Source organism: Panthera onca, chromosome C1 (genome assembly GCF_046562875.1).
Source record: "Panthera onca isolate mPanOnc1 chromosome C1, mPanOnc1 haplotype 2, whole genome shotgun sequence".
Lineage (NCBI taxonomy): Eukaryota > Metazoa > Chordata > Mammalia > Carnivora > Felidae > Panthera > Panthera onca.
The window spans coordinates 186,974,778-187,046,866 of NC_138346.1; the positions used below are offsets into that span (position 1 = coordinate 186,974,778).

Consider the following 72,089-nt stretch of genomic DNA (forward strand, 5'->3'; position numbering starts at 1 on the left):
ATTTGTCAATTAAGTCTTAGACTGTCAGTTAAGCATCCGTCTCTTGATTTCAGCTCAGGTCATGATCTCCAGTTCATGAGACTGACCCCTGAATCAGGCTCTGTGCTGACAGCATGGAGCCTGCTTGGGATTCTCTCTGCCCCTCTCCCATTTAGGCACGCACAGGTGTGCTCTCACTCTCTCTCTCTCTCAAAATAAATAAACTTAAAAAAAAAAAAAAAAAAGACTTCGATAGTATCATGGGTGAATTGACCCAATCTCATGAAGAGGTTTAACTGGGCCTAGTGACCAGTGCCAGCAGGGGTAGCTGGGACAAACTTGGAAATTTGAGTCTGGCTAACAGTTTTACCATCTACATTGCACGATGTCCCTTAGCATCAAGTACTACTTAGAGCCAATAGTTATTGGGTGCAGTTCAGCATGCGGATTCTCTGACAGTTTTGGTCTCATTTCTGGAGCACCATGAGAAGTAGCTAGGGAACTGATTTCCTAGCTTTCTTAGAGTTCCCTTTGTTGAATTTCTAATGTGACCCACTGGGCAAGCCCAGCCAGGGAGTCAAGGGCTAAAGGGAACCAATGGTTCCCTTGAGAACTGAAAAGTTTCTGTAAATAATCCACCAGCACTCACCAAGTCCTATTGTCATGGCTGTGGAAGTACTTCGTAGGACCCCGGGGTATTTTATTCTTCCAGAACAGCTTTGTGCTCAGTTGGCCACTGGCTTGCTGCATCAATTTGTTGAGGTGCCAGATGCCAAGATGATTAATTAGGACAAGGAACCAAACTGAAGGTAAAAAATCAAGGCTTTATTCAGTTATCGTGACAGTGCAGGCAAGAGGTGAAAAGGCCATGTGTGGCCTGTTACCAACACACAGGGGTGGGAAAGGAGGAGACCAAAGGGCTATGACAGTGTACTTGGATCTTCTGTTAAGTGCATTTACTGGAAATAATACTTTACCTCCGTGGTCTTCCTCCTAAAAACACATTATTTACCTCTAGCTGAAGTCATGAGAAAAAACAAATCCCAACTGAGAGGCATTCTACCATTAGAATTCTACCATTTTACCAACATCTGACCAGTGCTCCTCAAAACTGTCAAGGTCACCAAAAAAAAAAAAAAAAAAAAAAAAAGGAAAGTGTAAGAAACTGTCACAGCCAAGAGGAGCCAGAAGAGACATGATAACTAAATGTAATGTACTATCCTAGATGGAATCCTGCAACAGAAAAAGGACATTAGGGAAAAACTAAGGAAATCTAAATAAAGTACAGACTTTAGTTAGTGAACATGTATTAGTATTGGTTTATTAGTTGTAACAAATACGCCACACTGAGGTAAGATGTTAACAAGGGAAACCGGGTCTGGAGTATAGGAGAACTCTAGATACAATCATCCCAATTTTTCTAAAAGTGCTCTAAAATAAAGTTCATTTAACTGCTCCCCCAAAGGCAATAAAATAAATCAGTAAGACTTTATAATTGCAATGGAAACACATTCATCCATTAGAAGGAAAACAACTTTCTCAAGATTATAGCAATGTTTCATGACAAGCGGGCTGAGCATCCTACAATAGAAGACAGATAAAATAAATATGGCACATCCACACGACGGAATTATGTGCATCAATTTAAAAGATTCTAGTCGTTCTGTATTTGCTTACACAAAAGTCTCCAAGATGTACTGATAAGCGAAGGTAGCAAGAGACTCGACAGTGTGTATAATCTGCTGTTTATGTATTACAGATGGGTCTGGAAGGCACATTAAAAAAAATAGCATCACTTCCAAGGAGAGAGGTTCAAGAGCATTAGGACCTTTTGCCAAATAACATGTCCTGGCTTTTGAATTTTGCGCTACATGCATATATTATCTACTTAAAATGTTTTCAACGGACCAGGCAAAGGAAAAGGAGGAAAGAAAGGAAAGAGAAAACAAAGTTAGAGGCCTTGTTTTATCTTTTATCTCAACACACAACACAAGTAAAAGTATGATTCGTTGCCTGAGGTGTGAGTCAGTGAGAATTGAGTGAACGAATGAATGCAGAGAAAGATTTATTGGAAAAGGCATTCTTGCTACATTACATGTAGGAGTGGAATCGATGTTCCAGTGTCTTCTAAGACCCTATTTACGTGTCATCCCTCCTATCCCTCCCCCACTCAACCCCTCACACCGTTTCCGTACCTGTTCAGGGCTTCATTCTATAGGTGCCTTCCATCCCCTATTCCCCAGAACCTAGGATTCTCTTTAAAAATGGTCTCTCCAGTCTGTGAAGGATGGCTGAATTCTACACCAGCCCAGATAGAGGAGGGGTTGTTCTCTTCTGGACCCAGACCTGGCCCAGGGAAGTTGCCTTTGGGAGGGTATTAGCTGCAGCCCCGGAGCCTCAAGCCAGGCAGCCCCCAGCACCTTCTTGGCAAAAGCAGGATCATCATCAAATGCACCCAGCACAGGGTAAGCTGTCAACAGAGCCGGACACCAGAGGTTGCAGCTGGGGGTTAGGATGTGACCTATGGAATTAAGTCAGAAGTTCTTTTCAGCTCACATTTCTTATCCCAACCATTCCTCAACAGTCTGCTTGACTGTGTGGACTGCTATCTGCCTTACCCAAATGCAGTTGCATACTCTTCAGCCCAGAATAATCCATCCATTCTCCACCCAAGGCAACCAAGATGGGCTTTCCAAATGCAATTGTGATCATCTGTTTCTGAGTCAGCCTCTCCTGCATTTAGCTTAGAGTTCCAGGAGGAGCTGAGGTCTAGTTGACCACTTGGCCACTATATTCCCATCACTGAGCCCCTGGACACCCAGGAGACACCCAGTAAATTTTTTGATGAACGAACAAGAATAAATATAATACAAGTTCTAACACAGACAATTGCCAAAGACCTTCGGAAAGCCTTCCATTATTTTATCTTTTATTTCCCATCCTTCCTCCAAGCTCCCTCCCAAAGTAGCCCACTGTACTCTCTGAAACTCCTTCATAATCTGGGAGCTCCCCTACATCCTCCACGTCCTCCAAGAAGCTCTCTTTTCTGCTTGCCTTCACATCCTGCCACATCTCTGCCTTGTGAAGACATCCCAACCCATCCCTACCTTAGAATTTATTCTCCCCATCCCACCTACCTTAGGATCTCACTACATTGCTACTTAAAAAACATTATTCTCCCAGATATTTGCAAGTTATATATCTAATAAGGGGCTGATATCCAAAATATATAAAGAACTTATACAACTTTCAACCCTAGAGAGATAATCTGATTTTAAAATGAGCAGAGGACTTGAATAGAAATTTTTGTAAAGAAGACACACAAATGACCAACACATGAAAAGACACTCAACATTACTAATCAGAGAAATGGAAATCAAAACCAAAATGATATATCACCTATTCCTGTCAGAATGACTGGAATCAAAAAGACAAAAAATAACAAATGTTGGCGAGGATGTGGAGAAAAAGGAACCCTCATGCACTGTCGGTGGGAATAAGCTGGTACAGCCACCATGGAAAACAGTATGGAGGTTCCTCTAATTAAAAATAAAAATGTCAGGATGCCAGTTAAGCATCTGACTTTGGCACAGATCATGATCTTACAGTTTTCAACTTCGAGCCCCATATTGGGCTCACTGCTCTCAGCACAGAGCCCACTTCATATCCTCTGTCTCCTTCTCTCAGCCCCTACCACTTACACTCTCTCTCAAAAATAAATAAACATAAAAAAAATTTTTTTAAATGCCTTATGATCCAGTAATTCCACTACTGGGTATTTACATAAAGGAAATGAAAACACTAATTCGAAAAGATATATGCATACCTATGTATATTGCAACATTATTAACAGCACAAGGTATGCAAGCAAACCATGTGTCCATTGATAAATGAATGTATAAAGAGGATGTGTATACACACACACACACACACACACACACACTTCAGTGTGGAGCCTACTTGGGATTCTCTCCCTCCCTCTCTGTCTGCTCCTATCTCACTTGTGCTCTCTATCAAAATAAATAAACTTTAAAAACTAAATAAATTAAATAAATAAAAATTCCCTAAGGAAAAAAAAAAGTAAACCTCCAAGAGGCTCCAAGAGCTCCAACTAACTCCAAAAAAGTAAAATGCATGCCAGAAATAAAAACCAACAATATGTAAAGGAATAATATGAAATCCAGCAACCGACAATGTAAATTCACAAATATCTGGCATCCAGTACAAAATTATCAGCTATTCAAAGAAGCAGGAAATTAAGGACAACCATCAAGAGAAAAATCAATCATTACAGACTCAGAAATGACAAATATGATGGGACATAGCATCTGAGGACATTCGAACAGCTATTTTAACTATGCTTCATAAGGAAGAGAAAAATTGAGCATGTTAAGGAGAGAAATAGATTTCTAAAGATCCAAGATGGAATTTCTAGAGATGGAAAGTAGAGAACCTGAAAAACTGATAGCAGATTACATGGCAGAAGAAAAGAGCAGTTGGCTTGAAGACATCTAAAATGAGAACGAAAAGGCTGAAAAAAAAGATGGACAGAGCATCAGTGGCCTGTGAGATGATATCACATAGTCTATTATATAGGCAGATTGTGTGTCAGGAGGAAAAAGAAGGGGGGGCAAAAAATTGATAAAACATGGCCAAAAAATTTCCAAATTTCACTAAGACTATAAACCTGTACATTGAAGATGCTCAATGAACCCCAAACAGAATAAACGAAGTTCAAAACCACATAAAACAAATCACTCTATGGTTTAAGAGCCGTATACATATGGTTTAAAAACAAAGAAAAGCAAACACAAGATTAACCAAACTTCAGGAGCCTCTGCAGAAGATGAGGAATGTGGTCAGTGGGGAACACAGAGGTTTCAAATGTGGTATAAGAGCAAATAAGTTATTACTTTAAATTATATAAGCAAACTATTTTTTGCATGAGACATCAACAATTTAAAAATAGAAAAATAAATTAAATGAATTTCATCCATTCTCCTTCTGTGTCTATAACACAAGCTATAAACCGGGAGTCATCCTTGATCCAGCTATCACCTAGGTTGATTTTCTCCCAAATCTTTCTGCTACTCTCCAGCCACACTGCCACACCCTGCCCAAGCACCTTCCACTCTCACCTGGAACACTGAAATCACTCCCTCTCCCTTAAGCAGAAGAAACCTTTTCAATGTAACTAATTCTCTCTTTAGCTTGAAGGTGTCCCCTTGAATCCTCCTTAGCTTGAATCTTGCCCCTTGCTGTCTGATGCAGAGATAAATAACTTCCCCAAGGCCACACAGCCAGGAAATGGCAGAGGCAGGATTCAAAATCTACGTCTTACTTGGGAGCCCACAAGGTCTTTACCCCACCCACTAAGCTGCCCAGTGTTGAATAAGAGAATACCAAGAAAGGCTTAGCCAAGGCTTGCCATAAGGTAACCTCTAAATAAAAGAGAGACTGAATTTTCTCTTCCAATCACCTCCTCACCTCCTTACCTGCCTAACTCCCGGTTAGTCCTTACCTCTGAGCTCAAACCACATTTCCTGAGGGAGCCCCCTTGTCCTATTACAGCAAGTCCCTGATATTTGTCCTCACCGCATTCCATACATTTCTATGTCCTTCCTCCACTAGATTGTGATCTCCACAGGGGCAGGGACCTGTTTTGCCCACCAATGTAGTGTATGTGGCACACCCCTGCCCACTCTGGCTCCTCTCAGTTCTATTCCTTGATGAGAGTGATGGGTCATCAACAGACCTCTCTCTCTTGAGGCCCAACAAGCAATCTGGCCTGCTGACCTTTCCGGCAGGGATAAGTGTAAGCCAGGTGGGGCAGGGTATGGAGACCAGCCCTGGCCCATTGAGCTTGAGATGTTCCACTTCACAGAAGGGACCTAGTGCCCAGGTGGGAATTTAAGAGATTTCAGGCACTTGAGACCTGGGGTAAGTCATTGGGGCACAAACAAGCACCCCCTGCCCTTATTTATCATGCCTACTCCCCTCAGAGTTTGGGTAGAGGGCACCTGGATGCCTAGACCAGGTACGCTGGGGCCATTAGGGGAACAGACCAAGGTGGCCATGCAGGAAGGGGTCAGGGTGGGGATGGGGATGACAGGTGTCACCAAATCTGTGGGACTTCCACAATGCCCAGATAAATTTGAGCCCACAGAAGTTTGGCTCCTCTCCATGGCAACATTAAGTGATTTCAGAATGTTTATCTGTGGTTTTTATGCTCCACTGCAAGGCACTGTCATGCTCTGAGTCCTTAGTGTCCAACACAGGGCATGGCCAAGGGTAGACGTCCAGGAAATTGGAGGTTAGCTAACCTCCACAAGCTCTTCGCGTCTGACTCAGGCACCTCTTTGAGAAGTTTTTCTTCCCTGACACACCCTTCCATTGTCTCTGTGCCCCTCACCATGAGTCCCCACAGCTGTGATGCTCTTTGTAGTGGGCTCAAAGAACATTGGCCAAATGAATGGAAGCTTGCAGGTTGACTCTCCTCTGAGCAGTTGTGTTGGTCCAGCATTCTGTCTGGAATTCTTTCCTCTTCATTCACCTGCTTAATTTATTACAACAATAGGGATTACTAGATGTTACATATACTCACTGAGCTCAAGGGTCACCTCCCCCAGATAGCCTTTCTGATCCTCCCCTTTAAGTGCTCCCCCTCTCCATGGCCACCTCACTTAGGTGGACTTCTCTGCCCTAGAGCAAGATGGCCCCTTGGCCACAGGAACTGGACCTGATTCATCTCTCTGTGGCCATCTCCTGGAAGTGCTTGGCAATATCAGCAGAAGGTATCATCTCTAGAGTAGAGAGATTCTTTTTTTTTTTTTTTTTTTTTTTAATATCCCCTTGGAAAGAGGACATTTATTTATTTATTTTTTAATTCTTTTCGTAACGTTTATTTATTTTTGAGACAGAGAGAGACAGAGCATGAACAGGGGAGGGTCAGAGAGAGGGAGACACAGAATCCGAAACAGGCTCCAGGCCCTGAGCTGTCAGCACAGAGCCCGACGTGGGGCTCGAACTCACGGACTGTGAGATCATGACCCGAGCTGAAGTCAGACGCTTAACCGACCGAGCCACCCAGGCGTCCCAGAGAGTAGAGAGATTCTGGTTGGGATCCCAGTTCTGCCACCTGAGAGTTTGGGCAAGTTCCTTTTTATTAGCTTGCTGGTCAGTGTAATGGCTAGCTGAGAAGTCCAGAAACGGAGGTTCAAAACTATCTGAGTATCCAGGAGGGTCATTATGCTCTCAGCCCTAGGGGAGGAATGAGGTAGGACAGGGCCTTTAATACCTGGTATTTGGTAGTCCACGTACCTGGTCTCAGTGAAGGGAGGAGGGGAAGTTACAATAGGGCTCTTCCTTCTCTGCCCCAGTCTAATGTACTCCACCCCCAAGTCACCCAGAAAACAGAGCCTAAAACAAGAACTAAGTGCTGATGTTTTATTTGAGAACTGCAAACCCTGGGCACTAAGTAAAGGGAAGCAAGGCAGGGAGAACTAGTGGTAATGCAAATTGATAGCAGTTGGGTCCTGCTTCATGACAAGCCTTGAGGAAACACCATAGGTGTGTCCATTGGCTACATGGGAGGTCTCCCCATTGGCTGTACATTTTGGGGAAAGAGTGCCTTGTGGCAATTGAAAGAGAGGGAAGAAGGAATTTATCTGCCTGACTCTCTCCCATCTTCCGTTAGTCAAATGTTATTCCAAGAGCATTAACTCCTGCACACTTCTGGGTTGTTAATGGCAACTTGAGATGCCAGATCCCATGTCCTGCAGTGGGACATTCCATGCAAGTCTGGAAACTGTAGGACAAGACAATCTCTGGGCTTATGGCTGATGAATACCAGAGAGAATGTGATTCTGTACATAAGTGTCCCAAGCAGTCCAATACTGTTTTTCTCATTTACCAGAAGAGGAAATATGGTAAAGTGATCAAGGACCTTTCCCAAGGTCACATGGCTAGTAGATGGTAAATTCAGGATTTGAGCATAGTCTGGCTCTGGAAACTATAGAAGACCAAGATAAGGAAGTTGGATTTTACATAGGCAAAAGAGAGTCACTAAAGGGTTTTAAGCTGGGGAATGATATAAGATAAAGAGCTTTTTTATAAAGCTTCCAATTCCTACTTTCCTCCATCTTCCCATGAGGCTAAACTTAGGAAAAGTAGGTGGCCCCAGAGAGGTGAGGGCATGCAAGACGGTTTTTGAGAAGTCTCTGATTGGGTCCAGAATTCATGTAGGCTTTAACACCACCTCATAATCTTTCTCTGTCTTCATCTAAGCCTACACCTTTCAGAGACTAGCTGGTCAGAGGCAGGCAGGATCTGGGAGAAGTTAAAATAAAGAGAGAGATTGACCTAAAGAACAGGAGCAGGAGGACAAGCCATTTTCCCATTGTTCGTCTGTGGGTCTGGGGATCCTGGCACCCGCAGATGAGTCCTTTGGTGTTGCCTGAGATGGTCAGATCTCATGAACTGTCGGCTGCACTGATCACATCTATATGGTCGATATCTGGTGTGTATCCTCATATGTCGTCCAAGCTCATCGGAACGGAAGAAAGACCATGTACAGCCTTCCCACATGCATTTATAAGGCCTCTCACCTGGGGGAAGGGGGTGACAAGGAACAGAAGAAATTAAGTTTAACGATAGGCCAGCAGGTGCATAGGAAGGAGTCTCACTCTATGAGGAAGAGCAGTCAAGGCTGAGAAACCAAAAGAAAACCATAGGAAAGTAATGAGGAGGCAACACCATCAGTAGTCCCCATGATCTTGACACAGTCACACTGGACCATGGGAAAGCAAATTGGTGGGGCCAATATAGCTTGACTCCAAACTTGAAGGATGACAAGCTAACCTCAAGGCATTACAAACCAGTGGTCCAGCACAAATCTAAAGCCCAGAGACTCCTCCACCCCGCCCAACCCTACCCCTCCTATCTGACACCTCATTCACCTGTGTGTTTGCGTTGGTGACTCACAAGGTGGGAGCGCTTAGTATAAGCTTTTCCACAGTTCTCATATTGGCAGGAGTAAGGCCTTGAAACTGGGGATCTCCTGGGAGCCCTTTCCTGGGCCCTGGAGTTCCGCTCCACTCGCTGTGGAGCTCGTATGGGCTGCTTGGGTAGGAAGGAGTCTTCCGGGGAGGCTGGCTGGCTCATGAGAGAGTATTGGGATTTTAAAGCCTGCAATGATGGGGACCCAGCTGGGCACATCCTAAAATCATGGGGATCTCTAGGGGGTGACATCTGAGCCAAAGAAGGGAGCATTGTCTGAGCCTCAGTAGAAGACATAGTTGGGGCCAATACCATTTTAGGTGTTAAAGAGTCTCTATTAGAAGGTACCGTTGGTGGGCCAGAATAAGAAATTGTGGGTGCATTGTTGTGGGACATCATGGAGATTCCATTGGGAGCTGAGACTGGTAGACCACTGGAGGGCATCCTTAGATTCCTACAAAAGTTCATGGCCATCCCTGGAATACTGGGTTCTCCTAAGGCCATCATCTGGGACCTCTTGAAAATCATCATTCCTGGCTGGGAGGGAGACATCCCCTCACAGTAAATCATCTGGGAAGGAGTGTGAATCACTTGGGAGCAGTAGCTCACGCCATGCTCTGGCAGCAACATACTGAACTGTTGCCCCATATCACTTGCATTCTGCCTGGGTGCCTCAGTCAAGGCCAAGGGGATCCTCTCCAGCTGTGTGCACTGAGGGAAGTGTTGAGTGCCTGATGGGCCGTCATTCCAAGAGGCGTCCACTCCACTGCTTCCAGGAGATGGAGACATGTCCAAGATGGACATGGACTTCTCAGTATCCTTGAAGAGAGAGAGAGTCAGGTGAAATTCACTCTAGTTCAAATTCCAGTTCCACTTTCCCTCCTTCCCACCCTCATCCAGGCCTCCAATATCTCTTGCCTGGATTATCCTGCCTCCAAGCCATTCTCCAGTTTGGGCTTTCTGAGATGCAGGTCTGGCTGATGGGAGCACAGTGGAAGCCTAGATGTGCCTCATGCCATTTTTTTTCCCTTGGCATGTTTTTGTTTATCTCATGAAAAGCAACAAAGAAAGCAAATAAAATATTCCACAACCTATACCTTCAGCAAAACTGAGAAAACCCTCAAAGATTATATTTAAGTGTGAGGGTGAAAGAACATCCAAAATCAGCACAATAAGAAAGCCACAGGAGCGCCTGGGTGGCTCAGTCCGTTAAGCGGTTGAGTGTCCGACTTCCGCTCAGGTCATGATCTCACAGTTCATGGGTTCCAGCCCTGTGTCATGCTCTGTGCTGACAGCTCAGAGCCTGGAGCCTGTTTCAGATTCTGTGTCTCCCTCTCTCTCTGCCTCTCTCCTACTAGCACTGTCTCTCTTTCAAGAATAAATAAACATTTAAAAAAATTTGTTTTAAAGAAACCCACAAAGTTTCAGATGGGTCATGGCTGTAGCACAACTTAGAAACCACCTGCAAATATTTACGTACAAAAGAGGGTCTCACCTGAGTTGGAACTGCTGTGGACAAGTCTGAGATCAAGCATTGGAGGAAGGAAGGAAAAGAGGCAGACTTTTAACAATGGTGGGGGACTGGCTTGGAAGTCCGAGGCAGTATTCCTTGGTGACTAACTGGTGTGAAGGAAAGAAAGGAAGATAATGGTGGTAGAAACAGGACAGGATCCAAGAATCATATTTTTTTAAAGCTGCCCATTACTGTAGCATTAGAGATAGTTCTTGAGCTGAGAAACTGGAAAAGCAACCCCACCATCTCCCATCTATTCATCCACTGGAACAGTCCAGAAAAGACCAATCCATTCATATATGAAAAACAACGCATAAGTAAAAAATACAGTATCCATAAAAGACACTTAAACACCAAAACAGAAATTAATGATTGTAATTTCTCAAAAAGAAAAAAAATTCACCAGAAAAAATATTGCCACAGAGCAAGGAAAAATGGGCAACATTCAAACACACACACACACACACACACACACACACACACACAAAGAAAGCAAATTTAAGAAAGCAATTTCAGCTTTTACACCAATTACAGAAACATCACAGAGCAGAAATAGAGGAATTCAAAGAAGTTATGTACAGATAATGGGCTACAAGTTATATTAGAGGGGAGGGAGGGGACAATGATAAGGGGCATTGGAGGAGCTGCTATGGTGGTGGCAATGTTTCAGAGGTCTTCACTTTGTAATAATTCATTAAGCTGTACACTTACTTAAATGCACTTTTCTGTTTGAGTGTTACTTTCCATGATAAAATCGCTTTAAAACAATATTGTGAGAAATCAGGATTTTCAGAAAATGAAAAATTCTATTATAAAAATCAGAGAAGTAAAAATAATGCTGAATTTAAATAGGAAATATTCTATACAATGTCCCTCTTAAAAAGGGAATTTCGGGATGCATGGGTGGCTTAGTCAGTTAAGCGTCTGACTTTGGCTCAGGTCATGACCTCACAGTTCGTGAATTAGAGCTCCGCGTTGGGCTCTGTGCTGACAGCAAAGAACCTTCTTGGATCCTCTGTTTCCCTCTCTCTGCCCCTCCTCTGTTCACATGCTCTCTCTCTCAAAAATAAATATTTTAAAAAAATTAAAAATATTTAAAAAATAAAAATAAGCATTATAAATGCTTATAATTAAAAAAAAAAAAACTCAAATGAACAACCTAACTTTACACCTTAAGGAACTAGAAAAAGAACAAACTAACCCTAAAGCTGGTATAAGGAAGAAAATATTAGAAAAATATCAAAGAAACCAAAAGTTAGTTCTTTGGAGAGATTAACAAAATTGCAAAACCTTTAGCTAGATTGACCAAGAAAAATATGTGAGGACATTACTATCAATTTTACAGAAATGAAAAAGATTATAAGAGCACTATGAACAATTTTATGCCAACAGTTTGGATAACCTAAATGAAATAGATAAATTCCCAAAAAGACAAAACCTACCAACACTGAATCATGAAGAGAAAGAAAATCTGTACAGACCTGTGACTAGTAAAAGAGGCCGAGTCAGCAATCAAAAGCCTCCAGGACCCAGAAAAACCCTGAACTTGATGGCTTCGTGGTGAATTCTAAACATTTAAATAATATAAATGCTTCTCAAATTCTTCCAAAAAATTGAAGAGGAGAGAACACTTGCTAACTCGTTCTAGCATGCCTTGATACCAAAGCCAGATAAACACATCACACAAGTAAAGCAAACAATAGAGCAACATCTTTTATGAAGATGGATACCCTCTCCAAAAAAAAAAAATCCTCAAAAAATTAGCAAACCAAATCCACCAGCATATTAAGCAAAGTATATCACATGACCAAATAGGATTTATCCCAAGAATGCAAGGCTGATTCAACATCTGAAAATCAAAGTAAAATAGAGGCGGGAAAAGCAGAAAAAACACTTGAAACAATCCAATAACTTTCATGATAAAAAAAAAAAAAACCCTCAAAAAACGAATAGCAAGAAACTTTCAACTTGATATAGGCATTTATGAAAAGCCCACAGCTAGAATCATACTCATGATGAAGGATTGAAGGCTCTTCCTTTAAGATCAAGACAACAAGGATGGCTTTTACCACTTTTATTTAACATTGTATTGGAAGTTCTAACCAGAACAATCACATAGGAAGTAAAGGCATCCAGGGGTGCCTGGGTGGCTCAGTCGGTTAAGCGTCCGACTTCAGCTCAGGTCATGATCTCGCGGTCTGTGAGCGTCGGGCTCTGTGCTGACAGCTCAGAGCCTGAAGCCTGTTTCAGATTCTGTGTCTCCCTCTCTCTCTGACCCTCCCCTGTTCATGCTCTGTCTCTCTGTCTCAAAAACAAATAAACGTTAAAAAAAAATTTTTTAAGAAGTAAAGGCATCCATATTGGAAAAGTAAAACTATCTGCTCCCAGATGATACAGTCTTACATGTAGAAAATTCTAAAGATTACACACACACCTGTTAGAACTAATAAACAAATTCAGCAAAAGTAGCAGGATTCAAATTCAACACACAAAAATCAGTTGTTTCTATACACTGACAATGAACTATCTGTAAAAAAAAAATTAGAAAAACAATTCAATTTACAATAGCATCAAAAAGAAATACTTAGAAATAGCTAAGAAGATTAACTTAACCACTGAAAACTACAAAAAACATTGTTGAAATAAATTAAAAACATAATGGAGAAACACCTTAATGTTCGTGGATTGGAGGACTTTTAGTTATGAAGTCAATGCTACCCAAAGCAATCTACAGATTCCATATAATCCTTACAAAATCCCATTTTTTGCAAGAATAGAAAAATCTACCCACTAAAATTCATATGGAATTTCAAGGGACCCCAAAAAGCCAAAAGCAATCTTTGAAAAAGAACAAAATTGGAGAATTTACACTTCCTGATTCAAAATTTACTGCAAAGCTACAAGGCATCAAAACAGTACATTCTTGGCATTGGTGCACCTTGGTGGCTCAGTAGGTTAAGCGTCCGAATCTTGATTTTGTCTCAAGTCATGATCTCACAGTTGTGAGATTAAACCCAGAGTCTGGGCTCCAGGCTGACAGTGTGGAGACTGTTTGGGATTCTGTCTCCCTCTCTCTCTGCTCCTTCCCTGCTTATGTGTACACACACACACACACACACACACACACACACACGTGCTCTCTCTCTCATAATAAACTTAAATAAACTTAAAAAAAGTAAAAAACAAAAACAAGAACAAATGTGATATTGGCATTAAGCATAGACTTATTCCCAACAGAAAGGAATAGAGCCCAGAGAAAACCCTTACCCATATGGTCAAATGATTTTCAATAAGGGTGCCAAGACCATTTAATGGGGGAAAGGGCAGCCTTTTCAATAAAGGGTGCTGGTATACCTGGATATCCACATGCAAAAGAGTGAAGGGCCCTTACTTAATACCACAATCAACAATTCAAAATGGGTGAAAGACTAAACGTTGGAGCTAAACTAAAACTCTTAGAAGAAAACATAGGAGAAAAGCTTCATAACAATGGATCTGGCAATGATTCTTCGGATATAACACTAAAGGCACTGGCCACAAAAGAAAAAGAGAGATAAAGTTGGGCCTCATCAAATTAAAACCTTTTGTGCATCAAAAGACACCACCAACAGAGTATAAAGGCAACCCACAGAATGGGATAAAACATTTTTAAATCACATATCTTTTTTTTAATAAATTTTTTAACATTTATTTATTTTTGAGAAAGAGACAGAGTGCGAGCAGGGGAGGGGCTGAGAGAGAGGGAGACACAGAAGCTGAAGCAGGCTCCAGGCTTTGAGCTGTCAGCACAGAGCCCAATGGCGGGGCTTGAACTCATGGACCTCGAGATCATGACCTGAGCCAAAGTCGGACACTTAACCACCTGAGCCACCCAGGCACCCCACAAATCACATATCTAATAGAGATTTTATCCAGAAAAGATGGCGAGCTCCTAAAATTTAACATAGAGAAAACCCGATTCAAAAATGGGCAAAGGACTTAACTAGACTTTTCTCCAAAGATAAACAAATGGGTAATAAACAAATGAAAGATGCTCAACATAACTAATCATTAGGGAAATGCAAATCAAATCCACAATGTGATGTCACTTCACACCCATTTAAAATGATTTTTATCAAAACAAAAACAAAAAAACCACACCCAAAGTGCTGGCAAGATATGGAGAAATTGGAATCCTCGCACACTGATGGTAGGAATGTAAAATGGTGCAGCCACTGTGGAAACCAGTATGACATTCCCTCAACAAATTAAACATAAAATTACCATATGATGCAACAACTCCACTTCTGGTATATACCTACAAGAACTGAAAGCAAGGACCGAAATAAATATTGTACACCCATGTCCAGAGCACCATCATTCACAGTAGCCAAAACGTGGAAGCAACCCAAGCATCCATTTACAGATGAATGGATCAACAAAATGTGGCATACGCATACATTGGAATATTATTCAGTCTTAAAAAAAGGAGGGGTGACTGGGGTGCTCCGTGGGTTATCAGCTCAGGTCAATATCATCTCATGGTTGTGGGATCGAGCCAGCAATAGGGCCCTGCGCTGACAGCGAGAAGCCTGCTTGGGATTCTCTCTCCCTCTCTGCCCCTCCCCAGCTCACGAGGGCCTGTGTGCACACACTCTTTCTCAAAATAAACAAACATTTACAAAAAAGAAAAAAAAAGGAAATCAACACAAATGAGCCTGTGAGACATTAAGCTAAGTAAAATAAGCTAGTCACAAAAGGACAAAGAATGTATGATTCCATTTATATGAGGTATTTAAGGAAGTCAAAATCAAAGAAACAACCTGGTGGTCTAGTGGTTAGGATTCAGAGCTCTCCAAGAGACAGAAAGTAGAATGGTGGTTGCCTGGTAGGGATTTGGCGTGGGGATGGGGGATGGAATTAGGAAGCTACTTTTTATTGGTTAAAGAGCTTCCGTTTGGGAAGCTGAAAAAAGCTGTGGAGATTAATAGTGGTGATGGGTGCGCAGTAACATGAATATGATTAATGCCACTAACTATACACTTAAACATGGATGTAGATTTTACCACCCCTTTTTTAAATGTCTAAAAAAGGACACAGAAGGGGTTCCCACTGGCCAAATTTGTGACAGCTTGAGAATCAAGAAGAATAATGACTGTTGGTTTTAACAGAAGCTTTGAACATCGTAAGTTGAAGAAAGAATTAATCATTTATTATCTTTCCGGGAGGAAACTTCTTCAAAATCACCGAAAAAAGAGCCCAGGGGTTTAAGAAAAATCCTATTTTACAGAAGAACGCACAGTAATGAATGTAGAAGGAATGGTGGGAATGGAAATTCTTTTACAACCCTTAATGAAACTTTTTTTTATTTTTAAAAAAAAAATTTTTTTTAACGTTTATTTATTTTTGGGACAGAGAGAGACAGAGCATGAACGGGGGAGGGGCAGAGAGAGAGGGAGACACAGAATCGGAAGCAGGCTCCAGGCTCCGAGCCATCAACCCAGAGCCTGATGCACGGCTCGAACTCACGGACCGTGAGATCGTGACCTGAGGCGAAGTCGGATGCTTAACCGACTGAGCCACCCAGGCGCCCCTGACCCTTAATGAAACTTTTAAGGAAAAATTAATATTTGGTTGACACCATTAGGTGGATGATTGGTGGGGAACTGGACATTTGGATGTATCCGAGGAAACATATAACATGGATTACTTTCTGACCACAAGGCTAAATGTTAAGTTTGAAAAGAGAGATGAGATCAACCAGGCTTTTCACTATCTTAATTCTAGCATCCCCCCGATGTGGGGAAGCCAGATATGTCTCCTGATGAGGATGGAGCCCATTGTGTCTTTGAGACATTCTCACCAAAAATCAGGAATGCAATTAAACGTTAAGGTCTATCTCCAATTTAGAGGTGATGCAAGAGATAGAATATCAAACTAAATTATACCATGAGAAAACAATCTGATAAATCCAGAAGAAGGATTTTGTCTATAAAACAAAATGAGGATTGTGAAAGATGGAAAGCCAGTCAGGAAAAAAGAAAACTATTCTAATTTCAAAGAAACTCAAGAGATGTAACAACTAGATGCAGTGTGTGGTCTTAAATTGGATCCTCGTTTGGACATATTAGCATTAAGGACACTTTAGGGAGAACTTGAACAAGTTGTAGGGGAATTTGAACAAGAATTACATGCAAGATGATATTAAGAAATAATAAATTTTGGTAGTTTTGAAAATGTTTTGACTATGGAAGAAAACATTTTTTTTATTCTTTTAAAATATTTATTTTTGAGAAATAGAGAGAGTGCACATGACAGAAGGAGAAGGGCAAAGAGAGGGAGAGAGAGAAACACAAGCAGGCTGCATGCTGTCAGATCAGAGCCTAATAAGGGGCTCAAACACACAAACTGTGAGATCATGACCCGAGTGGAGATCAAGAGTCAGACACTCGGGGCGCCTGGGTGGCTTAGTTGGTTAAGCGTCCGACTTCGGCTCAGGTCATGATCACTCAGTCCGTGAGTTTGAGCCCCGCGTCCGGCTCTGTGCTGACAGCTCAGAGCCTGGAGCCTGCTTTGGATTCTGTCTCCCTCTCTCTGACCCTCCCCTGTTCATGCTCTGTCTCTGTCTCTGTCTCAAAAATAAAAACATTAAAAAAAATTTTTTTTTTAAAAAGATTCGGATACTCAACTGACTGAGCCACACAGGTGCCCTGAAAATAATTTTTTTTACCTCTAGAAGGGCTGAGGAGATCCTATCTTGTTTTATTTACCACTATATGCAACTAGCATAAAGTAGGCACATAATAGGCCCCAGATCACTGTCTATTGGATGAGTATTTCTGGGGTGCCCAGCCCCTTTTTCCTCCCTCTCAGTGATGGCCCTCTTTCATTTTCCTGATCCTTCACAGGCAAACTTCTTTGGAGATGTCTAAAAAAGATGCCTTTATCACTACCTTGCTTTATTATTCCCAAATTCCATATGGCCCCCATCTCATCACAGAAACAGCTTTCATAAAGGTCATTGATGACCTTCATTGTCTCTACTAAGTCCAAACACTTGTCAGATCCCTTCTTGTTTGGCCTCTCAGGAGCTCCTGAGACTACTGGCCATACTCTTCTTGAAATGTTTTCCTCCCTTGGACTTAAGAACACATTGTCACACTTGCTGGATTTTTCTCCTTCCCTCCTCCCTGGCCCTCCCTCCTCCTCCATCTCTTCTACTGGTTTCCCTCACCTACAAATTTCTAGTCAATCTTTCTCAGGCTAATGATCCATCTTGGTTTATATTCCACTTATTCTTTTTTTTTTTTTTTTTTTTAATTTTTTTTTTCAACATTTTTTTATTTATTTTTGGGACAGAGAGAGACAGAGCATGAATGGGGGAGGGGCAGAGAGAGAGGGAGACACAGAATCGGAAACAGGCTCCAGGCTCCGAGCCATCAGCCCAGAGCCTGACGCGGGGCTCGAACTCACGGACCGCGAGATCGTGACCTGGCTGAAGTCGGACGCTTAACCGACTGCGCCACCCAGGCGCCCCTATATTCCACTTATTCTTAAACCAGTAGCTTCAGGGCAGACTTCTCCTGAATCTTCCAGCTGCCCAATACTCAGTCCATTTGGATAGCCCAAAGGCACTTCAACAGACTGTATCTAAAACTCCCATTCATTCCACTCACCCAACCAAAGGGGTTTAAAAACAACAACAAAACAAGCTGGTTCCCTCCCATCCTTTGCTCTCTCAGAAAATGTCCCTATTGTTGCCCACCATGCAAGCCAGAAACCTGGTAAGGTGTGCTGGATGGCTCCTTCACCACATAGATCTGAGTAATTACCAATTCCTGCAGTGTCTCCCTCCAAAATATGTCCAGGATCTATCTGGTTTTGTCTGTCTCCACTCTCACCTCCCTAGTTAGGCTGCCATTTTAGTTCTCACTTGGATTATCCCAGTACCTTTCTAACTATTGCCTTGAATTCCCCCATCTCCACCAGGGCACTCTATACAAAATGCAAATCTAATCATAACTGATCACATTTAAAATCCTCAGTGGCTTCCTACTGGCTGAAGCCCCCTGCATGATCTCAGTAAGGTCGGGGAATCCCTGCCTCCCTCCCCTTGGGCCATGCTCTCATCACTCTCTTGGCCTTGGTCTCTGTCCATCTTTCATTTCCTCCAACATAGAGGCATACTGTCTCTGGTCTCAGGCCCTGCAAACCCTTGACCTAACCAGTTTCTCAGTCCCAAACCAAATCCTCAGCTGTCTTCTCAACCTCCTAAATCAACTCAAACACCTCTGCTATTTGCTCCTGTGGCACCTGTTCTTCTTCATAGTAATTTGTACACTTGCAATCATTCAGCGATTTATTAATAAAATGGTATAATATCTTATAGTGAGCTCACCATTGTATTCCCAGGGCCTTGGCAAAGTATTGCCACTTAGTAATTTTTTCCTCCCTGCCTGCTCCCCGCTGACTTCCTAACTTTGTCTTCTTTCCTGGATACTCAAGTCCCTCGACACGAGTTACCTGGACCTTCTTTTTAACCCCCAGCTCCCAGCAGAGGTGCTAATGCTCGATGGATATTAATTGCATAAATGACACATGATTTGTGTCCTTGATCTCCCATCCCCACCCCCTTCCCAACTCCATCCCTCATACTTCTAATGCCCCAGATATGTGCTTCCCTCCACCGCCAGCCTGCATCCATCCCACCCCCGCCCCCCCCCCCCCAACCCCCACGCCGGCCCTGGTGCTGACTTCTGGACTCACCTGCACGAGCTGGTGCTGAGCCTCCTGCCACTGGCTCAGCCTCTCGGCCTCCTGCTCCATTTCAGCCTGGGATCGGCTGCACATCAGGACTGTGTGCGGGTCCAGACCCGCACCAGAAGACAGCTGACACGCGACGCCTCGGGGTCGCAGATGGGGTGTCCTCGCACCACCACGCCACAATCACAATCACCGCGCTCAGCTTCTACCTACCACGGCGCCGGGGGGGCGGAGCCAAGGGTCTCACCCACCGACCCACCCTTCAGCCGCTGCCCCACCCCGCCCCAGCGGGCACCTGGGTCCTGCCAGGGGACCTCAGACCTTCACTATATCTTGTATCTTATGTCTGCCTCACCCTACTTCCCCCATCCACCCTTCGGTCTGAACATCTCTGTTTAGCCCAAGTAGGGATAAGGACACCGAGGTTTCAGACTCCAGGCCTGTGGAGTCTCAAGAGTGGAAAAACCAAGGAAGGATGCTGGAGGCAGAGGCAGATAGGGGTGTAGGAGACAGGAGAGCCTCCACCCCACTCCCCACCAGGTCAGGGTTCTTGACACAAGCTCCTGGAGGCCTGAACCTTCTCTGCTGTAGACCAGGTATCCCTGTCTGTTGTGTGTACAAACCGAATACCGGGAGCTCCGTGGCACGGTGTCTTTATTCCAGCAGACTTACGGAGTACCTCCTATGTGTGGGCACTGTTTTGGGGGTCTGGGGATGCAATGGCAAACAAGACAGAACCAAGGGTCTTTGCTCTGAAGGAATTTTCATCCAAAAAGGGCAGACAAACGAATATAGTAAAGCCAATAGTTAATAGAATTTTCTTTGGTGTTGAGTGCCACAGCGAAAACGAAATAGGAAAATGTGAGCTGAGAACTAAGTGCCTGAAAGGAACCTCCCCATAGGAAAATTGGAAGGATCTGAGGCAAGAAAGAGCTTGGCATGCTAGAGGAAACGCAAAGGGGCCAGGCAATCTCCACCATGTGAGCAAAGGAGAGAGTGGGATGACATGATGGGGATGGTCTTAGAGACCATGGACAGCAGTTTGAACTTTATTCAAAGTGTGATGGGAAGCTACTGAAGGAATTTAAACAGGAAATTGACAGGATCTAAGTTTTACAAATAATCCTCTGTTTCCTTTGAGGCTTATGGGTTATAGGAAATGAGATCAAAGCAGGACACCAGTTAGAAAGCTAAAGGAGCTCTCCAAGAAAAAGCTGTTAGTGTTTGTTGGGGGGGGGGGGGGGGGGTGATGGTGATGAGAGAATATTCTACAATTAAAAGGGACAGGACTTGGTAATGGTTTGGAATGGTGAAGGGCTGGGAGGAAAAGAGAAATCAAAGATAACCCCTAGATTATTGGCTTGAGCAACCAAGTGATGACTGTACCATTTGGTAATATGGAAAAAGGAGAAGAGGAGCAGATTTGGAGACAGCCAAAACAAGAATTCCATTTTAGACATTGGTTTTGAAGTGTCTATTAAAAATGCTAATGGAGGGGTGCCTGGGTGGCTCAGTCGGTTGGGCGTCCGACTTTGGCTCAGGTCATGATCTCACGGTCCGTGAGTTCGAGCCCCGCGTCGGGCTCTGTGCTGACTGCTCAGAGCCTGGAGCCTGTTTCAGATTCTGTGTCTCCCTCTCTCTCTGCCCCTCCCCTGTTCACACTCTGTCTCTCTCTGTCTCAAAAATAAACGTTAAAAAAAAAAAAATTTTTAAAAATGCTAATGGAGAGGTTAGGGCTGTAAATGTAAATGTGGGTGCTATCAGCACAGAGGTGGTGGTTATAAGGCCATTAGAGTGAGTGATGCCAATTAGGGAGCTGGTTAGAGAGAAGGACTGGGGACAAAACTTGAGGACCTCCTGTAGGATTCAGCAGAACAGAAAGCTCATGCAAGGAGACTGAGAAGTAACAGAAGTAGGGAGAAAGTCAGGAGATTATATTTCAAGAAGCCAAGAGAAGTATGCATTCAAAAGAGGGACCTTTCAGGGCACCTGGGTGGCTCAGTGGGTTAAGCCACTGACTCTTGATTTTGCCTCAGGCCAGGTCACGACCTCATGGTTCGTGAGATTGAACCCGAGTCAGGCTCTGAGCTGACAGGGTAGAGCCTGCTTGGGAATCTCTCTCTCCCTCTCCCGCCCATCCCCCACTCTCTAAATCAAATAAGCATTTAAAAAAAGAGGGACTATTCAGGTGAATTGAATGTTGCTAAGAACCAGCTAACTACCTGTTGTATCTGACAAGTTAGAGGTCATCGGTGACTGACAAAACCAGCTACAGAGGAGAGAGAAGCCTGATGGGACCACATGAAAAAAGAATAGGAATTGATGCTGTGGGACACTGAAACATTGTAAACAACTTTTTCAAAGAAGTTTTGCTATAACGGCGCCTGGCTGTCTGAGTCGTGGAGCCTGGGACTCTTGAACCAAAACAGCTAAATTGTACCCGTGATATAACATTTATTTTCCTGATTCGCCTTTCATTTTAAAACAGCTAACAATTTTTAAAGAATATGTTTCCAGGGGCACCTGGGTGGCTCAGTAGGTTAAGTGTCCAACTTCAGCCCAGGTCATGATTTCATGGTTCATGGGTTCAAGCCCCGTGTCAGGCTCTGTGCTGACAGTTCAGAGCCTGGAGCCTGCTTCAGATTCTGTGTCTCCCTCTCTCTCTGCCCCTCCCTGGCTCATGTTCTGTTTCTCTCTCTCAAAAATAAATGTTAAAAAATATTTTTAAAAAAGAATAACTTTCCATTAAAAAATATGATTCCCATTCAGTAAAATATTTCATGTATGAATTAAAATTTGTACTTAACCAAGCAAAAATATTTTGGTTCCCATTTACATTGTTTCACTATTCTCACTTTTTTTTAAGTAGTTTTTTTTTTTTTTTCAACGTTTTTTATTTATTTTTGGGACAGAGAGAGACAGAGCGTGAACAGGGGAGGGGCAGAGAGAGAGGGAGACACAGAATCGGAAACAGGCTCCAGGCTCCGAGCCGTCAGCCCAGAGCCTGACGCGGGGCTCGAACTCACGGACCGCGAGATCGTGACCTGGCTGAAGTCGGACGCTTAACCGACTGCGCCACCCAGGCGCCCCTCACTATTCTCACTTTTAACACAAAATTCCAACTGGTTACATTGAAGGACAAAATTGAAGTAAATCAAGTTGTTTCCTCGCCTTTATAAGCATTGACTATAAATCTTTTGAAGCTATCATGAAACAGACATATCTAATAACCACAAGGGTTGGAGACATGACCCATGCCTAGAATTCCAAACACATAGAACTGAACATTCTCTTCATTAACTTCCACATTGAATGCAATTTTATTAAAAGTACTGTAATAAAAGTATGCTAATGTAAGCTTACATGATTTTTGTGGGTTTTTTTCTTTTTTTATCGAGATATAATTGACATGTTATATTAGTTTCAGGTATACAACATAATGTTTTGATGTTTGTATATACCACAAAGTGATTACCACAATAATTAACACCCATCACCACCATTACAATTTTTTATCTTGTGATGAGAACTACAAAATGTACTCTCTCTCAGCAACTTTCAAATATACAATACAGTAGAGGCGCCTGGGTGGCTCAGTTGGTTAAGCATCCAACTTCGGCTCAGGTCATGATCTTGCTGCTTCTGAGTTCGAGCCCCATGTTGGGCTCTGGCTTGACAGCTCAGAGTCTGGAGCCTGTTTCAGATTGTTTCCCTCCCTCTCTCTGCCCCTCCTCGCTTGCACTCTGTATCTCTCTCTCAAATATAAATAAACATTAAAAAAATAAGTAAAAAATATACACATACAATGCAGTGTTATTGACTATAGTCACCATGTTGTACCTTACATCCCTAGGACTTTTTTATCTTACAACTAGAAGTGTGTACCTATTGACCACCTTGACCCATTTTTGCCCGCCCTCCTTCCTCATTCACTTCGCCCCCTCCCCGACTTCTGACAACCACCAATCTGTTCTATGAATCAGTGCTTTGTTTTGCTTTATTTTATTTAGAATCCACATATGAGTGATATCTGATCATATTTGTCTTTTTCCGCCTGACTTATTTCATTTACATAATGCTCTCAAGGTCCATCCATGTTGTCACAAATGGCAGGATTTCCTTCGTTTTATGGCTGAATAATATCCCATTGTATGTGTGTTCATATATGTGTTGGGTGTACATATATATTCATGGCAGTGACCAATGTTTTGTAAACTTTCTGGTATTTTTTTCTTCATGTACAAATGCATATGTTATGTCTCAGTTTTTGTGCTTTGAGTAAAAACAAGATATTTTCAGGCAAAAAAAAAAAAAAAGTCAGGAAATGGGGCACCTGGGTGGCTCAGTCAGTCAAACATCTGACTCTTGATCTCAGCTCAGGTCTTGATCTCAGGGTCATGAGTTCAAGCACCGAGTTGGCCTCCATGCTGGGCATGGAACCTACTTAAAAAAAAAAAAATTGGGAAAATTTTCTAAATGTATCCTCTGGTTCAGAAGTGAAATCTGGAGTCAGGGCCTAGGCTTAAATCCTAGAGATGGCTCTGGTTCTGAGATTTTGGAATGTGTGATTTAATTTCCCTGATTCTTACTTTGTTTATTAGAAACTAGTGTGGTAGGGCCCCCTCCCTAAGGAAAGAAACAAAACAAAACAAAACAAACCTCAAGGTAACCTGGTTATGCACGCACATGACAACACCACTCATGACCTTGTAACATGAGACCGCTTAATCAGACTGCATGTTTGTGTGTATTACCATACATGGGAGTCAAAGAAGTAGAAAATATATAAAAAACTGTGCCTCTTGACGTTCGAGGGCTCAGTTCTTTGGGTATGAACCCAACTGAGTGGTGCCAGCCAGAATAAAGTTGCTTCTGAAAGAGCAGACCTAGGCCGGCCGACTAGTGACTATGTTCCTGACATGGCCGCAGAAAGAGGTTCCCGCTCAAACCTCAGACCACGCCTCCTCCCCTTGAGTAACTTATGTTTTCTAAGAAAGCAGGCTACTGATTAATGCTTTCTTCCAAACTCTAAGGTGGGAGGAAGGGGAGTATGAGAGGCGCGGAAAGTGTGAGTAGAAGAGGGAGGGCTTCTCTCAGGTAGGGGCCAGAGGCAGGAGCCCTCAACCCTGTCCAGGCTTAGAATGACCTGGGAGCATTTTACCCCTCTCCAAACCAATTAATCAGAGTCTCTGGGGATGGTGTTTGGTGGTAGGTATTTATATAGCACAGCAAGGCTGACAGCCAGTGGTTAATAGGTGACCAGTGAGAAACGTTCTGTATACACTGAGGCCAAACATGTTAGAGATCCTCAGACACAGTGGTTCTTAAACTTCAGGTGCATCAGAATCTCCTGGAAGACTTGTTCAAACACAGATTGCTGAGCCCCACCCCCAGAGTTTCTGATTTAGTAGGTCTGTGACCACCAGGCCCAACATTTGCATTTTTAACAAGTTCCAGGTGACTTGCTGATAATTGCTGATCTGGGACTACACCTTGGCAGCCATTGTTCTATCCTTCCCCAGCCAATCGGCTCAGGCCACGACCCTTCCCCAGCCAATCAGCTAAGGCCATGATCCCTATAAAACCTTTGTGCTTTTTAAAAAAAATTTTTTTTTTAACATTTATTTATTTTTGAGACAGAGAGAGACAGAGCATGAACGGGGGAGGGGCAGAGAGAGAGGGAGACACAGAATCGGAAGCAGGCTCCAGGCTCTGAGCCATCAGCCCAGAGCCCGACATGGGGCTCGAACTCACGGACCGCAAGATCGTGACCTGAGCTGAAGTTGGACGCTCAACCGACTGAGCCACCCAGGCGCCCCCAAAACCTTTGTGCTTTTTGAAACCCTCGCTCTCTCTCTCCGGTATCTCACCGCTGCGTCGGTGCAGGTAGGGGATTGAGCTCGAGCTAGCTCGAATAAAGGCTCTTTGCTTTTACATCAGACTCGGCTCCCTGGTGGTCTTTGGGGATCACAAATTCTGGGCATAACACTTCCTAGAAAGAAAAGCCTCAGTGTCATGACTCTCTGTGCGAGAATCCTGCTACACGAGCAACTGAGGGGTGCCTGGCTGACTCCGTTGGTAGAGCATGGGACTCTTTTTTAATATTTTTTTACATTTATTTATTTTTGATAGAGACAGAGCACAAGTGGGGGGGTGGGGGGAGGGCGGGCAGAGAGAGAAGGAGACACAGAATCCAAAGCAGGCTCCAGGTTCCGAGCCGTCAGCACAGAGCCTGACGCAGGGCTCAAACTCACAAACCTCGAGATCATGACCTGAGCCAAAGTCGGACGCTTAACCGACTGAGCCACTCAGGCATGCCAGAGTATGGGACTCTTGATCTCAGGGTTATAAATTTGAGTCCCATGTTTTAGATGTAGAGATTATCTAAAATACAATTTTTAAAAAAGAAAGGAAGGAAGGAAGAAGGGAGGAAGGAAGGGAGGGAGGGAGAGAGAGAAACCAGCACCTGAGAGGATTAGCTTTGTGACTTACCAATGTTCCATTATTTTATTATCCTATCAACCTTCCAAAGGCAAGGCAGGTCAGGCCAGAGCCAGCCCCACCCTTTAACTTTTTAACTTAGAGCCTATTTTTGTTGTGGACATCTAGAACACCAGGGGCTTATGGGAAAGAGGCACTTACACTGGGGGTCCTGCCTCCTGCCACAACATCAAACTATACCCCATCCTTGGCTGACTATCCCAGAGGCATGCCCCCTTGATTTCCTTATCATCTCTTAGAAGCTGGGTCATTCTAGACCCCAGTCCTGAGTCGATGAGCTGCGCCCCAACCCACTGTGCCCCAACCCAGCTGCCACCTGGGGCAGCTCTGATTCCTGTGAGTACCCATTACACACAACACAGCACGGTGCTAAATGCCAGGATCTGTTGTAGGCACTTACATGACTTCTGTTCTGCCATCTTACACATGTGGAAATGGATGCTGACTCCCGGGGAAAAGCAGTCCCTCAAACCATAGGAAAGGGAATTCCCAAGCCATATGCTACTTAATGCCTCCAGAGTTTGTTTCTCTGCTGGGAGCACCCTGCCCACTCGTCGCTAGTGTCCCCAACCTGACTGACTACTATTCGTCTTGTACCCCCTATAAGGTAGCCTATTCCGATACACTGGGTTAGGTGCCTCCTCTCTACTCTCAGTGTCCTGGATCACCCACGTCCTGGCATAGATAACTAATTGCTTTTGCTGCTGACAACGTGGTTGGTATTTATTGCTCAAGCATCTTCCTTTCCTGCCTTCCTTCCTCCCACTCTGAAGCCCACATATACACACCCTGTTCTGTGTTTGCCTCTCTCCTCTGTGCCTTCTCAAAGTGCAGTCCATGGATGACCCCAGTTTGCAAACTGAACCAGTCTTCAACGGGATCGGTACAGAAACTGAGACGAACGTTTAAAATTTTCATAGCCGTTTGGCAAGTTATTCTTGCGTACTGAATCTAATAATGAAAAACTGGGGCTTGTATTTTGTATGCCCTTTTTTTTCACGTTATTTTCCTAGTAATTGGCTTTCATTGTGTTTTAGGAAAGAATCCATCCTTGAATGATTAGGGGTGGAAAAAAGTTCCCTCACCAAGATAATTTGAGAAACAATGGTTTATTTTTATTTCCCTGAGTTCTGCCATAAAAAGGCATTGAATAAATGCAAAAGTGAATAATAAATGAATGGAGCTGACAAATGTGTCTATTCTAAGGTAATGGAATAAAAGAGATTTAGTGCTGCATTGGATTGATACTGGGGAAGATCAGGGGGTCAAGGGAAACCCCCAGGTGTTTCCTTCCTGAGGCCATTCCCTGACATATAGGGTACAGTGAAAGAGGTGTAGATTCAGGACATTTTACAGATAATGAATTAATTTTTGACCAGGTTGACTTTGAGGTTACCTATGAGATAGCCAAATAAGGATGTCCAGAACGCAGTTAGCTATATATGGGTTAGAAGCTCAGGACACAGAGTCAAAGTTGGAGGTGTAGTTTTCCAAGTTGAAACCATTAGAATACAGAATGGGAAGAAAAGTGGCCACAGACAAAGCTCTGGGTGCCTAGCACAGTGTCTGGCACAGGGACATGACTGGTAATTCTTAAGTCAACTGAAGAGGTTGTTAAGACCTAAGTCCATTTCATTCTAAGCCCAAGCTCTCCTTACTGTATTATAAATTTTAACTTCGTGTTTTCCTGCTACTTCAACAGCCCCACAAACAGGCTGTGAGCCCCCGGTTCAGGATACCAGGTGCACCAGTGTGAGAAGGGCAGTCCCTGCCACAAGCTCCCCTTCTCACCCTGCCCTGCCCTAGTGACATTCACACACACCAAGGAATCCCTTCCTGCCTTCTGCTTGTGTACTCCACCCTGACCCCCATAAAGGCAATTGTCCTTGCTCTCTGGGTTTCCCAACTGCTTGGTTGAGTGCGCTCCCTTGGTGCTGCCCTCATATGCCCCCAGCAGAGCACGTCTGCCTCCCTCTTCTCTACCTTCACTTTCTTACGCTTCTGTGTGGTTTCAGTCCATGCCAATGATCAAAAACCCCATTTTAAGTAACATAATTGTTCCTTACAACATACTTACTAACCCCTTTTGGCTTTTAGTCTGTACAGCATTCTAACAGACACTGCTGGGGCTGGTAGTGGGGTGAGGAAGAAGACCAGAAAAGGCAAGAGTGGGAAACAGGAAAGCACAAGGCAACTTAGAAAACAGAGGAGAGCTGGAAAATTCAGTCATGAACTTGGAGGGTTGGCTGGGGGTGCTGAGGTGGCTAGAGAAGAAAGTCAGAGCCAGATTTTGAAGGTACAGGCTTGCACTTCATCATAAGTTGCAGAGAGATGCTTTCTGTCTGTTTCCTGACAGCGTAAAGAAGATAAGGACAACAGTACAAGGATTGTGCCAATTTAATTTTTTTTAATTTTTATTTATTTTTGAGAGAGAGAGAGAGAGAAAGTGTGATTGGAGGAGGGGTAGAGACAGAAGGAGACACAGAATCTGAAGCAGGCTCCAGGCTCTGAGCTGTCAGCACAGAGCCCAATGCAGGGCTCTCAAACTCACCAACTGTGAAATCATGACCTGAGCCAAAGTCAGAATCTCAACAGCTTGAGCCACCCAGGCATCCCAGGATTGCACCAATTTATAATAGTAAAAGAAACTTGGAAATAACCTAAATATCTACTAATTAGAGAATAAAAACATTATGTTATAGTTATAGTAGAATTCTAACTTCAATCAGAATGAGTAAGAATGCCATCATCATCATAAATCTCAAAAATGCAATCTGCTAAATGTAATGTGGTATCTAGGGTTGGATCCTACAACAGGAATAGGACGTTAGTGGAAAAACTAGTGAAATCTGAATAGAGTCTTTAGTTTAGTTAGGAGGATTTTACCAGTATTTGTTTCTTGGCTTTGACAAATGTACCACAGTCATGTATGATACTAACATTGCAGGAAGCTGAGCAAAAGGTATACAGTTACTCTCTATACTACCTTTGCAACTTCTCTGAAATTTAAAATTACTCCTGGAGCACCTGGGTGGCTCAGTTGGTTAAGCAGCCGACTTCAGCTCAGGTCATGATCTGGCAGTCTGTGAGTTCGAGCCCCACGTCGGTCTCCGTGCTGACAGCTTGGAGTCTGGAGCCTGCTTCAGATTCTGTATCTCCCTCTCTCTCTGTTCCTCCCCCACTCGCACTCTGTCTCTTTCTCAAAAATAAATAAAGATTTAAAAAAAAGAATTTTAAAATTACTCCCAAATAGCTTGTAAAAATGTAAGCTGAAAGAAAAAAAGCAAGTCTTTAAAATAAAAGTAAAGGCTCAAAGATAAAAAGGAATTCATGCAATAGGGTAATATTTATAAATAGTTTCCAAACATACAAAACAATACTAGATATGGATTATAGATACATACATATGTAATAAAAATATAAAAACATTCATGTGAATGAAAAGTATCTTATTTAAGATAGTAGTTTCTAGGAGCAGGAGGGAGGAGAGAGTAAGGAAACAGATCCAAGAGAGGTAGTCTGTTTCTTCCTCTTTAAATATTGCCCTTGGGGGAAATATTGTAAACACTTTTTTTTAATGTCTATTTATCTTAGAGAGAGAGGGCAAGCAGGCGAGGGGCAGAGAGAGAGGGAGACACAGAATCCAAAGCAGGCTCCAGGCTCTGAGCTGTCAGCACAGAGCCTGATGCGGGCTGGAACCCATGAACCAGGAGATCATGACCTGTGCCGAAGTCAGCTGCTCAACCCACTGAGCCACCCAGGCGCCCCTGGGGCAAATATTGTAAATGCTAAGATCTGACAAACCTGGGAGCCAAGTGCATTGGTGTTCATTATTATATTATTCTCTATATGTTTTAATGTGTTATTTATTTATTTATTCATTCATTCATTCATTCATTCATTCAAAGTAGGCTTGCTGCCCAGCACAGAGACCATTGCAGGGCTTGAACTTATGACCCCAAGATCAAGGCCTGAGCTGAGATCAAGAGTCAGATGCTTAAAAAAAAAGAGTCAAACATGCTTAACTGCCTGAGCCACCAAGGTGCCCTGTTTTGTTTTAGTTTCATTTTTTTTTTTTTTTTTGAGAAAGGAATAAAGGGCTTTCTGAATTGTCAAATTATATAACTATAGATCATATCTTAATTTCTCAGTAATGTCATCTCAACCCTCCACCCCAGATTCATGCTAATTCTGTCAAAGTAGAATGTTTTATTTTTTATTTTTTCAAAGTAGAATTTTTTAAAAGTTAACTCATTAATCAGGAGGTTGGGAAAGCTGATTCAAAGAGCATTTAAGGAACAGAGATAATTTCATAAGAAGAGGAAACTTAAGTAAGTTTGCTAAATAAGAGACTATTATGGACTGAATGTTTGTCACCCCCGCCCCCTGTCAAATTCCTAAGTTGAAAGGTGATGGTATTAGGAGGTGGAGCTTTGGGGAGGTAATTAGATTATGGGACTAGAACCCTCATGAATGGCGTTAGCACCCTTATAAAAAGGCATTCCAAAGAGCTCCCTCACTATGTTTCTGCCACAAGAGGCTGCAATGAGAAGCTAGCAGTCTGCAACACAGAAGAGGGCTCTCAGCGGAACCTGACCGTGCTGGCACCTGACCTCAGACTGCCAGCCTTTGGCACTGTGAGAAATACATTTCAGTTCTTTATGAGCCCCCCAGTCTGCGGTGCTTTAGGATAGCAGCCTGCATACTGAGACAGAGAGGAAACTAGTTAATGCCGCCCAGGGAATTAAAACTGTAAGCCTGCCTTATGTAAAACGCTGAAGGAAGTTCTTCAAGCTGAAATGAAAAGATGTTAGTCAGTAACATGGAAACCTCTGAAAGCAGATACCTGGGTGGCTCAGTCGGTTCACCTTGATTTTAGCCGGGGTCATGATCCCAGGGTTGTGAGATAGAGTCCCACGACCAGCTTCCCACTGAGCGGGCTTTGCACTGAGCGTGGAGCCTGCTTAAGATTCTCTCTCTCTCTCTCTCTCTCTCTCTCTCTCTCTCTCCCTCTGCCCCTCTCTCCGCTCAAGCTCAAAATAAAAATTTTAAAGTAAACAAACAAGTAAACAGAATTAGAGACTAACATCTAAAAAAAACTTCTGAAAGTATAAAACTCACTGGTAAAGGTAAGTATATAGTCAAATTCAGAATACTCATACTGCAATATGGTCATGTATTAACCACTTAAACTAGTATAAAGGTTAAAATTAGAAATAACTATAACCATAATAATTTGTTAACACACAATATAAAAAGAGATAAGTTGAGACATCAAAACAGAAAGCATAGTGAGGGAGTAAGTAGAGTCTTTGTATGCAATCAGATTTCAATTGTTATCAGTCCAAAACAGGTCGATACATCTGTGAGATGTTTTGTGTAAGCCTCATGGTAACCAAAAAGCAAAAACCTACAGTAGATACACAAAAGAGAAGGAAATCAAAGCATAGGACTACAGAAAAAGATAATTCACAATTCACAAAGGAAGATAGCAAGAGAGGAAGAAAGGAATAAAACGGCTGGAAAACAGTAAGATGGCATTATTAAGTTCTTATCTATCAATAATACTTTAAATGCAAATGGATTGCTTTCTCCAAACAAAAGACAGAGGGTGACTGAATGCATAGAAAATAAGACCCAACCATATGCTGCCTTCAAGAGACTCACTTCAGCTTTAAAGACATACATAAGCTCAAAACAAAGGGATGGATAAAGATGTTCCATGCAAATAGAAACCAAAAGAGAGAGGGGGGTAGCTATACAATATCACACAAAGTCGACTTCAAGTCAAAAGCTATAACAAGCGGGGTGCCTGGCTGGCTCAGTTGAAAGAACATGCAACTCTTGATCTTGGGGTCATGAGTTCCAGCCCCATGCTGTAGAGATTACTAAAAAAATATTAACTAAAAACAAAAACAAAAAGCCAAACCAAACAACAAAAAAAAACCTGTAACAAGAGATGAAGAAGATCATTATATAATAACAATGGGGTCAATTCATAAACAAGATATAACAATTATAAAAATACATACTTCCATCCAACATGGGAGCACCTTAAAATACTAAGCAAATACCAATGGATCTAAAGGGAGAAATAGGTAACCATACAGTCAAAGGAAAATTCAACACCCCACTTTCAACAATAGATCCTCCAGACAGAAAACCAACAAGTAAACATTGAACTTAAACTACAGGTTAGACCAAATCGAACCAATAGACACATGCAAAACATGCCATCCAACAATACACATGACACATACATCACATGGTGTATGTATATTATTATGTATATTGTTACATGTAATTATCATTGTGTAATATCATGTATATTATTCAGCCATAAAGAAGGAAATCTTGCCATTTGCAACATGTATGGACCTTGAGAGCATTATGCTAAGTGAAGTGAGTCAGAGAAAGACAAGTACCATATGATCTTATTTATATGTGGAATCTACAAAAGCTGAAGTCCTAGAAACAGAGTAGAGTGGCTGCTGCCAGGGCCTTGGGCAGTTGGGGAGATGGGGAGAAATGGGGAGAAATGGGGAGAAGTCAGTCAAAGGGCACAAAGTTTCAGTTGTAAGCTGAGTGAGTTCTGGAGATCTAATGTATAGCATGGTTACTATAGTTAGTAATACCTAATTATATGTTTAAAAGTTTCTAAGAGGGGCGCCTGGGTGGCTCAGTCAGTTAAGAATCTGACTTCAGTTCAGGTCATGGTCTCACAGTTCGTAAGTTTGAGCCTCATGTCAGGCTCTGTGCTGACAGCTCAGGATTCTGTGTCTCTCTCTCTCTCTGCCCTTTCCATGCTTGTTCTCCATCTCTCTCTGTCAAAAAATAAACATTAAAAAAAAATTTTTTTAAGTTGCTAAGAAAGTAAATCTTAATAAAGCAGACACACATACAAGAAGTAATTATGCGAGGTGATGGAGATGTTAATGAAACAGTGATAATCATTTTGCAATATACATGGGTATCAAATCATCATGTTGTATACCTTCATCTTACACAATGTGATGTGTCAATTATATCTCAATAAAGCTGGGGGGGAAAAAAAAACAATCAAAAGCCTAAGAAAAGAAATAATGATAAAGGCAGAAATAATGAGGCAAAACAAGCATAAAATTAAAAAAAGCAACAAGCCCCAATTGATCAAATTTCAAAACATTTTGAAATTATTGAAATTATTGATAATTCAATTATTTTGAATTTTTAATTATTTGAAATTATTTTGAAATTATTAATAAAATTGATCAACCCTGGGGCACCTGGCTGGCTCAGTTGGTGGAGCATGTGACTCTTTTTTTTTTTATTTTAATTTTTTTTTTAATTTTTTTTTTTTAACGTTTATTTATTTTTGAGACAGAGCATGAACGGGGGAGGGTCAGAGAGAGAGGGAGACACAGAATCTGAAACAGGCTCCAGGCTCTGAGCAGTCAGCACAGAGCCCGACGCGGGGCTCGAACCCACAAGCTGTGAGATCATGACCTGAGCCGAAGTCAGACGCTCAACCGACTGAGCCACCCAGGCGCCCCGTGACTCTTGATCTCTGGGTCATGTCGAATCAGCCCTGCAGCCCAGGAATGAATCCCACTTGATCATTTTGAATAATTCTTTTATATGCTGTTGAATTCAATTTTCTAGTATCTTATTGAGAATTTTTGCATCCATATTCATCAGGGATATTGGCCTGTAGTTCTCTTTTTTTTTTGCTGGGTCTCTGTCTGGTTTAGGAATCAAAGTAATGCTGGCTTCATAGAAGGAGTCTGGAAGTTTTCCTTCCCTTTCTATTTTTTGGAACAGCTTGAGAAGGATAGGTATTATCTCTGCTTTAAACGTCTGGTAGAATCCCGCAGGGAAGCCATCTGGTCCTGGAATCTTATTTGTTAGGAGATTTTTGATAACTGATTCAATTTCTTTGCTGGTTATGGGTCTGTTCAAGTTTTCTATTTCTTCCTGTTTGAGTTTTGGAAGTGTGTGGGTGCTTAGGAATTTGTCCACTTCTTCCAGTATTCCCTGATAATTGCTTGTGTCTCTGAGGGATTGGTTGTAATAATTCCATTTTCATTCATGATTTTATCTATTTGGGTCATCTCCCTTTTCTTTTTGAGAAGCCTGGTTAGAGGTTTATCAATTTTGTTTATTTTTTCAAAAAACCAACTCTTGGTTTCATTGATCTGCTCTACATTTTTATTAGATTCTATATTGTTTATTTCTGCTCTGATCTTTATTATTTCTCTTCTTCTGCTGGGTTTGGGGTGTCTTTGCTGTTCTGCTTCTATTTTCTTCAGGTGTGCTGTTAGATTTTGTATTGGGGATTTTTCTTGTTTCTCGAGATAAGCCTGGATTTCTCTTCTTCTGCTGGGGTTAGGCTGTCTTTGCTGTTCTGTTTCTATTTCCTTTGGGTGTGCTGTTAGATTTTGTATTTGGGATTTTTCTTGTTTCTTGAGATAGGCCTGGATTGCAATGTATTTTCCTCTCAGGACTGCCTTCGCTGCACCCCAACACGTTTGGATTGTTGTATTTTCATTTTCATTTGTTTCCATATATTTTTTAATTTCTTCTCTAATTTCCTGGTTGACCCATTCATTCTTTAGTAAGGTGTTCTTTAACATCCACGCTTTGGGAGGTTTTCCAGACTTTTTCCTGTGGTTGATTTCAAGTTTCAGGACATTGTGGTCTGAAAGTGTGCATGGTATGATCTCAATTCTTTTATACTTATGAAGGGTTGTTTTGTGACCCAATATGTGATCTATCTTGGAGAATGTTCCATGTGCACTCGAGAAGAAAGTATATTCTGTTGCTTTGGGATGCAGAGTTCTAAATATATCTGTCAAGTCCATCTGATCCAATGTATCGTTCAGGGCCCTTGTTTCTTTATTGATCCTGTGCATAGATGATCTATCTATTGTTGTAAGTGGAGTATTAAAGTCCTCTGCAATTACCACATTCTTATCAATAAGGTTGCTTATGTTTGTGATTAATTGTTTTATATATTTGGGGGCTCCCATATTTGGCGCATAGACATTTATAATTGTTAGCTCTTCCTGATGGATAGACCCTGTAATTATTACATAATACCCTTCTTCATCTCTTGTTACAGCCTTTAATTTAAAGTCTAGTTTGTCAGGTATAAGTATTGCTACTCCAGCTTTCTTTTGACTTCCAGTAGCATGATAGAAAATTCTCCATCCTCTCACTTTCAATCTGAAGGTGTCCTCAGGTCTAAAATGAGTCTCTTGTAGACAGCAAATAGATGGGTCTTGTTTTTTTTATCAATTCTGATACCCTATGTCTTTTGGTTGGAGCATTTAGTCCATTTACATTCAGTATTATTATTGAAAGACATGGGTTTAAAGTCACTGTGACGTCTGTAGGTTTCATGCTTGTAGTGATGTCTCTGGTCTTTTGTGGTCCTTGCAACATTTCACTCACAGAATCCCCCTTAGGATCTCTTGTATGGCTGGTTTAGTGGTGATGAATTCCTTCAGTTTTTGTTTGTTTGGAAAGACCTTTATCTCTCCTATTCTGAATGACAGACTTGCTGGATAAAGGATTCTCAGGTGCATATTTTTTCTGTTCATCACATTGAAGATTTCCTGCCATTCCTTTCTGACCTGCCAAGTTTCCGTAGGTAGGTCTGCCACTAGTCTTATGGGTCTCCCTTTATAAGTTAGAGCCTGTTTATCCCTAGCTGCTTTCAGAATTTTCTCTTTATCCTTGTATTTTGCCAGTTTCACTATGATATGTCATGCAGAAGATGGATTCAAGTTATGCCTGAAGGGAGTTCTTTGTGTCTCTTGGATTTCCATGCCTTTTTCCTTCCCGAGATCAGGCAAGTTCTCAGCTATGATTTATTCAAGTACACCTTCAGCCCCTTTCTCTCTCTCTTCCTCTTCTGGAATTCCTATTATACGGATATTGTTCTGTTTGATTGCATCACTTAGTTCTCTAATTCTCCCCTCATACTCCTGGATTTTTTTAAATCTCTCTTTTTCTCAGCTTCTCTTTTTCCATAATTTTATCTTGTAATTCCCCTATTCTCTCCTCTGCCTCTTCAATCTGTGCTATGGCCGCCTCCATTTTATTTTGCACCTCATTTAGAGCATTTTTTAATTCCTCATGACTATTTCTTAGTCCCTTGATCTCTGTAACAATAGATTCTCTGCTGTCCTCTATACTTTTTTCAAGCCCAGCGATTAACTTTATGACTGTTATTCTAAATTCTTGTTCCATTATATTGCTTAAATTGTTTTTGATCAATTCGTTAGCTGTTGCTATTTCCTAGAGTTTCTTTTGAGGAGAGTTCTTCTGTTTCGTCATTTTGGATAGTCCCTGGAGTGGTGAGGAACTGCAGGGCACTTCCCCTGTGCTGTCTGGAGTAACTTGTGTTGGTGGGCAGACCTGATGTCTGCCCCCAGCCCACCGCTGGGGCCCCAGTCAGACTGGTGTGTACCTTCTCTTCCCCTCTCCCAGGGGCAGGACTCACTGTGGAGTAGTGTGGCCCCTGTCTGGGCTACTTGCACACTGCCAGGCTTGTGGTGCTGCTTCTATGGGATCTGGTGTATTGGCCGGGGTGGATCCGCAAGGTGCACAGGGGCAGGAGGGGCAGGCTTAGCTCGCTTTGCCTTGGGTGGTCCCCTGTGGGAGGGGCCCTGAGGCACCAGGAGGTAGGCAGAGGGTCAGAGGGATGGATCCACAGAAGCACAGCACTGGGTGTTTGCTCTGTGCAAGCAAGTTTGGTGACGGGAACTGACTCCCTTTGGGATTTCAGCTGGGGGATGGGAGAGGGAGATGGTGCTTGCCAGCGCCTTTGTTCCCCTCCGAGCTGAGCTCTGTCTTCCAGGGCTCAACACCTCTCCCTCCCGGTGTCCTCTCGCCCTCCTGCTCTCGGAGCAGAGCTGTTGACTTTTAACATTCCAGATGTTAAGTCCCGCTGGCTGTCAGAACTCACCCAGTCCGGCGCCCCCGCTTTTGCAAGCCAGACTTGGGGGCTCTGCCTTGCCGGGCGGGCTGCCCCTGCACCGCCCGGGCTCCCTCTCACCAGTCCCTGTAGCACGCACTGCCTCTCTGCCTTTCCTACCTTCTTCCGTGGGCCTCTTGTCTACGCGTGGCTCTGGAGAGTCTGTTCTGCTAGTCTTCTGGAGGTTTTCTCGATCTCAGGGTCACGAGTTCAAGCCCCGCATTGAGTGTTGAGATTTCTTAAATAAATAAACTTAAAAAAAAAAATCAACCTTTGGAAAGACTAATCATGAAAAGATTATGCTATTTTAGTTATTTTTATTTTTATTTTATAATTTTTATGTTATTTTATATGTGCAGCTAAAACTTAAGGAAATGTAATGGAATTGTAAAAGCCACCTTAAAGGGATAAATAAAGTTTTCTGGATTTATAAATAGAATGTTAAGAAATATTAGAACAATACGAATTTAAATGGAATTATGTGAATATGAAACAATATAAATATTTTTAAAAGAATGATATAATCAGTATATGAAATAAAAGCTTGAAGAAGAACTGGGCTTTTAACCGTTATAGCTTTAAAGAATAAGACATTAACTATAAAAAAAAAACCTGAAAAAACAGGGGCACCTGGGTGGCTCAGTCGGTTAAGCCTCCGACTTCGGCTCAGGTCATGATCTCACAGTTTGTGTGTTGGAGCCCCACATCAGGCTCTGTGCTGACCGCTTGCTCAGAGCCTGGAGCCTGCTTCAGATTCTGTCTCCTTCTCTCTCTGCCCCTCCCCCGCTCACGCTTTGTCTCACTCTGTTCCTCAAAAATAAATAAATGTAAAAAAAAAAAAAAAAAAACTAAAAAAAGAAAACTAAAAAAACAAAAAAACTGTACCTGCTTACCTAAGACATTAACCTTGTGAGATGCTGGGTGACGGACCCATGAGAACACTGTGCACTATCACTGCAAGTCTCTGGAAATGGAAAATTAATTCAAAATAAGAAGTTTAAAAAAAAAACTTAAAAAAAAAAGGACATGTCATCATCCTTTTGCCTTATTACCAATTTTATATGATTTCTCTTACAAGTCCCCGGTTGGGGCCACAAATATTCTCCAAAGATTATTCTTGACCATGGCAAAACTCTGGCCTCACAGTATCTGGCCTGATTCATTTACATCAAGCAACAGTAAAGTCTTCTTGTAGCCTGGTCAGCAGACCTAGGGCAACTTGGCACTGAGCAGCTAACCAGGCCAGAGAAGTAAACTCTGTCCAGAGATTTCATAAGGAATCTACAATTCGACTTTTGTTTTATTTTTTAAATTTTTTAAAAAATTTATTTATTTTGAGAGAGAGTCGAGGTGGGGCAGAGAGAGAGAGGAAGAAAGAGAGAATCCCCAGCAGGCTCCACACTGTCAGCGCAAAGCCCAATGCAGCGCTCGATCCCATGACCCTGGGATCGTGACCTGAGCTGAAATCCAAAGTTGGACGCTCAACCGAGTGAGTCACCCAGGCGCCCCAACAAAGCTGTTTTGGTTTTTTTTTCAAAGCTATTTAAAAAAAATTTTTTTAAGCATAAAATGATGTGTTCAACTAAATTGAAGTATAATTCTGACAAACTCTTTGATATCAACAGTAATTAGGTTCTGTAATATGTCAGCTTAAATAAAATTCCCAAGATCCTTAGTTAACTTTAAAGCCAAAGGTAAATATTAAGTAATAACTTTTGGTTATCTGGATAATTTCCAAGTAAGATAGAATGCTCAAACATTGGCCACTAAGTGTAGAAGTGTAGTATATATCTAGCTTTGCTTCTTTCTTTCTTTCTTTCTCTCTGTTTCCTTCTTTCCTTCGTTCCTTCCTTCCCCCCTTTCTTTCTTTCTTTCTTTCTTTCTTTCTTTCTTTCTTTCTTCTTTCTTTCGGCTTTATTATCTGCTTGGGCTTCTCCAGGACAGACAGCTACAGACAGTCACCCTGTGCATCCGTTTCCTCCCACCAAAAGCAGACATCTCCAGGGCATTTTTCCTTCAAGCACTAAACCACTCAGTCCTCCAAGCATCCCCGGGAACAGGAGAGATGTTTAAAAGAGGGCTGTCTTCTCTCAGTGGTGAGGAGGGGGGTCTGAGGGCCAGAGAGAAGGCAAAGCCACACAATGCCCGGGGCGGCTCTGTCACAGGCTATCCACGGGGTGCAGTGGCGGTTGCTTGTCTGGCTTTAGGGAGAATCGCTGCCTTAGCTGTCCTGTGCCCATTCTCAGTTGAGTTCTCCCTAGGTTCTTTTGAGGTCCCACATTCTTAGGGGTGAGAAGTGCCCACAACAAGCCGTCCCTGTCACAAAAGAGCTGAGTGATGTGCTGATAACAATGGACTACACACAGTCTTCAGTCTGGATGGCGTGTAAGCACTGTCCCAGCTGGCCTGAGGCCAAAGGCCATACCTGACTCCCAGTCCGAACTGCCCTCCTTAACGTCCTCCTGTTTCTTACTTTGATATGTTATGCAGTAGTTAAAACTTTCATTTTAATTGCCATTTTAAGAAGGTATAAAAGGGATGTGTATGGCAGTGGGGGATTCTTTCATGTGTTCGTATAAACTATAGATTGTGTGATATTGTGATTTATAATTAGAAATATATATTTGGTTTTCCTTCCATTTCAGGCGCAGAGGTCCCCAAACCCTTGGAATTTCTTAAATGAGAGTGATAAAGCTGTCTTTTGTTATGCTAACGAAATAACTTTTGAAAAACCCCTAGGTCACCTAAGGATGGGGGCTGGTCATCAGAGGAAACAATCTGGAGGTGACTGGAGGAGTGGGACTTTTGGTCCTGTGCCCCTGACCTCTGGGGAGGGGCCGGGGCCTGGAGGTTGACCCAATCACCAATGACCAATGATTTAATCACTCATGCCTCTGTAAGGAAGCCTCCACGGAAACCCAAAAGGACAGGGTCCAGAGAGCTTCTGGGTTGGTGAACACATGGAAATTTGGGGAGAGCGGCGTGCCTGGCGAGGGCTTGGAAGCCTGCCCTGTGCATCTCTTCCATCTGGATGTTCCTGAGTTATATCCTTTTTACAATAAACCTGTGATCTAGTAGTAAAATGCTTTCCTCTAAGTTCTGTGAGCCATTCTAGCAAATTAACTGAACCTGAGGAAGGAATCGTGCCAATCAGTCAGAAGTGCCGGTAACATTCTAGATTTGGGACTGGCTTCTGCGGTTGGGGTGCTGGGAACAGTCATGTAGAGTCCTACCTTGTGGGGGAACCTTGTGTTAAACCCTTAACTTGTGGAATCTGAGGCTACCTTTGGGTAGATAGTGTCAGAATTCAGTTGAATTTTGGACACACTAATGGTGTCCGAGAATTCCTCGTTGGTGTGGGGAAGTGGGCACAAACGTACCCACAAATGTTGGACTTGGATCCAGGAACCTAAAAGAATTTTTTTTAATGTTTGTAAATGATAGATGGTTCTCAGTGTCCTACCTCCCTGTTCCGTCTGTGCAGCAGAATCTAGACCTTCAGTAAAAGTTATAATAAAGGAGATTGGGGCTGTACCAGGAGCAACAGGAGCAGAGCAGTCTATTGTGTCTTAGAATGTTCAGCTCTGCAATTCTCTTCATGAGAAACTAAAAACAAATCTGAAAAGTGAAATAAACTAAAAATTATGTTTGTATTACACTCTACACTGGTAAAATCAGGAAAAAGGCATATTTTCTTTCTTTCTTTTTTATTAGTTTATTCCCTACAGGTCTTTTAGAGAGTATCTGTGTGCCTGGCATGCCCCCAGCTTCTGGGGATGGCCAGCAATCCTTTGCAAGCTTTGGCTTGTAGACACACCCCTTAAATCTCACGTGGCCTTTTTCTCTGTTTTCACATGGACTTCTCCTCTGGGTCTTCTTTTCTGCTTTTTTATTTTTTAAATTCTTTTTAATGTTTTTTTAAATTTATTTTTGAGAGAGAGACAGAGACAGAGAGACAGAGTGTGGGCAGGGGAGGGGCAGAGAGAGAGGGAGACACAGAATCCGAAGCAGACTCCAGGCTCTGAGTTGTCAGCACAGAGCCCGACGCAGGGCTCCAACTCACAAACCGCGAGATTATAACCTCCGCCAAAATTGGACAATTAACCACTTAACCGACAGAGCCACCCAGGCGCCCAAACAAAAGGCATATTTTCTAAGGTAAAATTTTAAGTCAGTCTGACTTATGCAAGCATTCAATCTTGCTTGATTGCATAAACTCGGGTTTTCCAGAAACTTGCTCGGGGGTAGCAGTTTCTATGAGAAAACGTTTTGTTTTGTTTAACCCCTTTAAAGTATTAGAAGTTCAGCTTTTTCGTTTTCAGGGAGTTTGAGCAATATTGGATTTATGTAAGCTGGTGTTAGTCTCTATAAGCCAATCAGAACAAACATCTTTTAATTCTAAAGTCTTTGTAATCTAATTTGTTAATACCCTTAGGAAATAAGAAAATACTCCGCACCCATACAATCAGATTTAAGGCTTTTCTAATTTTTTTTTAAGTTTTATTTATTTAAGTGATCTCTATACCCAACATGGGGCTCGAACCCACGACCCCAAGATCAAGCATCAAGTGTCACATGCTCTTCTGATTGAGCCAGCCAGGCACCTCAGGCTTTTCTCATTTCTAACAAACCAGATTCTCTGTCACATCTCACCCAACAGAAAGAACTCATCATTCACCTGGCAGAGACCAATGGTCAAACCATAAAACCAGATTCCTGACCATCACTGCTCCCGTGGGGAAAATTCACCACCACAATCAGGGTCTTGTGTACACACTGTGCCCTCGGCAATGCAGTCCACAGTGGTCCAATATCTTCTGTTCACCGACCAGCCATTGGAAAGGGACAGAGCCCAAAACACAAGCTCGACAAGTCACAGACAAACAGACCTGGCCAATATCCAGACACAAAAACAAAGAATCAAAAGGGAATAAAAGGGGAGAAAGAGTCAGCAAAAACGAAGTTCCTGGAGTTTGCTCTAGAGAGTGGGGAAAAGACAAGACTATAGCCCATGGGTTTCTACTGCTCATCTTAACAGAAGGCAACTGGGTGGATCTTCCACTGCTGAGTTCCCAGCACTGATAAAAGGGCAGGAAACTTTCAGAATCTCTGAACAAAGCTTTCTTTCCTTTTTTTTTTTTTTTAATTTTCTTTAATGTCTATTTTTGAGAGAGAGAGAGAGAGAGAGAGAGAGAGAGAGAGAGAATGTGAGCAGGGGAGGGGCAGAGAGAGAGGGAGACACAGAATCCGAAGCAGGCTCCAGGCTCTGAGCTGTCAGCACAGAGCCCAAACTCACAAACTTCGAGATCATGACCTGAGCTGAAGTCAGACGCTTAACCGACTGAGCCACCCAGGCACCTCTCTGAGCAAGGCTTTCTTAGTATGGCTTTCTCTGACTTTTGAAACCTCTAAGCTCACTATTAGGTAAGGTCAGAAAAACACACATCAAGGTTGTGGGAAAAGAAACTCTAAACATCAGCATTAACCTTAAAAAAAAACTAAAACTGCCGGTTATTCTATCAGGGAAAAAAAACGGTTTATTCGGGAATAGCAGAGAATCGCAATCCGGGACAAACAAGCTACTGGACAGCCACAGGCAAGGCCAGAGAGCAGAAGGGAGGAACGCTGTTTTAGAGGGGAAAAGGAAGTCCATTGACGTGAACTAGGAGTTCAAAGTGTAGTGGCTCTTCATTGGCTGAGTTGTGACGGTCTCTCCATGGGGGGGCTGTTGCGAGGGGAGGAGGAAACCTTTCTTGCTCCTCCTGGGATAGTAAAGTAGTAGCTAAAGAAGTGAGGACTTGCAAGGTGCATCTTTTCCTGTTGGGGCCGGCCGTTGACCGCTGCACACTCCCACTCCTCCGAGCGGGAGAGCGCCCCCTTCTGGCCTCCCAACTCCATTCTAAAGGCTGCTTCCCTTCATTAATTGTGACAGCAGGTAACTGGCTGGTTGGATGGTCTGAAATTCAATTGGGGCACAAACATGAAACTTTTATTGTTTTCTAATCACTGCCTCCAACCTCACTTGCCACATTTCCCTTTCCAATGCCTTAACAATATCTTGAGTAGGCTCATTAGCTCCTGGTCATTCAGTGCAATTTAAAACTCTAGTCTCCTATTCATCAATCTATTACCATCATCATTACAGTCCCACCTCTGTTCTCATCTCCATCAACCCCCACCCTTCCTCCTTTCCATCCTAAAGAGGATCATCTCTGCAGCCAGATAAATCAGAGGTAACTGTCCATTTCCAGCTCCTTTCTTCTGCTCTATTTGAATAAAAAAGCAATGCTGAACAGATAAAGAATTGAATGAAGGGGCAGACCACACCTCTTCCCTTCTCTAACTAAGTATATGTGGTAAAACCCGACCTGTGGGGGAGAGAGGGAGGAATGGGAAAGAGGCTCAGATGTACTGGACTTGAGTTCTCTTACTCCATAAATAATTTCTTACTCTTGTTGCCTCTTCCAGTCTCTGACTTCACCTTAGATTCTCTCTTTGTGTTTTTGTCCTCACGTCTCTCTCAGGGTTGTTTTATTTCCTTTCTACTTCCTCCTACTCCCCATTCCGTTTTCTACCCTTCCCTGTAATCACCTTAAACAGTGCAGAAGTTCTATCTGAAATCTAATTTGAGTAACTTTTTTTGAAGGGCCCATATTGACTCAATTTGAGTGTGCTCCTTATATAAACTGAGTTACTAAATCTCCTAGGAGAAATGTCCCCTGATGATGCTTGTAGCCTAAGGCATTCTCCCAGCTCTCATTAGGGCACTTCTTACAGCCATTGCTACACTTGTTCAGGGAGACTCTGGCTCCAGACTTTGGAGAAAAACACTTCCAAGGAAGGTAGTAATTTATGTGATGAGGCCCCCAGGACTGGCTAGTTCTCTTGACCAATGGTAGGTATGTGCTTCCTTTGTTTAAACCCATTATTTCTCCATTGGCCAGTCCCTGCATCAATACCAAATGGACTTAATTACAATAGATTTCTAATTGATTTCTACAATAGATTTCTATTGTTCACTGGTGGTGTAGGACATAGCACCTTGGTTTTCTCGGGAGGTAATTGGTAATTCTTAGCCCTTTTTATTTCCACAAATATTTTACAATATTCTTGTCATGTTGGGATTTTTTTTTTCTTTTTTGAGACTGCAATGACTCTATAAATCCACGTGGAGAAATTTGATACATTTAAAATATTGACTCTTCCAGACCGTATTATATCTTTCCATCTATTTAGATCTCCTGTAATGTCTCTTATTAGAGCTTTATCATTTTCCCAGAAGAGATCTTACACCTATTTGGTAGACTTATTCCTAGTGAGGATGTTTCAGAATGGTGGTGGTGGGGGGCGGGGGGGGGGGATGGTTTGGAGCCGACAACCAAGAAAGAATTCTTGGGGACGTCTTGGGGGCAAAAAAAAGTGATTTTATTAAAGCATGGGGACAGGATCCGTGGACAGGAAGAGCTGCACTGGGGTTATGAAGAGTGACTGATTATATACCTTCAGGTTGGGAAGGGGTTAGAGACAGCGTAAGTCTCTAAGAAATTTTGGAAGCAAGGTTTCCAGCACCTTGAGGGGATAGTTGTTGTTAGGAAAACGTCATTTATTACTGTTTAGTAAAACCTCATCATGGGACCCTTCAGATGTATATCAGGGATCATACGCTTGGAGTATAATTGCCAACATGTAATTGGGGGCTAAAGATAAAGGAGGTTTGCAAAGGAATTTTTATGTGTTTAAGGAGACTCACAGGATGCTGGGGGGGGGGGGAGGTCAGGATAATGTTAAGTGAAGATTCCCTTTTCCCCCCCTAGCAAAGTGTTATCATTGAAGCAGCTGAGCTCCTGGAGGAAGGTCACTCTGCTTATTTCAAGGACTTGTCAATGGGCTGTAGGCAGTAAGGGAATTTAATTTTTTCGTTTGCCTTTGTTTCCCACATCACCATGGCAAGCACTTAAACCTACTTACATCTTTTTTTAAAAAATTTTAAAAAATGTTTATTCATTTTGATAGAGCACGAGCGGGGGAAGGGCAGAGAGAAATGGAGACACAGAATCCAAAGCAGGCTCCAGGCTCTGAGTTGCCAGCACAGAGCCCGACGTGGGGCTCGAACTCAAGAACTGTGAGATCATGACCTGAGCCGAAGTCAGATGCTTAACCGACTGAGCCATCCAGGTGCCCCAAACCTCCTTACATCTTGATGAGGGTGATACTAAGGCTCCAGGAAATGGAGTCCATAGGTTTCTGGAGATTAGGCTATGGATAAGATTGCCTTTTTCTTGCACTTTACTAAGTTTTCCGTACACTGAAGGTGATTCCTGTCCTGAACGACTGATGTCTGTCAGTCAATCATTTGTTTTCTTTCCTTTCCTTGGTTCTTGGGCATCCAGGAGTGTCAGAGGAATATCACACATATCCTACCTGGGGTGGGGGTGCTGTTAACATGTGCTTTGCTCTCAGCTGGCCTTATGCTCCCTCATCACTACGACTTCATTTTTTTTAATGCCATTGTGAATTTTTTTCAATTTCAATTCTGGTTTCTTACAGGAATATAGAAATACAATTGATTTTTACATTGATTTCATATCTAGCCACTATACTGAATTATAATAATGTTTAGATTATGTAAGGTTTTTAAATATAGATAATCATAGCATCTGGAATGATACTGGCTTTATTTCTTCCTTTCCAATCATTCACCTTTTATTTCATTTTGTTCCTTTTTATACATTGCATCCTTTTTATACCTCAAGTACAACGTTAAATTGAAGTAATGGTTTTAGGCATCCATGGCTTGTTCCTGTCTCAAAAAGTTTTGCTGCTTGCTATGGGTTTTTTGCAAATAGCTTTTATCAGGTTAGACGTGTCATTTTAGTCTTAGTTTGCGAGACATTTTCATGAGTGGATATTAAGCTTTATCAAATGCTTTTTCTGCCTATTGATATGGTGTACTAAGGGAGTTTAAAATTTTTTCCATCTGTGTTTATGGGTGAGATTGGCCTATAATTTTCCTTCCTCAAAGTGTCCTTGTCAGGTTTTGGTATCGAGGTTATGCAGGCCTCATAAAATGACTAATGGAGAGTATCCCCTCTTCATTAGTCCTCCGGAAACATTTATAATTGTGTTTTCTGGGATGTTTGGTGGCCTCACGGGTGGCAGTCACACTGATACAAACTTCCTCCTGCAGTGGCTCTCCTGTGATAGCTTCCTCCTAAAAACAGGCAATAACATTCTCTAACACCCAGCCAATCAGCTATGAAATACCCCTTCTTCTGATCATATAATCCTTAATAAACGCCCCGGTTAAATCCTGCCCGTTTCCAGTTCCCGCAACGAGAGAAGCTCGTGATGGCTTTGCAGTCATCACCAATTTAAAAACATTTTATGTTAATTTCTCCCCAAATACCCATCTTGACAGGTCAGTGAGATTCACCAGGAAAGTTCTACATGGGAAGTTTTCGTTTCAGCAGGAGGGTGTGAAGAGGTTCCCTCTGCCTTTCGCACACTGTGCACACAAGTTGAACTTGTTAGCCTTGCTCCAGCGTATTCCTTTGCTGCTTGTGAATGTTATGATCTATATTTTTCTTGTTCTACTTGAAGTGATGTATAATTATAGACCACTGTGGAAAATTTTTTCCACCTCCAGAGGAGAAAACATTTCTAACTGTCCTTATACTATGTTACATGCCTTAGCTTTTGTTGTAGTTACCTTTAAAAAAAAACAAAGGCGTACGATCCTTCAAAACTCTTAAACTGACTTTCTACCTGGAATTGCCCTAGCTCTTTGCTACTTCACGTGTGGTTCATGAACTAGCAATATAGGCATCACATGGGAGTTTGTTAAAAATGCAGAACCTCTGGGATGCCTCGTGGCTTAGTCGGTTGAGCGTCCAAAGTTGGCTCAGGTCATGATCTCACAGTTTGTGAGTTCGAGACAGGCATCAGGCTCTGTGCTGACAGTTCAGGGCCTGGAGCCTGTTTCAGATTCTGTGTCTCCCTCTCTCTCTCTCTCTCTCTCTCTCTGCCCCTCCCCCACTCATGCTGACTCTCTCTCAAAATAAATAAACATAGGGGCACCCGGGTAGGGTAGCTCAGTTGGTTAAGCGTCCAACTTCAGCTCAGGTCATGATCTCACAGCCTGTGAGTTCAAGCCCTGCGTCAGGCCCTGTGCTGACAGCTCAGAGCCTGGAGCCTGCTTCAGATTCTGTGTCTCCTTCGCTCTGCCCCTACCCTGCTCACGCTGTGTCTCTCTCACTCTCAAAAATGAATACATGTTAAGAAGAATTTTTTTTAATAATAAATAAATAAATAAACATTAAAAAAAAAAGTTTTTTTAAATGCAGGATCTCTAGTCCCTCCCCAGAACTGTGGAATCAAAATCTTCATTTTAGCAAGATCCCCAGGGGATTTGTGGGCTTCTAACATTTTAGAAGCACTGCTGTGGCTGATGCCAATTACCCTTCCCAGGCCACACCGCTGCTTTTGTCCTCTTCCATCAATGCATTTTTTCCAGTGATCAGGTCTGCCAAATTCAAACACGAGGAGACTGACGTCAAGAAAATTTGAGATTGTGCTTTGTTTCGGGGGTTCCTTCAAATCCTTTATAAGCACTGCTTGTTTTTAAAACACTTCTATTGTGAAATGTAACACACACATAAAAGTGCATAAAATGTAAATGTAAAGGACTTATTCTAATGTGAACATCCATTAACTATCACCCAAATAAAAAAAATAGAACTTAATTAGCACCCAAAAGCAGCCCCTCACCCACAAAAGACTTCTTTCCAGACCATATGCCCCTTTGTATCCCCAAAGGTAACTATGATCCTGCATTTCATGTGTATGTCTCTAAATAACATAGTTTAGTTTGACTTGTTTTTTGACCTCTATATAAATGGACTCCTTTATATAGTGTTTCGTGCACTCAATCCGTAAGATCCATTTGTGTGACACTGTAGCACATTTTTATCGCTGAATAATTTTCCATATGAATATGAATATGTTACAATATATTTATCTCTTCTGCTGTTGATGCACAATAATAAGGTTGTTGAGGTCATAGTCAAAATGATGCTATGATTGGTTTTATACAAATATTCTGGTGAACATGTGCTCAGATCCTCCTAAGGAAGTGAGCCCAAATTATTTTGCTCACTTACCCCTAAAGACTTGAAAAATGTATGTATTCTCTCACACATTTTTAATAGACTTCATTTTTTTAGAACAGTTTTAAAGTCACACACACACACACACACACACAAATTGAGCAGAAAGTACAGAGAGTTCCCATATAAATACCTCCTACCCCTTCACATGTACAACCTCCTCCATTATCAACATGCCACATCACAGTGGTAATATTTGCTACGGTTGATGTACCTACATTGACACATCATTACCACCCAAAGACCGTAGTTTACATTATGGTTCACTCCTGGGGTTGCACAGTTTATTGGTCTTGACAAATGTATGATGACATGTAACCATTGTTACAGTATACAGAATGGTTTCACTATCCTAAAAATTGTCACATATTTTTAAGTCGATATTTAAAATGTTCATTGTAAGTGAAATAGTTGCAAAGGATTTAATTTCTGGAGCACCACAAACATTGGCATTTTATTTTATTTATTTTAAACTTTTTAATGTTTATTTATATTTTAGAGAGAGTGACAGAGAGACAGAGAGTGTGTGTGAGCTGCAGAGTGGCAGAGAGAGAGGGAGACACAGAATCCAAAGCAGGCTCCAGGCTCCAAGCTGTCAGCACAGAGCTCAATGCAGGGCTCCAACCCACAAACTGTGAGATCCTGACCTGAGCTGAAGTCGCTTAACCGACTGAGCCACCCAGGCGCCCCTAAACATTAGCATTTTAAAATAAAGCTATTACAGCACTCTTTTAACACCATCTACATACCAGCAAACTAAACACTTGTAATTTTTTATTTTTTGTTTTCAAATAATGTCAGATTTACAGAACAGTTGCAAGAATGGTGCAAAAAATTCCTACATACCCTTCACTCAGATTCTTCAAATATTAACATCTTATCACATTTGCTTTATCTATCTATCCCTAAGTACTTTAGTGCATATTTCCTAAAGATAATGACATTCTGTTATATAATCACAATATAAATATCATAATAAGGAAATTAGTACCGATACAATGCTAAATGGCTTTGTTCCAATTTTGCCAATTGTCCAAATAATATTCATTCTAAGCAAGGAAAATCCAGGACCATGAGTTACATTCAGTTGTTATGCTACAAAGCCTTATTCTGGAACAATTCCTCAGTCTTTCCTTGTCCTTCATGACCTTAACATTTTTGAAGAATACAACCAAGTTACTCCGTGGAATATCGTTTAATTTGAGTCTGTTTGATGTTTCCTCGTGATTAATTAAGATTATGCATTTTTTGGCAGGAATACCAGGTAAGAACGTTGTGCCGTTCTCACTGCATTGTATCAGGAGACACATGATTCTATGTGTCCTTTTACTAGTGATGTTAATATGATCACAAATTTCTCCATTACAAAAATAAAAAATAAAAAGACAATTTTACTTCTATGCTAAAAATATTTTGATTGATATCCTAAGAAAGGGGAGAAGATGAAATCATATAAAATGCTCAGTACGGGGCGCCTGAGTGGCTCAGTCGGTTAAGCACCAGACTCTTAATTCGGCTCAGGTTATTATCTCAGGGTTGTGAGAGCCACCCTTGCATTGGGTTCTGTGCTGAGCATGAAGCTTGCTTAAGTTTCTCTCACTCCTTCTCTTTCTGCCCCTCTTTCACTTGTATGCACGTGCGCCCTCTTTCTCTCCCTCTCAAAAAAATAAATTAAATGGTCGGTAAAACTACAAAAGGCAAAAAAAAAAAAGAATGGAGATAAAATCAGGAACACAGAACGAGGGTGATGTACAGGAAACAGTAACAAATATAGTAGATATTAATCCAACTATCTCAAAAATCGCTTTAAATTCAATGGTCTAAACACACCAGTCAAAAGACAGAGATTGTCAGACTGGATGAAAAAACCAAGCCCTAATTAAATGTTTCTCCAAGAGACCACTTAATCTTTTCATGGTATATAATACTTCCATTTTAGCAAGAGAGAAGAAGTATGAAAACTTTTGAAGAAGATCAGAAGGTATGTTCTATACTCTAACTCAGTTTGCTCCAGTAGTGGGGATTAAGGAACCCACTTTAAATACAATGACATATGTAGATTAAAAGTAAAGGGACAGAGAAAGATATACTATGCTAACACTGAGCAAAAGAAAGCTTGAGTGGCTATATTAATTTCAGAACTTAGAGCAAGAAAAATTACCAGGGATAAAGCAGGGCATTACATAATGATAAAAAGGTCAGTTCTCCAAGAAGACATAACAAACCCTAACGTGTAGGCACCTAACAATAGAACAAAATATGTGAGGTAAAAACTGATACAAGTTCAGAGAGACTTCAATGCTCTCTATTAGATATGGACAGATCAGTTGGCAATCAGTAAGGGCATGGTTGAACTCAACAGTGCCATCAATCAACTGCATATAATTGACATCCTATAGACTATTTCATCCAACAGTAGCAGAAAAGAGATTCTTCTTAAGTTCCAATGGAACAAGATAGACCGCATGCTAGGCACTAAACTACATCTTAACAACTTTAAGAGACTAGAAATCCTACAATGTCTGCCTTCAGACGATAGTAGAATTAAACTAGAAACCAAGAATAGAAAGGTAGCTGGAAAATCCCCAGATACTTAGAGATCAGTTACTATTTTTCCTTTCATAATCAATTAGTATTTTGTGGGGAGAATCTTTGAAATTACGTTAATTCATCCACTAGTTTTACTATCCACTGGTGATTCTTGCCTGAATCCCAATTGTTACTACTATGGAAACCTACATTTATTTACTAGTTGGCCTTCTACTGTATGGAAGAACTTTTCCTTCTTCCTTGTTTATCTATCTATAAAGGTATGGACTCATGGATTCCTGTTTGACTCAATGGATTATTGAACTCCCATCCAGTTCCACAGGGTTCATTCCAGCCTTCCCTCTTTCCATGTTTGTAATTTCCTTCTCCAACGGCGAGAAACATGGCTCATAGTTTCAGTCCTGAAATACACATAAAAAGAAGTTTGAAAAAATCTAGTGTAGGATGAGGGTGGGGGAAAAGAAGAAAAATCTAGCCTATACCATTGCAAGGAAACAAACCAGATCTCAATCTTAAACAGACCTCAGTATTTCTGTTTTTCTTTCACTGGAGTATATACCAGTAATTTTGTGTTCCAGAGTTATTTGAATTGGCTCTTCCCCCCCCTTCAGTGTGGTTATGTTTTTCATTTGAAATACATTTTGTTTCATCTGTTTCTTTATATTCTACTGTAGGCTTCCCCCATTCTTGGTTTTTGTTTGTTTCTGTTTTTACTATATAAAACATTAGTATGATTCAAAGCATCTCTCCCCTTTCCCATTGTTGGCACCCCACTTCTGTCCCCCACTCTTTCCACCCCATTCTACCCAAGTGGATCAGTCTCATTTACTTCTGATCTCTCCATTCTGTGCTTCTTTTGCACAAATGAACAGATACATACATGTTTTCTTATTTTCTCTTCTTTCTTACATAAAAGGTCGCATACTGTAGGTGGTCTTTTGCATTTTGGCTTTATTTCCTTAACAATATATACTGGAAATCACTCCATATCTGTCCGGGTAGATTCTTTCTTACAGCGCATAGTACTCATCTGTACGTACGTACCACAGTTCACCACTTTCCTGTGTCTGCCATTTAGGTTGCTTCCAATGATTTGCAATTACAACCAATGTTACAATGGATAACCTTGTCCATAACTATTTTTGTACTGTTGGAAGCATATCTTCTGGAAGTGGGAAAGATGGATCAAGAGATCCTAACTGCCTATACAGCTTTGATTGATTTTGCTAAATGCGCCCCCCCCCCCCCAAGAGTTGTACTGGTTTGTATTCCCACTAGCAGTGTGTAAGAGGGTGTTTCCCCACAGCCTCACCAACAGGATGTGTCATAATTTAACATTTTTACCAATCTGATGGGTGAAAAATAGTGTATCAGAGTAAATTGACTTCGCATTTTTTTTCTGTGAGTGAGGTTAGACATCTTTTCATATATGTTTAAGGCCATTTAAAAAATTTTTTTAAAGATTTTTTTAATGTTTATTTTTGAGAGAGAGAGAGAGAGAGAAAGAGAAAGAGAGAGAGAGAGAAGTGTGTGAACGGAGGAAGTGTAGAGAGAGAGGGAGACACAGAATCCGAAGCAGGTTCCAGGCTCTGAGCTGTCAGCACAGAGCCCGACGCAGGCCTCGAACTCACAGACTGTGAGATCATGACCTGAGCCGAAGTCAGACGCTCAACCAACTGAGCCACCCAGGTGCCCCTTAAAAAAATTTTTTTTTAATGTTTATTTATGTTTTTGAGAGACAGAATACGAGCAGGGAAGGGTCGCAGAGAGAGAGGGAGACACAGAATCTGAAGCAGGCTCCAAGCTCCGAGCTATCAACACGGAGCCCAACGCAGGGCTCAAACTCACGAGCCAGGCCGTGAGATCATGACCTGAGTTGAAGTCAGATGCTTAACCATCCGAGCCAATCAGGCACCCCGGTATTTGGTGTCTTAAGTTGGGGTGGGGGTGGGGAGGGGTGGTCTTACAAGACTGATCCCTGAACCTGTGGGATCTGACACTATCTCTGGATAAACAGTGTCAGAATTGAGTAAAATTGTGGGACACCCAGCTGGTGTCGAGAGAATTGCTTGGTGGTGGTGTGGGGGTCTCCCCCGACAGTTGGAATTGGGTCCAGAACCTAATTTACCAACTTAAGTCTATCAAACATTTCATTATCAAAAAAAATTTAAACGCTTGGGAAAATATGGTTGGAAAGGAGTGATCAGTAACAAACTCAGTGCAGTGACAGAAGTTCTGCAGAGAAAACAGTGGAACTAGTCATTCTTTCAAATAATAGCATCTCTTCTATATCTATTGGAGAGATTGAAATGTTAAAAAACAAAAGAAAACCACAGGGGTTCCTGGCTGACTCAGTTGGTGGAACGGGTGATTCTTGATCTCAGGGTTGTGGGTTCCAGCCCACGTTGGGTGTGGAGATTACTTAAAAATAAAATCTTAAAAAAAAGAAAATAAAAGAAAACTACACACACATGCACAACACCCCTATTACAGTAATTTTCTATCCTTCGTTTTGACCTCAAAAGTCTTCAATTTAATTTTTTTTTTAACATGTATTTATTTTTGAGACAGAGAGAGAGCATGAACAGGGGAGGGTCAGAGGAAGAGGGAGGCATAGAATCTGAAACAGGCTCCAGGCTCTGAGCTGTCAGCACAGAGCCCGACCCGGGGCTCGAACCCACAGACCATGAGATCATGACCTGAGCTAAAGTCGGAGGCTTAACTGACTGAGCCACCCAGGCGCCCCAACCTCAAAAGTCTTCAAAAAAAAACCTGCAGACTCACTCAATCTCCTTTGCCAACGTATTTTGTGTCTTTACGGTCTGACTTGCTAGCTTCTCCCAACACTGTGTAAGTGCCCTCTGCCAGCTCCGTCAATCACGGGCTGGATACTGACACCATATTGTGCAGCTTTAAGCCTCCTAACACTTTGCACGTATAATGCTTTGGCAACCAACAGTACAAATGGGACACTACAAGTATTTGCACGTAGCTATCAAGGCAACTGGCAATTCGTTTTTTTTTTTTTTTTAATTTTTTTTTTTAACGTTTTTATTTATTTTTGAGACAGACAGAGACAGAGCATGAACAGGGGAGGGTCAGAGAGAGAGGGAGACACAGAATCTGAAACAGGCTCCAGGCTCTGAGCTAGCGGCACGGAGCCCGACGCGGGGCTCGAACTCACGGACCGCGAGATCGTGACCTGAGCCGAAGTCGGCCGCTTAACCGACTGAGCCACCCAGGCGCCCCGCAACTGGCAATTCGGATAACATAATTTTTGCTTTTTCTTGTAAAGACTTATGCTTGGGGGGCTTCTGGATGGCTCAGTCGGTTGAGTGTTCGACTTCAGCTCAGGTCATGATCTCTCGTGAGTTTGAGCCCTGCATCAGGGCTCACTGCTATCAGTGCAGAGCCTGCTTCGGATCCCTTGTCCACCATCCCCCCCACACACACACTCCCCTGCTCTCGCTCTCCCATAAATAAATAAATAAATAAATAAAACATTTAATTTTTTTTTAACGTTTTTATTTATTTTTGAGACAGAGAGAGACAGAGCATGAATGGTGAGGGGCAGGGAGAGAGGGAGACACAGAATCGGAAGCAGGCTCCAGGCTCTGGGCCATCAGCCCAGAGCCCGATGTGGGGCTCGAACCCACGGACCATGAGATCGTGACCCGAGCCGAAGTCGGACGCCCAACCGACTGAGCCACCCAGGCGCCCCAATAAATAAAACATTTAAAGACTTATGCTTGGCATACATTGGTTAAAACTGTGACTGTCTCTTTCTTTCCAGACCTGGTCCAGTAGGAGGTACCATCATGAGAGTTGACATCGGCTTAGTATGGGAAAGAAATGCACACATTGGCGTTGTTGGTGAGCAGAATGGTATTATTAATAGCTGCACTTCAATAAGCTATGATGAATTTGGTGGATCCCCAGTTTCCATATTTCTTCTAGCACCACACGAAATGCATGTGCAGTAAACAAAGTTCCTACTTTAACAAATGGTAAAATATGAAGGATGAACAGAGATGACCTCTATCTCTTTCTCCTGACCCTTTCTGGTCACGTAGATGTGCACACATGTAACTGTGCCATCACACTTCTCTTCCAGGGACAAATTACAGGACACTAGCTGATTAAACCAAGTGCCTTTGGAAACAAGTGACCAATGACATTGCTGTTGCTCTCCTCTGGTCACTTAGACACTTGGTTTACCAGCCGATTTTGCCTTAGGCTCTGTGCACCGTGACCTTTAGTTATAAGCCCAACATCAGTTTCCCAATGAACAGTATTACTGGGAATCAGGAAATTAGAGGCTAGCTTTTCATTACATAAGTTTGTGAAATAGAGGTTGAACAATTGCATCATAGTTTGTATAGAGAATAATCAAATGTTATTGCTGCTTTTGTCATTTAAGTTGTAAATCTATAAATATTTATATTATTGCTCAGTAACTTATTTTAAAATTTTCCGGGGCGCCTGGGTGGCTCAGTTGGTTGGGCGGCCAGCTTCCCCTCAGGTCATGATCTTGCAGTCCGTGAGTTCGAGCACTGCCTCAGGCTCTGTGCTGACAGCTCAGAGCCTGGAGCCTGCTTCAGATTCTGCGTCCCCCCTTCACTCTCTGCCCCTCCCCCACTTGTGCTCTGTCTCACTCTCAAAAATAAATGTTAAAAAAATTAAAAAAAATTTTTTCCATATATCCTTTCAACAGCAGTGACTTTTTTAATGTTTATGTATGGGGGGGGGGCGGGGGGAGGGATGAGGAGAGAGAGAGGGAGAGAGAGAGAATCCCAAGCAGGCTCCACACTATCAATGCAGAGCCCAACGCAGGGCTCCATCTCATGGCTGTGAGATCATGACCTGAGCAGAAATGAAGAGTCAGATGCTTAACTGACTGAGCCACCCAACAGGTGGCTCTCAACAGCAGTGACTTTTTAAAAAGCGAATATTTAATAAAAATATACATATTGTATTTCATCTCTCAAAAAAGTTTATATAAATGTGTAAAAAGCACAAAATGCTAACATTTACCATCCAGTATGGAGGATGTAGTGAAATTATAGCCACATAAAAACTAAGACATTAGCAGCTACTTATAAAATAGTCAGATTTAACTTGTGTCACTGCACAAGATACGTTTAAAAATCATTCTGTTAAACATGGCTTTCATCCAGGTCACATGCTTGTTCTTCTCAATTTCTCTCATTTCAGGGGCACCTGGGTGGCTCGGTCAGTTGAACGTCCGACTTCGGCTCAGGTCATGATCTCACAGCTTGTGAGTTCAAGCCCCGCGTTGGGCTCTGTGCTGACAGCTCAGAGCCTGGAGCCTGCTTCGGATTCTGTATCTCCCTCTCTGTCTCTGCCCCTAACCCACTCTCATTCTGTCTCTGTCTCTCTCAAAAATAAATAAACATTAAAAAAAAAATTAAAGGGCGCCTGGGTGGCTCAGTCGGTTAAGTGTCCGACTTCAGCTCAGGTCGTGATCTCACGGTTCGTGGGTTCCAGCCCCGCACCAGGCTCTATGCTGGCAGCTCAGAGCCTGGAGCCTGCTTCTGATTCTGTCTCGCTCTCTCTCTCTCTCTCTCTCTCTGCCCCTCCCTTGCTCACACTCTGTCTCTCTCTGTCTCTCAAAAATAAATAAATGTATAAAAAAAATTTTTTTAATTAAAAAAAAATTTCTCTCATTTCAATTTCTTGAATTTTCTTGCACAATTTTTGCTGTTCAAGTGTTGGCCTCACTAGTAAAAGAATTATAAAAGCAGTATAAATTATGCCAATTTGACATCCATTAGGATCAGATGCATCAAAGAGAAAATCAGGGATATTAATGTCAATAATGGGTAGATTTTTTTTCATTCAATTCATTAAATCAAAGCAAGACGTTTGAATGGTCCTACTCTTAGAGGTAAAATATCTGACTTTAGCATTAGAACCACTATAAATTCAGTTGAAGAATTTAATAGTGAAGGCATATTTATTTGCTTTTGTGTTAATAATACAAATATAAATTTGGTAGAGTACACACTAGGGTAAAAACATTGTTTTCACTAAATTAATAAACTTACATAACAGATTAAAAGAAAAACTGTGACTATTCAATCCATAAATCTACTGGACTTGCTCTGTATTAATTTCACCTACCTGTCATTCTTCAATAACACCAGATGCTACATTTCGCTTAAAGCTCTGGCTTATCCATCACAACTAAAATTGAGAAGTGATTTGCTCAAGCAAATAAAATACAAAAACTACAGCTATCTTGTCAGGTTATCAAACCTGCCTATCAAAACCACAGGAATGTTAATAGGAGAGACACAAAATAATTCAAAGAATTACAAATCTTAATGATTAATTTTTTTATTTTTTTAAGTAATATCTACACCCAAGGTGGGGCTTGAATGCACAACCCTGAGATCAAGAGTTGCACGCTCCACTGACTGACAGGCACCCCCAAGTCTAAATGATTTTAAAAATTACACATTGCCTACAAGAGTAATCCCGCCCTGTTTTAATCAGAGACGTCTTAGAGTGTATTTTAATTACTGAGAGAGCCACTGCCCCCTCATATCTTTCCAGTCTGTTTTTGTATGTTTATTTTTCCATATGAACTTTAGTGTCAACTTGTTGACATTGGGGGGATCACAATTAAATTTATAAACTAACTTAGAACTGACCTTTAATTACGTTGAATCACCCCATCCAAAGTAAGAGACATCTTCTCATTTGCTTGTCTACTCTAGTACGTTTCAGGAGATTTTTCAAATTTTCTTCAGATGGACTTTACACATTTCTCTTTTTTTTCTTTTTAAAAAAATTTTTTAATGTTTATTTATTTTTGAGAGGGAGACAGAGCACGAGCAGGGGAAGGATAGAAAGAGAGGGAGTCACAGAATCTGAAGCAGGCTCCAGGCTCTGAGCTGTCAGCATAGAGCCTGACGCAGGGCTCAAACTCACAGACTGTGAAATCATAACCTGAGTTGAAGTCAGACACTTAACTGACTAAGCCACCCAGGCGCCCTGGACTTTGCACATTTCTTAAGTTTATTCCTAAATGTCTGTCTTCTCTGTTGCTATTACCTACCATCATATCGGCTGATTATAATTTATATACCTGATGGCTATTTATTTCTGCCTGTTAATTTTGTGCCCTGCTTTCTTATTGAATTCTTTTACTGAGTGAATGTTATTATTCTCAGTTTTAATGTTTTATTTAATATTTAATATTAAATACAGATAGAAGTAACCCCATACAAAACCTCTTTAGGGCACTCAATTTTTTTTGACTGAAGAATAATGGACACACAATGTTACAATAGTTCCAGGTGTACAACATAGTGAATCAACATCTCTATACATTATGTTATGCTCACCACTAGTGAGCTTCCGTCTATCACCACCCAACACTGTTACATCGTTGACGATATTCCCTGTGCTGTACCTTTCACCCCTGTGACTCATTCATTCCATAGCTGGAAGCCTATACATCCCTCTCCCCTTCTTCCATTTTGCCCCATGCCTACCCCCATCCCCTCTGGCAACCACCAGTTTGTTTTCTGTATTCACGGGTCTGTTTCTGCTTTTGCTTGTTTGTTTGGGTTTTTGTTGTCTTTTTTTTTAGATTCCATATATAAGTGTAATGATATAGTATTTGTCTTTCTCTGTCTGACTTATTTCATGTAGCATAATACCCTCTATGTCCATCCATGTTGATATTTGGAATGTGAAGAGATTCAGATTTGGGCAGCCACTATTATCCTTGGCAACCTAGGATTTCATATTGATCTTTAGGGTTTTTGTATATGCCAAAATAAAATGCAAGTGTCTTCATGGTAGACACAGAGAGGCACCACTCAGACGCCTCTGCAGGAAGAACTTGTTTTCCAGCTGCAGGGAGCGCATTAGGCAGAGAGCCTCCAGCCGTCAGCTATTTCAGAATGTGCCACATCTGCAGAAAGCCGCCTGCCTGCGACCTGAATCTGGTGACTGAAGGGGCTGTGGGATGTAAAAGTCCAGCTATTTTGGCCCAACATTGAATGCCGTGATGTGTGATACTTGCTCCTGGGTTAGTTGAGGCTTGTAGGACCTTCTCATAGTTCAAGTTCTTCCTCTGCCCAGTCCTGCTTCTTCCCTCTTCCACTCACACGTGTTGATCCCTGGTAAGCTTCTTGTACCTCAAGTTACACCTCAGCTTCTGGAAAATCCATCTGGGATATGGATTGCAGATCCCTTCCTCCATGACTTAGGGTTGGTTGGCTACAATTTTGCCCCAATATAGTCCTGCTTTACTGGCATCATCTGTTGCCCAGAGGTTATTCTCCCTCTTTCCTTGGACATTCGACACCTGGCTCACTGACACTGTCTGCAACACTACCCCTGTGATAATTCCTGGTAACGTCAGTGTACTCAGAGATGTGCCTTCCGACACCCCAGCCTCTCAGTTCCTTGGTGTCCTCTCCTGCAGTGGCCTTTACATCCATCCTGCCTCAGCCATTCGGCCCCGCAGTCACACCCTAGATTTTGTCATTCCAGATTATTGCAACCCCTATAATCCCAATTTCATACGCTCCACTCTCTGGTCAACTCCTCCTCTATTTCCAACTCACACTAATACTCCGATGATCCTTTGGTTTCACCATTATCTACAATCCATTCACCTTACTGCTTTGTCGTTCCAGACTGTTTCATGTTCTTCTTTCCTTACTGTTATGGACTGAATGGTGTACCTCCAAAACTCCTGTGCTCCTGTGTTAAAGCCCTAATCTCCAACATGACTGTACTTAGAGACAGAGACTTTAAGGAGGTAATTAAGATTAAAAGAGGTCATAAGGGTGGGGGCTCTAATCTGATGGGACTAGTGTCCTTATAAGAAGAGGAAGACATTATGCTAAGGGAAATTAGGAAATTAGTCCAAGAAAGACAGATACCTTACATCTCATTTATATGTGGAATCTAAAAACAAAACAAAACAAGGCAAGACAAAAAACCAAGCTCATAGATACGGAGAACAGATTGGTGGTTGCCAGAAGTGGGGGATGGGGTGGTCAAAATGGGTGAAGGGGATCAAAAAGTACAAACTTTTGGTTATAAAATCAATAAGTCACAGGGACATAATGTACAGCATGGTGACTAGAGCTAATAATATTGTATTGCATATTTGAAGATTGCTAAGAGAATAGATCTTAAAAGTTCTCACCACAAGAGAAAAAATTTTGTAAATATATATGGTGAAGGATGTTAACTAAAGGCTTATTATGGTGATCATTTTGCAATATATACAAATATCAAATCATGTTGTACATCTGAAACTAAAACGTGATATGCCAATTATACCGAATAAAAAAGGAAGAAGAAAAGGCACCTGAAATCCCTCTTTTTCCACCCATCCACAATGGAAAGGTCATGTGAGGACACAGCAAGAAGGTGACAGTCTGCAAGCCAGGAAGAGAGGCTCCACCAGAAAGCAACCCTGCCCACCCTTGGATGTGCCCAGCCTCCAGAAGTGTGAGAGAATAAATGTTTGTTTTTAAGCCACCCACTCTGTAGTATGGGAGCCTCAGCTTCCTTCCTTACTTTCCACTTCCCTACCCAGTTTAAATTTTATCATCAGTCGTAATGAACCACTCCAAATGCCCTCAACTCCCTTGGCCAGATCTCAGTTTGCATTACTTGCTTGGCAAAACTGAGACCCTGGCAGAAGCTAATTCTCCCACGCCTGCGTCAATGCTGCAGAAAAACACGGCTGAAAAAACAACAACTGTGTTGACTGCACCACTTCACATTCATGACCACTTACCTCCAGTGGGCACTTAACTTCCTAGTCATTATTCTACATTTATCTAGTCCATTAACTCTCTTACTCTCGTACTTAATTATTTTACATCTTTTCCTCCCCCTTCATACAGGTTTCATCCCTCACTCCCTGCTGCTGACCTTGCTCCTTATTTCACTAATAGAGGCCACCAGGAGAGAATTCCACAGCTCCTGCTATCCAACCTGCCTGTCTGCCAGCATCTGTCCACAGGCACTCTGTCTTCTCTCCCCAGTTGGCGGTGCCCTCACTCTGCTCCTGCATTCTCCAAATGGCACTGATATTCACTCATTAGTGGATAATTGTTGTCATGGTTTGGAGATGCTGTATTATCTCCCACCCCTGCCCCCCCCCCCAAACCAGAAAACAGTAAGGCAAAGGCTTCCTTCTATCTTGTTTTTCCTTCCAGTTATTACTCTGTTTCTCTGTTCCCTTTCAGAGGAAAATCCCTCAAAATAGTGGTCTGTTCTCACCATCTCTAATTTCCCTCCATCTGTTTCTCCCTGAAACCATGTCAGTCAGGTTTTCACCCCTGTTGCCCTTCCAGAGCTGGTCCACTCTCTGCCCTTCTCTTACTCAACTACCAAGCAGCATTTGACAGAGTTGGTTACCCTTTCCTTTCTGAACACATCTTCTTTACTTGGTCTGCTGTTTATCCTTCTATCTCAACAGAACCTCTATTGTTCCTCATCTCCTTTTATGTCCTTCTGGCTTTATTCAAAGATCTCCGTCCCTGTGAAGCCTTGCCCTGGCTACCCTATCTAAAATTGTAATCCTCTCCCAGCCTACCACATACATACTTTTTAATCCCCTTTCCTTGTTTTGTTTTTCTCGTTAGCACTAAGTACACTTAACATAGTATATTTGACCTCCGGGCCATGTTTGTTTCTTCCCATTAGAATGTGAGCTCCGTGGGCACCTTTTGGGATGAGCACTGGGTGTTGTATGGAAACCAATTTGACAATAAATTTCATGTATTGAAAAAAAAAAAAAAGAATGTGAGCTCCGTGGGGGAAGGAATTTTTGCCTTCTTTCCTTATTCACCGCTTTATCCCCAGCATCTAGAACTGTGTCTGGTATACAGCAGGTGCTCAGTAAATATTCACCGAATGAATGAACAGTAATGTCAACTTGCCCATAAATACCGGTAGCTCATCCTTCACCACAAGGACATTTGTAAATATTCAGGTTTCTACCTAGGCAAAGAAATGTTGTTCATGTGCTTGCACGTTGGTAATTCAAGTATGTTTTTAGTAACAAGCAAAAGCTTCCACAGTCACCATTAATCAAAGACTTCCAAAGAGCATCTTTCCCAAGTTGAGGCAACTTCATCCCTCAGGAGTGATCAGGTCAAACTGTAAAGGAAGTAGACAAAGCCTTCCTGAAACTAATACAGTGTACTTCCTCTGCTCAACTAGCTCAGGATGGTAGAAAGCCAAATGGGATTTCGAAAAGTAAAATAGCCCAAATGTATATACCGAAATGGTCAGATTTCTTGCCCATAATTCTTAAGGTCACAAAAACTAGAGCCAACAGAACTGGAGAGGCTCATGAAACTTCTTGTTGCATTTCCAGTGGCCATCCACTTGGAAAATATTTATGTATTAAATGGCATGTTGCTACATTATTACAAACCACTACTGAAGTGTGTCAACACTTCTATTCACAGGAACAAGCAGCTTGAAAGATCACCCTGATAAAAACGATCTACAATCCACAACCTGAAGATTGAATATACTTCAAAGTTCATCAGAGGAAAGAAGCATCAATCAAACTCCCCCGGAGGGAATCATCCCAGCTTGGACGTACCACCCAAGTATCCTGGTCCAGGCTTCCCACCTCAAGAGCGCACGGGCGCCAGTGACAGCTTTTTATGCCTATTTCATGGACTTTTACCCTTAGCCTTAAGAGCATCTTGGTGTACATTTTATATTGGCTCCGTATTTGCTCTCTAGGTGCCAACGGACACTTATCCTAACAAAGGAGTCTGGGAATGGGCCACTTTCTGAGCAACATATGAAATTGCAACGTTAAAGGAGTAATTCTGCCACTAACCTCTCTTTTGCAAGGAAAAAACTTAAGCAAATTAACAATTTTTCCCCACTGGATGAAGAGGGCCTTGCTCAATTCTTACCTCAAAATTTAAAAACACAGGGAGTGTGTTGGCCCCTCTCTTTTGGAGAAGAGACCGAATGATGAGGTCAGTATTGCTAGGTCACCACGGCAGTGGCCCCACTGTCCCTTCTGAATGCACAGGGTTGCTTTGGGGTCTTGCTTATAAGGTACAGAAACTGTGCCATTTCAAAGTAGAAAGGATCTTCCCCTCCAGAGAGAAAAGGACTATCCAAAATATTAGAAAAAAATTCCAAAATCGTTTATGGGCTTTTGTCTGATTACTGTTTTATGGCTTTGGTATGTCAAAATCCAGGGATAAAAATATTACACTTTCCTTCAACTATTCTTTCTGTTCATAAAGAAACTTCTTATTTCCAAGTATTGGGTCACGTCTCATGGGATATCCATGATACTGATGCCCCTCCTCTGGGAAGACTTTTGAAGCCTGGGGATGCAAAACAGTTGTTTTTGATTGCTGCTGGAATAAGACCAATAAAGCCTTCCAAATGCACCGTCCCCAGTGTAATTTCCCATACTTCCATACTCTTTCCACAAATAGCCATTGCCATTAAAGTGTTTCAATGTTTCATTCAAAATGGATTAGTTCCTGTGGCCAGTAGCCAATGTAATTATAATGAATGTTGTATTAATCCTTATGATATTTCCCTGAATTCAGTACACACTGTATCTTAATCTTCCGCTTTTCAGTTGCTCAATTGTCCAATTAGACTGTCGGTGATCATTTATTGGGACTTATTTCATTTGTGGTACATGAGCTGACTTTTGGCATCCAAGGAATTGGTCTGGCGTATGTGATTATGGGGATATTATCCTGGTTACGCACCACTTCTCGTCTCTCCCCTAAGCAAAATTATAGAATCTCAGGGAAATAAGTGAAACGGAAAGGCTTTGGACATTAACTTTCCCAATATATGGTGTTGCCAGGTCCATTAAGAAAAATTATTCAAGATTTTAGAACAAAGTTGGTAATGTCACATATAATAATGCTATAGAAGATATTGCAACAAAAAGAGTTCTGCCACCAGCAGCGAGGTTCACTAGAAGATGCCCTCCTGCTTAAAAACACTGGTACCGGATAAATTTCAACAAATAGATATTCTATACACTTTGCTAAGACCTCAAGACACTAAAGAAAATCTCCAGCGGCCTAAAACAAATACAGCTTGTTGGAACTGGTGATATGCCAACACGGGAGTTGGCTATCCTGGGGAAAGTATCCATAGTAGAAACCTAAAGCTTTGGGGGTGAATAGCATCATGGGAAATGGGAGATAAGTCTTGGGCTTATATAAGGCAGGACAATAACAAAAACAAAAACAAAAAGCCTGCCTGCCTCTGTTATGACTTTGAGTGAAAATAATAATAGTCTGTCCAGAGTTCTAACAATGAACCTGACCTCTCATGAGTCTGGGGTTCAAATTTATACCACTGATCTTACAGATTGTTCAGCCCAATAAGAGCAAGGAATAAAAAAATCTACCACATGAGGAAATAAGCCACCATGAGATAGAGCCAGCAGAAATAGAAACAACAAAACAGTTTAGCGTTTAGCATTTAAAAAGCAATCAGTGTGATTCACCATATATTAAAGAACAAAATATAAGATTATCTCATACAAAGCAGAAAAAAGCATTTGATAACAATCCAACATAATTTTGAAGAAAGATGTTTGTGGAAGGATATGCTTTACTAGATACCAAGACTTACAAGATGTGATAGGACATGAAGGCATTAATGCAGGCACAGACAGACAAATGGGAGAAACGTACATCCTAGAAACAGACTCACGCACGTAGGGACTGTTGCTATATGACAGAGTTGTCGCTGAAGAACAATGGGGGAAAAAGTTCTTTTTGCTAAATGGGGCCCAATTGGCTATCTGCATGGAAAGAGTGAAGTTGGACTTCTGTCTCATCTCATATACAAAATTATTTCTAGGTAGATTAAATACTTTGTCAATCAAGACCCAGCCAGGCAAAAGAAACCGCACGTAATGTGAACTAGACAAATTTAATATAAAGAATTACTAACTAATTACAAGGGGATTAACTACTTAGAGGAGTAGAGAACTACAAATAATACAGGCATAGCAGATGCAGGGAACAGCCACCACCTCTAGGGCTAGGGCAGAGCAGCCAAGAAAGAAACAAATTTGGAAGAGCGCCCCCCCCCCCCCCCCCCCAAGGCTGAGATGCAGACTTCGGAGGTGTAGCTGCGCTCCACTGGTTGAGAGGGAACGGGCTGCAGGCCAGGGCTGTCTGGCAGGAAACTACCCACTGGGGTGCTGGTGAAGCTTGCTGGAAATCACCCGTCGGGTGCCAGCGAAACTCAGTGGGAAGCCACCCAAGGGCCAAGAAGCCACTTACTGCACCTGAAGGGAAAGCACGGGAACCAGGAAAAGTACCCTCCTCTTGCAGTGTCTCTTCAGCACCCTCTTCTGGCAAGACTAAGAACGTGTCAGTTGACAAAGGAGAACCCTTTATAAGGTCCAGCTCCAGGATTACAAAGCAGGACAAAAGAGGGTGGCTTTGGAGCTGAGCAAGTAATAAATTGATAACTACATAAATGTATAAGTGTGACAATAAAGCTTTTGGAAGCTACTACAATAAAATATTGTTTAAAACAATAAAGATTTTAGAAGATACTACAAAAGAAGAGCCTCATGACCTCAGTGTCCCTGAAGCATTTACACACCAAGCATAAAGGAAAAGATTCATCATTCGATTACATTAAGATACTATTCAACAAAAGATACCATTAAGACAGTGAAAAAATAATCCTCAGAGTGGCAGAAGAAGCCGGCAGCACATGTAATCAATGAAGAACTAGTATCCAGAAAATATAAAGGACTCCTACATACGGGAAATGTATTTTCCAGAGGTAACATCAATATCTCCCACCCTGTATGCCTTTATACAGCCTGGCTTTCTAATTCTCTAGTAGTTAACTGGAACATCTTACCTATCAATAAGAAAAAGAAAAAGGACATACAATCCAATAGTATATTGGGTAAAAATACTAAATAAGCATTTCACAAATGAGGAACTACAATAGCCAATAAATGTATGAAAAGTTCATCAACTTCATTGGATTCAGGAAAACACAAATTAGAACCACATTGGATACATCCAGCAGAAGGGCAAAATTTTTAACATCTGACGGTCTTAAAAGTTGGTGAGGAAGTGAGTCATGAAAATGTTCTTAGCCTGGACCCTCTAGAAAGCAGAGCCTGAGACAAGGGTTAAGAGAAGGACCAATGCTTTATTTTAGATGTGTTAGCTGAAGGCAATGAGGTAAGGGAAGAAGAGAAGGAAAGCTGGGATGCATTGTGATGCTTATTGACCACCCCAGATAATGTTGCCATAAACAGCTTTGTTCCTGGGATCTGGCTCACATGGGCAGAGATTTTTTATTAGTGCTTCGCAACCAGCTTCAAAGAGACACAGAAGGTTGTTCGTGAAACATGGTCATTCTTCATGTGGGTTGCAAGGGTTGCGAGAAGAACTACACTTTGAAAGAGAGAAAGGAGGCTCCCGGCTCCTGGCTTTTCTTGTTTACATCACATGGAGCTACTCCCCGTGGCTCTCTGGCAGATCTCCATAGCGTGGATTTCAGACAAATCTGGAATTGGCTAGGTGAGCAGGTGCAGTTTGGGCGCTCAGAAAGAGAAAGAGAGAAAAGGAGGCATTTGAGGGAATCTGAAAGCACATCATGAGGTGTGTGTCACGATAAAAGACATTCACATACACTGCCGATGGAGTGCTAAATTGGTACAACCACTTCAGGAAAATGTTGGGCTATTTTTGGTAAAGTTTAAGATATATGTAGCCTACAACCTACCAATGCTACTCCCAGGTTCATACCTTTTGGAAATCTGTACACATGTGAACAGATCACTCAAACAGAAATGTTTATAGTAGCATTATTTATAGTAGTCAAAAGCTGGAAGTAACTCAAATGCCCGTCAACAGGAGAATGAAGAAATAAATAGGTTGTTGTTTGTTCTTACTGTGTCATACTTCAGCGTACGCACCGAAAATGAGCAAACTGTGATTACACATAGCCATATGGGTAAACTCAAGAACAAAATGTGAATTGGAAAAAGTAAGCCACTGAAGTAAAATGTACATTATAAAGCCCTTTATGTGATACTCAAAGATATATAAAATTTAACAACATCCTTTTTAAGATTACATAATCTGTAATAAAACGATAACAAAAAGCAAAGAGATTATAACCACACAATTTAGAATAGTCATTATCCCTGTAGAGGAGGGAGAGGAATGCAGAGGGAAGGATCTCCCAAAAGGCTTCAAAACTATTGGTGAGGCTCTATTTTCCAAGCTGGATGATGGACATACTTCTGTTCATTTATGTCTTATAGTCCTCATACATTATCATTCTTTATGGTATTCTTTGTTATATTACTCCTTGGGATACAAAAATAATTTGTTTTATAATTAATAAAATGTGTCAATCTGAAGGATCATCGTTAGTATGGACCTTGAGCAAAATAGGATTCTCAGAGGTGATAATTAAATTCGCGATGCTTACCCACTGTGTAGAAGAGAAATTGACTTGGTCAAGGACTCTACGTACTTGATCTCTATGACAATAGATGCCTACTTTAGAAACACTTATTAGATCCTGAATCAAATAAACATTCTTTTTTTTTAAGTTTTTAAAAATTTATTTAAGTAATCTCTACACCCCATGTGTGGCTCAAACCCTAAACCCTGAGATCAAGAGTCACATGCTCTTCCGATTGAGCTAGCCAGGCACCCCCAAATAAACATTCATATATGGCAAATTTATATACAACAGTCATGGTAGCAAATTCAACTGTGATATTTGCAAAATCACATGTCTCTTGATTTTATTCTAGCCAAAAAGAAGGAGTTTATGCTCATTGGTAAAGAATACCAACATACACTCTGGGAGATTTTTTTTTAACTTTATTTTATTTGGAGAGAGACAGAGACAGTGCAAGTGGGAGAGGGGCATAGAAAGAGGGAGAGAGAGAATCCCAAGCAGGTTCTTCACCCTCAGAGCAGAGCCCTGTGTGGGGCTCAAACTTACGAACTGTGAGATCATGACTTGAGCTGAAACCAAGAGTCAGACACTTAACTCACTGAGCCACCCAGGTGCCCCTAGGAGATTTTTTTTTTAAGTATTAAACCCCAGACTGAGAATTATGATTTATGATCTTGGGCTTAGTATTTATTAAAAAGACTAAGAATAAGATTACACAAGGAATCATAATTATATTGGAAATAATAATTTTTTTGATATTTGACAGTAACTAGTTATATATTATGTAATTTTAATAACATATAATTATTAGGGACACCTTGGTGGCTCAATCAGTTAAGTGTCTGACTCTTGGTTTTGGCTCAGATCATGATCTCACGGTTTGTGGGATCAAATTCCATGTTGGGCTCTACACCGACAGCATGGAGCCTACTTGAGATTCTCTCTCTCCCTCTCTCTACCCCTCCCTCTATGGCTCGCTCTCAAGAAACTAAATAAACTTTTAAAAATATGTAATTATTGCAATATCTATACATTACATACAAGCATACCTCAGATATATTGCAGGTTCAGTTCTAGATCAATGCAATAAAGCAAACATAGCAATAAAATGAGTCAAATGAGTTTTTTGTTTCCCCGTACATATAAGAGATGTTTAAACTATACTATAGTCTATTAAGTGTGTAATAGCATTATGTCTAAAAAAACAATGGCCATACCTTCATTTAAAAATACTTGGGGCGCCTGGACGGCTCAGTCGGTTAAGTGTCCGACTTCGGCTCAGGTCATGATCTCATGGTTCATGGATTCAACCCCCATGTCAGACCCTATGCTGACAGCTCAGAGCCTGGAGCCTGCTTTAGATTCCGTGTCTCCTTCTCTCTCTCTCTCTGCCTTTCCCTTGCGTGTGTTCTCTCTCTCTCTCTCTCTCTCTCTCTCTCTCTCTCTCAAAAATACATAAATAAACTTAAAAAAATGAAAAAAAAAAAAACTTTCTTGCTGGAGCACCTGGATGCTTCAGCTGGTTAAGCGTCTGGCTCTTGATTTCGGCCCAGGCCATGACCTCATGGTTTGAGTGCGAGCCCCTCATGGGACTCTGTGCTGAGGGTGCGGAGCCTGCTTGGGATTCTGTCTCCCTCTCTGTCTGAGAGAGAGACCAGCTTGCTCTCTATCTCTCTCTCAAAATAAATAAAAAATCAACTTAAAAAAAACACTTTATTGATAAAAAATGCTAATCATCATCTGAGCTTTCAGCAAATTGTAATCTTTTTGCCGGTGGAGGGTCTTGCCTCCATGTTGACGGCTGCTGACTGATCCGAGTGAAGGTCGCTGAAGGGCAGGTGTGGCTGTGGTGATTTCTTAAAAAACAAGGAAGTTTGCTGCATCTATTGATTCTTTCTTTTACAGAAGATGTCTCTGTAGCATGTAATGCTGTTTGATAGCATTTTACCCCACAAGAGAACTTCTTTCAGAATTGAAGCCAATCCTCTCATACCCTGACACTGCTTTATCAACCCAGTTTACGTGATATCCTAAATCCCGTGTTGTCATTTCAACAATCTTCACAAAATCTTCACCAAGAGGAGATTCCATCCCAAGAAACCACTTCCTTTACTGTTCCCTAAGAAACAACTCTTCATCTGTTCAGGTTTTATCAGTGAGATTGCAGCCATTCAGTCACACCTTCAGCTCGACTTGTAATTCTAGTTCTCTTGATCTTTCCACCACATCTACAGTTACTTCCTCCACTGAAGTCTTGAACTGCCCAAAGTCACCCCTGAGGTTTGGAACCAACTTCTTTCAAACTCTTGTTCAGATTAATATTTTGACCTCTTCCCATGAATCGCGAATATTCTTAATGACATCTAGAATGGTGGATCCTTTCCAGAAGGTTTTCAATTTACTTTGCCCAGATCCATCAGAAGAATCACTGTCTATGGCAGCTATAGCCTTAAGAAATGTGTTCCTTAAATAATAAGTCTTGAAAGTCAAAATTAATCTTTGATTCGTGGGCTGCAGAATGGATGTTGTGTTAGCAGGCATGAAAACATTATCTTGTTATATATTTGCATCAGAGCTGTTGGGTGACCAGGTGCAATGCCAATGAGCAGTAATATTTTGAAAGGATTTTTTTTTTTTCTGAGCAGTTTTCAACAGTAGGCTGACAGTATTCAGTAAAGTATGTTGTAAACAGATGTGCTGTCATCCAGGCTGTGTTGTTCCAACACAGACAGAGTAGATTTAGCATAATTCTTAAGAGCCCTAGGATTTTCGGAATGGCAAAGGAAGGTGGACTTCAACTTAAAGTCACCAGCTTCATTAGCCTCCGACAAGAGTCAGCCTGTTCTTTGAAGCTTTGAAGCCAGGCATTGACTTCTCTCTAGCTATGAAAGTCCTAGGTGGCATCTTCTTCCAATATAAGGCTGTTTTGTTATGTTGAAAATCTGTTGTTTAGCGCAGCCACCTTCACTGATTATCTGACCTAGATCTTCTGGACAACTTGCTGCTGCTTCTCCTTACACTTTTGATGTTCTGGAGATGGCTTCTTTCCTTGAAGCCATGAACCTGCCTCTGCTAGCTTCAAACTTTTCTTCTGCAGCTCCCTCGCCTCTCTCGGCCTTCAAAGAATTGACGAGAGTTAGGGGTCTTGCTCTGGATTGGGGAATACTGTGGTTGGTTTGATCTTCTATCCAGACCACTAAGACTTTAAAGGCTTTCTCTCAATCAGCAATAAGGTTGTTTTGCCTTTTTTTTTTTTTTTAAATCATCGTGTGCTCACTGGAGTAGCACTTTTAATTTCCTTCAAGAACTTTTCCTTTGCATTCACAACTTGGCTAACTGGCTTGAGAGACCCAGCTCTCGACCTATCTTGGCTTTCCACACACCTTTCCTCACTACGCTTAATCATTTCTAGCTTTCGATTTAAAGTAAGAGATGTATGGCTCTTTCTTTCACTTGAACACTTAGAAGCCACTGTAGGGTTATGAAATGGCTTTGTGTCAGTATTTCCATGTCTCAGGGAATAGAGATGTCTGAAGACAGGGAGAGAAACGGGAACAGCTGGTCAGTGGAGTAGTCAGAACACACACAACATTCATCCATTGAGTTTTCCATCTTATATCGATGAAGTTTGTGGTTCTCCAAAACAATTGTAATAGTAACATTAAAGGTCACTGGTCACAGATCACTATAAATATAATGATAATGAAAAAGTTTGAAGTATTCTGAGATTACCAAAATGTGACACAGACACACAAAGTGAGCAAATCCTGTTGGAAAAATAGCTCAACACAGGGTTGCCACAAACTTTCAATTCGTTAAAAAAAAAAAAAAAATCCATTATCTGTGAAGTGCAATAAATCCAGGTATACCTGTAATTAATTCATTCATTAATTTTAATCTATACATTAAATTTTTTTTAATGTTTATTTATTTTTAGAGAGACAAACAGAGCAGGAGCAGGGGAGGGGCAGAGAGAGAGAGAGACCCAGAATTCGAAGCAGGCTCCAAGCTGGCAGTGCAGAGCCCAAGCCAGGCTCGAACTCATGAACTACAAGATCACGACCTGAGCTGAAGTCGGATGCTTACCGACTGAGCCACCCAGGCGCCCCTAATATATACATATTCTGGTCCAGCCTTGACTATAAGGAAATTCTAGGTCACAAACTGGGATGAGGGGAAAGATTTATAAAGACAAAAATCTCAAGAAACTGAAAATACTGTGTTTATTCAGGTGCTTCCCTGATAATTTCTGTTGAAGGTAAAGAAAGACAAAGTACTTACTACCCAGTGAGCAGTGCAAAAAGGCTTGTTAGCTGACTAGTCAGGCTGAGGCAGAGGCCAGAATCCCAAAGTAAGATTCAATTTGAATTGCTCTAGTTTTTTTTTTTTTTTTTTTTTTTAACATTTACTTATTTTTGAGACAGAGAGAGACAGAGCATGAACAGGGGAGGGGCGGAGAGAGAGGGAGACAAAGAATCTGAAACGGGCTCCAGGCTCTGAGCTGTCAGCACAGAGCCCGACGCAGGGCTTGAACTCACAGACCGTGAGATCATGACCTGAGCCGAAGTCGGACGCCTAACCGACTGAGCCACCCAGGCGCCCCAAGAATTGCTCTGTTTTTTATCATAACTTACAGATATTCTCAGTGTTTCCTGACATCAGAAATTAAGAAGAAAAAAATCCCTCTGAGATGTCATATTGTTTTTACCACAGAGATTGGCTTGATCTCTCAGGCTCAGAACCCCTAGTCCCAAGGCTTGTGATAATGCCAATATTTGGAAAACATATTTTAGAAAATATCAGAGAGTCACTTACTGTGTCTCTTGTAGGGAATAATGCTAGTTCATAAAACATGCTTTATATTTACTTAAGGCACAACGAGAGGAAGTTCCATCTGTCTGCCTTCCCACAGTTGCTTGTGTTAACCATGGCCCTGGTGATTTTCAACCAGGGTGAAGAAGCAGGTTAGGTGGTCATGACAGCAGAGGAAGGGAGTGGGGAAGAAACAGTGATGGAGGCAGAGACTGCAGGTTGATGGCAGAAGAGTGGAATGGAAATGGAGGCAAACAGAGAAGCTCTAGGTGGCGGAAGCCAGAATGAGAGTTACCTTAAGGACGGGATCAGGATGGGGAGCCCAGTGTGGATGGGTAGAGCCGAGACTTAAAGGGGAATTGAGATGGGGGATGGATACACATTGAGTAAA

General features: G+C 41.8%; 1 protein-coding gene and 1 long non-coding RNA gene across 6 annotated transcripts; one reads left to right on the forward strand and one right to left on the reverse strand.

Annotated features, from left to right (window-relative positions):
• Window positions 1-6,176: 6,176 nt before the first annotated feature.
• Window positions 6,177-19,394, reverse strand: KLF17 (KLF transcription factor 17). Of its 5 annotated transcripts, XM_078451993.1 has the most exons (5): window positions 19,235-19,322; window positions 10,472-10,596; window positions 8,937-9,795; window positions 8,410-8,585; window positions 6,177-6,535 (listed from the first exon to the last, which is right to left on the reverse strand). In XM_078451993.1, the coding sequence occupies exons 3-5, from the start codon at window positions 9,778-9,780 to the stop codon at window positions 6,242-6,244; spliced, it is 1,314 nt and encodes a 437-aa protein (XP_078308119.1). In that variant the 5' UTR covers window positions 9,781-9,795; window positions 10,472-10,596; window positions 19,235-19,322; the 3' UTR covers window positions 6,177-6,241. The 5 variants fall into 5 exon arrangements, with proteins under 5 accessions (XP_078308119.1, XP_078308118.1, XP_078308117.1 ...); XM_078451992.1 differs by lacking the exon at window positions 10,472-10,596 and having other exon boundaries at window positions 6,177-6,532; window positions 19,235-19,394; XM_078451991.1 differs by lacking the exon at window positions 10,472-10,596 and having other exon boundaries at window positions 19,235-19,394.
• A 103-nt stretch (window positions 19,395-19,497) lies between these two features.
• Window positions 19,498-60,038, forward strand: LOC144617091 (uncharacterized). Its single transcript, XR_013557110.2, has 3 exons — window positions 19,498-19,827; window positions 54,201-54,280; window positions 59,807-60,038. It is a non-coding gene; the product is annotated as an uncharacterized LOC144617091 (long non-coding RNA).
• The last annotated feature ends 12,051 nt before the right edge of the window (window positions 60,039-72,089 follow it).

What these genes read in the sequence shown, in the direction of transcription:
- KLF17 (XM_078451991.1), bottom strand. Translation starts at nt 19,318, where the DNA reads ATGTGCAGCCGATCCCAGGCTGAAATGGAGCAGGAGGCCGAGAGGCTG. An exon ending in CTCAGCACCAGCTCGTGCAG is followed by an intron (nt 9,796 to 19,234) that starts GTGAGTCCAGAA and finishes TCTCTCTTCAAG; the next exon opens with GATACTGAGAAGTCCATGTC. An exon ending in TCACCAACGCAAACACACAG is followed by an intron (nt 8,586 to 8,936) that starts GTGAATGAGGTG and finishes CCCTTCCCCCAG; the next exon opens with GTGAGAGGCCTTATAAATGC.